We start from the raw sequence: 72,089 nt of genomic DNA, 5'->3' as shown, positions 1-72,089 counted from the left end.
GGAAGGGAGAGAATAAGGTAGAGGTGGGGGAAGGGGAGAGAACAAGGAGAGGCAAGAGAGAAGGGAGAGAACAAGGTAGAGATAAGGGGAAGGGAGAGAACAAGGTAGAGGGAGAGGAAGGGAGAGAACAAGGTAGAGGTAGGGGGAAGGAGAGAACAAGGTAGAGGTAGAGGGGGGAAGAGAACAAGGTAGAAGCAAGAGGGAAGGAGAACAAGGCAGAGGCAAGAGGGAAGGAGAGAAACAGGTAGAGGTAGGGGAAGGAGAGAACAAGGTAGAGGCAAGAGAGAAGGAGAGAACAAGAGAGACAAGGGAGAGGGAGAGAAACATAGTAGAGGGAAGTAGAGAACAAGGCAGAGGTAAGGGGAAGGAGAGAAACAAGGAGAGGCAAGAGGGAAGGGAGAGAACAAGGTAGAGACAAGGGGAAGGGAGAGAACAAAGTAGAGACAAGGGGAGAGGGAGAGAAAGGTAGAGACAAGGGGAAGAGAGAGAACAAGGTAGAGACAAGGATAGAGGGAAAGAACAAGGTAGAGACAAGGGGAAGAGAGAGAACAAGGTAGAGACAAGGGGAAGAGAGAGAACAAGGTAAAGACAAGGGGAGAGGGAAAGAACAAGGTAGAGACAAGGGGAGAGGGGAGAGAAACAAGGAGAGAACAAGGTAGAGAAGGGGAAGAGAGAGAACAAGGTAGAGACAAGGAGAGGGGAGAGAACAAGGAGAGACAAGGGGGAAGAGAGAGAACAAGGTAGAGACAAGGATAGAGGAAAGAAACAGAGACAGGGGAAGGAGAGAACAGAGACAAGGAAGGAGAGAACAAAGAGAGACAAGGGGAAGGAGAACAAGGCAGAGACAAGGGAGAGGAGAGAAACAAGGTAGAGACAAGGGGGAAGAGAGAGAATCAAGGTAGAGACAAGACAGAGGAAAGAAACAAAGGTAGAGACAAGGGGAAGGAGAGAAACAAGGCAGAGACTAGGGAGAGGGAGAGAAAAAGAGACAAGGGGAGGGAGAGAACAAGGTAGGACAGGGGGGAGGGAGAGAACAAGGTAGAGACAAGGGGGAAGGGAGAGAACAAGGCAGAGACAAGGGGAGAGGGAGAGAACAAGGTAGACAAGGGGAAGAGAGAGAACAAGGTAGAGACAAGGATAGAGGGAATGAAACAAGGTAGAGACAAGGGAAGGGAGAGAACAAGGTAGAGACTAAGGAGAGGGAGAGAACAAGGTAGAGACAAGGGGAAGGAAGAGAGAACAAGGTAGAGACAAGGGGGAAGAGAGAGAACAAGGTAGAGACAAGGATAGAGGGAAAGAACAAGGTAGACAAGGGGGAAGGGAGAACAAGGTAGAGACTAGGAGAAGGGAGAGAACAAGGTAGAACAAGGGGGAAGAGAGAGTAAGGTAGAGACAAGACAGGAAAGAACAAGGTAGAGACAAGGGGGAAGAGAGAACAAGGTAGAGACAAGGAAAGAGAACAAGGGAGAACAAGGGGAGAGGGAGAGAACAAGGTAGTAGAGACAAGGGGGTAGGGAGAGAACAAGGTAGTAGAGACAAGGGGAGAGGGAGAGAAACAAGGAGAGACAAGGGGAAGGGAGAGAAACAAGTAGAGACAAGGAGAGGGAAACAAGGTAGACACAAGGAGAGGGAGAGAAATACAGAGACAAGGGGAAGGGAGAGAACAAGGTAGAGACAAGGGAGAGGGAGAGAACAAGGTAGAGACAAGGGGAAGGGAGAGAACAAGGTAGAGACAAGGGGAGAGAGAGAACAAGGTAGAGACAGGGGGAAGGGAGAGAACAAGGTAGAGACAGGGAAGGGAGAGAACAAGGGAGAGACAAAGGGAGAGGGAGGAAGAAGGTAGAGACAAGGGGAAGAGAGAGAACAAGGTAGAGACAAGGGGAGAGGGAGAGAAATAAGGCAGAGACAAGGGGAAGAGAGAGAAGGAGAGACAAGGGAAGAGAGAGAACAAGGAGAGACAAGGGAGGGGGAGAGAAAAGGACAGTAGAGACAAGGGGAGGGGAGGAGAACAAGGCAGTAGAGACAAGGGGAGAGGGAGAGAACAAGGTAGAGACAAGGGGAGAAGAAGAGAACAAGGTAGAGACAAGGGGGAGAAGAGAATAAGGTAGAGACAAGGGGAAGGGAGAGAACAAGGTAGAGAGACAAAGGGAGAGGGAGAGAACAAGGGGTAGAGAGACAAGGGGAAGGGAAGAGAACAAGGTAGAGACAAGGGGAAGGGAGAGAACAAGGTAGAGACAAGGGGAGAGGGAGAGAACAAGGTAGAGACAAAGGGAGGAGAGAACAAGGTAGAGACAAGGGGAGGAGAGAAGAGACAAGGGGAGAGGGAGAGAAAAAGTGAGACAAGGGGGAAGGGAGAGAACAAGGTAGAGACAAGGAGAGGGAGAGAAATGTGCAGAGACAAGGGGAAGGAGAGAACACAAGAGACAAGGGGAGGGAGAGAACAAGGTAGAGACAAGGAGAGGAGAAACAAGGTAGAGACAAGGGGAAGGGAGAGAACAAGGTAGAGACAAGGGGAGGGAGAGAACAAGGTAGAGACAAGGGGGAAGGGAGAGAACAAGGTAGAGACAAGGAGAGGGAGAAACAAGGTAGAGAAGGCAAAGGAGAGAACAAGGTAGAGACAAGGGAGAGGGAGAGAACAAGGTAGAGACAAGGGGAAGGAGAGAACACAGAGAGACAAGGGGGAGGGAGAGAACAGAGAGACAAGGGGAAGGGAGAACAAGGTGAGAGACAAGGGGAGAGGGGAGAACAAGGTAGAGACAGGGGAGGAGAGAAAACAGAGACAAGGGGAAGGAGAACAAGGTAGAGACAAGGGAGAGGGAAAGAACAAGGTAGAGACAAGGGGAGAGGAGAGAGAACAAGGTAGAGACAAGGGGGAGAGGGGAGAGAACAAGGGTAGAGACAAGGAGAGGGAGAGAGAACAAGGTAGAGACAAGGGGAGGGAGAGAACAAGGCTGGAGACAAGGGGAGAGGGAGAGAAATACAGAGACAAGGGGGAAGGGAGAGAGAACAAAGAGACAAGGGGAAGGGAGAGAACAAGGTAGAGGACAAGGGAGAGGGAGAAAAAGAGACAAAGGAGAGAGAACAAGGTAGAGACAAGGGGAAGGAGAGAACAGAGACAAGGGGAGGGAGAGAACAAGGTAGAGACAAGGGGATGGGAGAGAACAAGGTAGAGAGACAAGGGGGGAAGGGAACAAGGTAGAGACAGGAGAGGGGAGAACAAGGTAGAGACAGGGGAAGAGGGAGAGAACAAGGTAGAGACAAGGGGAAGGGAGAGAGAACAAGGTAGAGACAAGGGGAGGGAGAGAGAACAAGGTAGAGACAAGGGGAGGGAGAGAACAAGGGAGACAAGGGGAGAGGAGAGAACAAGGTAGTAGAGAGGGGGATGAGAGAGAAGAAGGTAGAGACAAGGGAGAGGGAGAGAAATAGAGAGAGACAAGGGGAGAGGGAGAGAACAGGTAGGGCTGGGGATGGGAGAACAAGGTAGAGACAAGGAGAGGAGAACAAGGTAGAGACAAGGGAGAGGAGAGAACTCAGGAGACAAGGGGGAAGGGAGAGAAACAGAGACAAGGGAGAGGAGAGAACAAGGTAGAGACAAGGAGGAGAACAAGGTTGAGACAAGGGGAAGGGAGAGAACAAGGAGAGACAAGGGGAGAGGGAGAGAACAAGGTAGAGACAAGGGGAGAGGGGAGAGAACAAGGTAGAGACAAGGGAGAGGGAGAGAACACAGAGACAAGGGGGAAGGGAGAGAACAAGGTAGAGACAAGGGGAGGGAGAACAAGGAGTAGAGACAAGGGGGATGAGAGAGAACAAGGTAGAGACAAGGAGAGGGAGAGAACAAGGGAGAGACAAGGGGAGGGAGAGGAACAAGGTAGAAGGGGATGGGAGAGAACAAGGTAGAGACAAGGGAGAGGGAGAGAACAAGGTAGAGACAAGGGAAGGAGAGAACAAGGTAGGAGGGGTAGGGGGTGGGAGAGAACAAGGAGACAAGGGGGAAGGAGGAACAAGTAGAGACAATGGGAGGGAGAGGAACAAGGTAGAGGTAAGGGGGGTGGGAACAAGGCTGAGACAAGGGGGAAGGGAACAAGGTAGAGACAATGGGAGAGGAGAGAACAAGGTAGAGACAAGGGGAGAGGGAGAGAACAAGGTTGAGACAAGGGGAAGGAGAGAGAACAAGGTGAGAGGTAAGGGGGTGGAGAGAACAAGGTTGAGACAAGGGGAAGGAGAGAAACAAGGTTGAGACAAGGGGAAGGAGAGAACAAGAGAGACAATGGGAGAGGGAGAGAACAAGGTAGAGACAAGGGGAGGGAGAGAACAAGGTTGGAGACAAGGGGAAGGAGACAACAAGGTGAGGAGGAGGGGGTGGAGAGAACAAGGTAGAGACAAGGGTAGAGGAAGAACAAGGTAGAGACAAGGGAGAGGGAGAGAACAAGGTTGGAGACAGGAAAGGAGAGAACAAGGTAGAGACAAGGGGAGAGGGAAAGAACAAGGTAGAGACAAGGGGAGAGGGAGAGAACAAAAGGTAGAGACAAGGGGAGAGGGAGAGAACAAAGTAGAGACAAGGGAGACGGAGAACAAGGTAGAGACAAGGGAGAGGGGAGAGAACAAGGTTGAGACAAGGGGAAGGGAGAGAACAAGGTAGAGGTAAGGGGGTGAGAACAAGGTAGAGACAAGGGTGGGAGAGAGGACAAAGGTAGAGACAAGGGGGAGAGGGAGAGAACAAGGTAGAGACAAGGGGAGAGGGGAGAGAGAGAACAAGGTGAGACAGGGAGAGGAAGAACAGAGTGAGAGACAAGGGGAGAGGGAGAGGAACAAGGTAGAGACAAGGGAGAGGGATAGAACAAGGTAGAGACAAAGGGGAGGGAGAGAACAAGATTGAGACAAGGGGAAGGGGAGAGACAAGGTGAGACAAGGGAGAGAGAGAGAGAACAAGGTAGAGACAAGGGGAGAGCGAGAGAACAAGGTAGAGAGACAAGGGAGAGGGAGAGAACAAGGTGAGAGACAAGGAGAGAGAGAGAACAAGGTAGGAGACAGGGAGAGGGGGAGAGAACAAGGTAGAGACAAGGGGAAGGGGAGAGAACAAAGGTAGAGACAAGGGGATGTGAGAGAACAAGGTAGAGACAAGGGGGAAAGGGAGAGAACAAGATAGAGACAAGGGGAGGGGGAAGAACAAGGTAGAGAGAAGGGGGAGGAGAGAACAAAGTTAGAGACAAGGGGAGAGGGAGAGAACAAGGTAGAGACAAGGGGAGAGGGAGAGAACAAGGAGAGGGAGAGAACAAAGTAGAGACAAGAGAAGGGGAGAGAACAAAGGTGAGACAGGGAGGTGGGTAGGGACAAGGGTAGAGGGAAGAATACAGTAGAGACAAGGGGAGGGAGAGAGAACAAGGTAGAGACAAGGGAGAGGGAGAGAACAAGGGAGAGACAGGGGGAGGGGAGAGAAAGGTAGAGACAAGGGAGAGGAGAACACGGTAGAGACAAGGGTAGAGGGAAGAACACGGTAGAGACAGGGGAGGGGAGAGAACAAAGGTGGGGAACAGAGGGGAGGGAGAACAAGGAGACAAGGGGAGGAGAACAGGTGAAGACAGGAGAGGGGGAGAGAGAACAAGGTGAGACAGGGAGAGGGAGAGAACAAAGGGAGAAGAAGGGGGGAGGGAGGAGAGAACAAGGTGAGACAAGGGAGAGGGAGAGAACAAGGTAGAGAGAAGGGGAGGGAGAGAACAAGGTAGAGACAAGGGAGGGGGAGAACAAGGTAGAGACAAGAGAGGGAGAACAAGGTGAGACAGAGGAGAGAACAAAGGTGAGAGACAAGGGGAGAGGGAGAGAACAAAGGAGAGAGACAAAGGGGAGGAGAGAGAGAACAAGGTGAGAGACAAAGGAGAGGGAGAGAACAAGGTAGAGAAGGGGGAGGGAAGAACAAAGGTAGAGACAGGGGGAGAGAGGAGAGTGAGAGACAAGGGGGAAGGGAGAGAACAAAGGTGAGACAAGGGGAGAGGGAGAGAACAAGGTAGAGACAAGGGGAGGGAAGAGAACAAGGTAGGGACAAGGGGGAGAGGGAGAGATCAAGGTAGAGACAAGGGAAGGGAGAGAACAAGGTAGAGACAGGGGAGACGGAAGATCAGAAGTAGAGACAAGGGAAGGGGAGAGAACAAGGTAGAGACAAGGGGAGAGGGATGGGAACAAGGTAGAGACAGGAGGGAGAGAACAAGGTGAGAGACAAGGGGGAAGGGGAGAGAACAAGGTAGAGACAAGGGGAGAGGGAGAGAACAAGGTGAGAGACAGGGGAAGGGAGAGAACAAGGTAGAGACAAGGGGGAGAGGGGGAGAACAAGGTAGGGAGACAAGGGGAGAGGGAGAGAACAAGGTAGGGACAGGGAGAGGAGAGATCAAAGGTAGAGACAAGGAAGGGATAGAACAAGGTGAGAGACAAGGAGGAGAGAACAAGGTAGAGACAAGGGGGAGGAGAGAGAACAAGGTAGAGAGACAAGGGAGGGAGAGAACAAAGGTGAGAGACAAGGGGGAAGGGAGAGAACAAGGTAGAGACAAGGGAGGGGAGAGAGAGAACAAGGTAGAGACAAGGGGGGGAGAGGAAACAAGGTAGAGACAAGGGGAGAGGGAGAGAACAAGGTAGAGACAAGGAGGGAGAACAAGGTAGAGACAAGGGGAGAGGGATAGAACAAGGTAGAGACAAGGGGGAAGGGAGCAAGGTAGAGACCAAGGGGAGGGAGAGAACAAGGTGAGACAAAGGGGAAGGGAGAGAACAAGGTAGGGACAAGGGGGAGGGAGAGAACAAAGGTGAGACAAGGGGAGAGGGGAGAACAGAGTGAGAGACAGAGAGGAGAGAACAAGGTGAGACAGGGAAGGGAGAGGAACAAGGTGAGACAAGGGAGAGGGAGAGACAGGTAGAGACAGGGGGGAGGGAGAGAACAAGGTGAGACAAGGGGAGGAGAGAACAAGGTAGAGACAAGGAGGGAGAGAACAAGGGACAAGGAGGAGAGGAACAAGGTAGAGACAAGGAGAGGAGGAGAACAAGGTAGGGACAAGGAGGGAGGAGAACAAGGTAGGACAAGGGGAGAGGGAGAGAACAAGGTACTGCCTGGTGCTCACCTTTCATCTTTATCATTCAGTACATGTGAGGCTGGGAACACACACTTTCACATCACCACAGACCAGTAACTACAACGCCTGTCAGGAGGCTGGTAAGGGCGGAAGTGAGCAAGGAGGTTATTGTTGCACCAGCTTGAGGGGAGACCAGGTTAAGTGAGATGTAAATGATATAATTTGAATAAAGAACACAATGGATGCCAGTCCCATACAGTACTTCTTCCTGCCCTCTCCTTCCTGCCCACCCCCTCCTTCCTGCCCACTCTCCTTCTGCCCCCCTCTGCCCACCTCTCCTCCTGCCCACCCTCCTCCTCCTGCCCACCCTCCTCCTTCCTGCCCACCCTTCCTCCCACCTCCTTCCTACCCCCCACCCTCCTTTCTGCCCACCCCTCCTCCATGCCCACCCTCCTCCTTCCTGCCCACCTCCTTCATGCCCACCCTCTCCTTCCTGCCCACCATCCTCCTCCATGCCCACTCTCCTTCCTGCCCACCATCCCTCCCTTCTGCCCACCATCCTCCTTTCCACCTCCCTCTTACTGCCCTCCTTCCTGCCCACCCTCCCTCCTGCCCACCTCCTCACCCACTGTCCCTCCTTCATGCCCACCCTCCCTTCCTGCCCTTCCCGCCCCACCCTCCTTCCTGCCCACCCTCCTTCCTGCCCACCCTCTCCCATGCCCACCTCCTTCCTGCCCACCATCCCTCCACGCCCACCTCCTTCCTGCCCACCATCCCTCCTTCCTGCCCACCTCCCTTTACTGCCCACCTCCTCCTTCCGCCCACCCTCCTTCTGCCCACCCTCCTTTCGCCCACCTCCTCCCTTCCATGTCCACCTCCTCCTTCATGCCCACCTCCTCCTTCCTGCCCACCCTCCTCCTTCCACCTGCCCACCCTCTCTCCTTCCATGCCCACCCTCCCTTCCTGCCCCATCCCTCCCTTCCTGCCCACCTACTGCCCACCTCCTGCCCACCCTCTCTGCCCACCTCCTTTCTGCCCACCGTCCTCCTTCATGCCCACCCTCTGCCCACCTCCTCCTTCATGCCCACCTCCTCTTCCTGCCCAATTCTCCACCGCCCATCCTCCTCTCATGCCCACCTCCTCCTTCCTGCCACCATCCCTCCCTTCCTGCCCACCTCCCTCTTACTGCCCACCCTCCTCTTCCCTGCCCACCCTCCTTCCTGCCCACCTCTGCCCACCTCCTTCCACCGTCCCTCCCTTCATGCCCACCCTCCTGCCCACCTCCTCCTTCCACCTCCCTCCACCTGCCCACTCTCCTTCATGCCACCCTCCTTCCTGCCCACCATTCTCCTTCCTGCCCACCTCCTCTTTACTGTCCACTCTCCTGCCTCCTCCTCCTGTCCACCTCCCTCCTTCATGCCCACCTCCCTCCCTTCATGCCCACCTCCTCCTTCCTGCCCACCCTCCTTCCTGCCCACCCTCCATGCCCACCTCCTCCTTCACCCACCTCCCTCCTTTCTGCCCACCCTCCCCAGGAGGAAATAAAGCATTAAAGAGCTACTTCTATCAGTTTTGCACAGAAGAATCACGAGGAAATGCCAGAGGTGGAACTGATATTTAGGAGAAATGAAGAAGAGAAGGAGTATCACTATGAGAAAAGAGGATGTTCTAAGATAAATAAATTAAAGAAGACAAAAATCCCAGACCGGATGAAATTTTACTCGAGTTTTGAAGAGTGTAAGGAACAGATAAGCGGACCTCTTGTAAATTTATTTACAAAATCATCAGACACGGAGTTGTTGCCAGACTTGGAAACAGGTATAGTAACCCATGTTCAGAAAGGGAGACAGAACATCAGCGTCAAATTACTGGACGATTAGTTTGACGTCAGTAGTGGGGAAATTCCTGAATCAATTATATAAATAGCATCCGATTGCATTTAGAGAAAAACAAATTAATCTATGACTCTCAACATGGGTTTACAAAGGGAAAATCAAGTCTAACAAATCTGCTGACGTTTTTTAGGAAAGTCTTCCAGGTAGTAGATAATGACGAAAATTACGATGTTATTTACTTAGACTTTAGCAAAGCGTTTGACAGAGTACCGCATCAGAGGCATCTGAGAAATGTTAAGGCTCATGGTATCGAGGGGAAAGTTTGAAATTAGATAAAATCATGGCTCACCGATAGAACACAGAGGGTCAGTGTAGATAGTATTAAATCTGAGTGGGGCCGTGTAACCAGTGGGGTTCCCCAGGAGTCAGTACTGGGCCCACTCTTGTTCATAATCTACATAAACGATCCCGAAACTGGGATCAGCAGTGACATAAGCAAGTTTGCGGATGACACCAAAATAGGGCGGCAGATTAATTCAGGGCAGGATGCAAATGCACTACAGGAAGATTTAAATAAACTGTAGGAGTGGTCAGGAAAATGGCAAATGAAATTTAACACCAGCAAGTGCAGCGTACTTAATATTGGAAGAACAAATACTGTCAATGTATACGGCCTTAACAACATCAACCTAGTGAATTCGACTTGTGAAAGAGACTTAGGGGTACTTGTAAGCCCGGACCTACGGCCTAGAAAACAGTGCGTTAATGTTCGAATTAAGGCAAACAGAGTATTAGGTTTTATATCTAGAAGTGCAAGTAATAAGAGTGCGGAGGTCATATTGCAACTATATCTTGCGCTAGTCAGGTCGCACCTCGATTGTACTGTTCAGTTCTGGTGCCCTTATTATACATTGGATATCAGTTCACTGGAGTCGGTACAGCGAAGAATGATGAAAATGATTCCGGGACTTAGAAACCTTCCATATCAAGATAGGTTAAAGAAACTAAACTTTCATTCACTAGAAAGACGAAGAGTGCGGGCAGATATGATAGAAGTATTTAAGTGGGTGAAAGGAATCAATAATGGAGATATAGATAAAGTTCTTATAATATCCGAGCAGGATAGGACTCATAGCAACGGATTCAAGTTGGATAAGTTTAGGTTTAGGAGGGAGATAGGAAGAAACTGGTTCACAAATAGGGTGGTGGACGAGTGGAACAAGCTTAGCAACTTTGTAGTAAGTGCGGGAACTCTGGAAAGTTTAAAAGGAGGCTAGATAGATTCATGGACGATAGAGAGTGGTAGTAACTCTCGACAGGAGCTGCCATGCACAGGCCAACTGGCCTATTGCAGACTCCTTATTTTCTTATGTTTTTATGTTCTTATACATAACACCATCACAACCTATACATAACACGATCAGAACCATAATAAACACTAGTTCAGTTGTTGATCCACAAGCCGCCATTATCCACGTCACACACACACACACACACACACACGTTATAACTGTTCACAATCATCTCCAGTCCCAGTCCTGTACGTCCTCATTGTTACCCTCATTGAGATCTCACCGCCACACGTCCTTCTCTTATTATCACGGGCTGCCCTCATCACTCTTGCTATTAGCGCCACCTATTTCCTCTCTCAGTGTAACAATTACCACCCAATTTGGTACCTTATTGCTATAATTACTCCCTAAGTTCTTTTATTAACGCTACATCTATCATGCTCACTCGCATATCCCATTATAGCGGAGGCGGTTATTTTGTGCTGCTCCGTACCCCGCTCCCCTGCCCTCCCCACCTCTTACACCACCACCACCGCGTTTGGGCCTCCGACCTTCTTGTTGAACACGCTTCAGTCGCTGGTTATTTAACACGTTTCAGCCGCTGGTCGTTTATCACGCTTCAGCCGCTGGTCGTTTACTACGCTTCAGTCGCTGGTCGTTTAACATGCTTCAGTCGCTGGTCGTTTAACATGCTTCAGTCGCTGATCGTTTACATCATGTTTATTTATTTAGCATGTTTCAACTGATGACGTTTCGATTTAAGACTGGTCTAGAGTCAATATTTACAGTCGTTTACATTGGTTTTAGTCACCCACGCTTCCTGTTAGGATATTCCAACTGTGTCTGGTAAAGAAAATTGTCTGTGTGTGTCTATATTGACCTAAACCAACATAGTCTACCACGATTAAAGGGAATTCAACTTATCGCAATGTACACACATCTGTCTACCGTAAATAGTGAGAAGCTGCTGGGCCAAACCTCCTGGCTGACACACCGAGCAACTCCTCATTGTCTTGTCCTTGTTGGTGACATAAGCGAAACTCCCTTATATTATTTTTGTTACAAAACTCGACACTTGTCTATTTTGCTAATGTTATAAAGGTGATGGTTGGATAAGACACTGTTAGTATCCCGGCACCGCTCTGATGTTTCCTCGCTGACCAGACTAATGGTCCTGGCAGAGTTCCGCTGGATATGAACACTGGTCCATTTTCAGCACCGAACTACAGGTGTAGGGCCACTCGTCTTTACCATGTTGCTGGGCCCATTTAAGTCGAATGGACCCAAAACTGAATGCCCGTGAGCAGTGCCGGATTTAGACCTGTGGAGGCCCATGGGAGCCTCTTTGTGGAGGCCCCCCTCATTATAACTACCCAAGAGGGTGGGGTGCCAAGTGAAGCGAGCCTAAACATCTGGGAGTTCCGGGGGGCGCTGTAAGCCCCCCGGGAAAATTTTGAAATTTGAACACTTCTTTGGAGAATTTTGAAGTCATATTCAGTTATATTGGGGAAATTAGAACATTGAGAAAATTTTAATTAACTGTATATTTATTGATAGTGTACAAATTCCCAACACACACACACACAAAAGTGAGACATGACTGGAGTCATTCATGTGGTTTCAAGTCGACCATCCCTGATATAGCTACTACCGCACATGTCAAAATTTTCAAGAGACTTCACAGAAAAGAATATATTATTAGTTATTACAGAGAGATGATTCTTTGCATTATTGATCAGATAAACCTCTACTCAAATAATGGTTCTGTCCAAGAATGCATGTATAGGCTTCTTTAAGTCCAAGGTCTATCTCATTTTACATTTGCAAGACATGTTTATGTCTGCTCGTGGGAAGTTCACAAATCATGGGCGACGCAAGTCTCCTCTTTAATCGACAGACACATGACAACCGATGTGCAGATACTGCAGATACTACACGACCCAACCCCCTCCGACCGACTTTCAACAAACACAGCGCCCTGATGGCATTCATAATGGAAGTGATAATGAAAAAAATATTTTATTTATTTTTTTATCTCACTTTCGTTATTCCATGTAGTTCATTTTTAGTCAATATATGTTTGTGGAATTCTAAATATATTATTAGCAACACAAACAATAGCATTCATTAAAAATATACTGTTCATAGGAAAACCAGGTATTCATGAATTTCAAGGAGTAGCTAGCCTAATTTCTATCACGCTTCTTGCTGAACATAGTTTTGCGTGATGGAATAGATAAACATGAATTTTAAAGAATGAAAATAAAATTAATCCAAATGAATAAACAAATGGCTTTAAATTAGATAAATTCCGATTCAGAAAGGATATAGGCAAGCACTGGTTTGGTAATAGAGTTGTGGATATGTGGAATAGGCTACCGAGTGCTATAGTAGGATCTGGGACGCTAGGGAGCTTCAAAACGAAGTTGGATAGGCACATGGAAGTGCTGGGATGGGTGTGAAAGGGATCTGCCCTGTATGGGCCAGTCGGCCTCCTGCAGTATCCCACTTTCTTATGTTCTTATGTTCTTATGTAAATAAATAAAATATTGTAATATGTGGAGGCCCCCCAGATTGTGGAGGCCCCTGGGCAGCTGCCCACTTTGCCCACTCCTGAATCCGGCCCTGCCCGTGAGTCTCTAAGATGCTACCAATGCATAAGACTCATAGAGCCTGTAACAGGAGTCTCACTGTTGTGTGACCCAATGAAGGGTTCAACAGGCTGGAGCCAAAATAGTTGACCTGAGGGAACACTAAACGTGGTCAGTGTGTGAGTCGACATCGTAAACGTCCCAAATGAGGACCGGTGTACTGTACCTCAGACCATCCCCGGCCTAAACTGTACAAGCCACGTCAACTGACGTCAGTACGATACATGGGATGACGCTAGTCCTCTGGCTTGAGGCAATAATAACCAACGTCAGGGAAAGACGTCATTGACAACAGTCAACAGCAGATGACGCATTGTTTCATAACGGGGCTACACCTGCCTCCTCTCATGTGTTACAGATTGAGTGTTCCTGAGGTGGACAGATCCGCTCTAACCTGTCCCCAGCCTCACCCCCAACCCCAGTCACAGCCCCAGCCCCAACCCGTCACAGCCACAGCCTCACCCCAGCCACAGCCCCAGCCTCACCCCCAGCCACAGCCCCAGCCTCACCCCCCAGCCTCACCCCCAGCCCCAGCCCCAGCCTCACCCCCCAGCCACAGCCCCAGTCACAGCCCCAGCCCCAACCTGTCACAGCCACAGCCTCACCCCAGCCACAGCCCCAGCCTTAGCTCCAGCCTCACCCCCAGCCACAGCCCCAGCCTCACCCCCAGCCCCAGCCTCAGCCTCACCCCCCAGCCCCAGCCTCAGCCTCACCCCCAGCCACAGCCTCAGCCTCACCCCCAGCCACAGCCCCATCCTCACCCCCAGCCACAGCCCCAGCCACCCCCCAGCCCCAGCCTCAGCCTCACCCCCCAGCCCCAGCCTCAGCCTCACCCCCAGCCACAGCCCCAGCCTCACCCCCAGCCCCAACCCGTCACAGCCACAGCCTCACCCCAGCCACAGCCCCCAGCCTTAGCTCCAGCCTCAGCCCCAGCCTCACCCCCAGCCACAGCCCCAGCCTCACCCCCAGCCCCAGCCTCAGCCTCACCCCCAGCCACAGCCCAGCCTCCAGCCCCAGCCTCAGTCTCACCCCCCTGACCCGTCACAGCCTCACCCCAGTCTCACCCCCAACCCCAGTCACAGCCCCACCCCCAACCCCAGCCTCACCCGCAGCCACAGCCCCAGCCCCAGTCTCAGCCCCAGCTCCAATTAGTGTTTTAATAATGCTAATACTAAAACACACGATAGTGTTTCAGTTAGCGTTTAATGCATAGATGTGATGTGAGCAAACTTCCTTCATTGTACACGTCTTGGTGCGGGACAGTTATTAGCTCTGGGTGTTGTAAATCGGTGAGGTTATTATAACACAACACCCGGTGGGGTAACTGTGGGTATGCTTGCTGCACCATCATCAATATAAGAAATACGTCAGAAATGAACAAGCAAGGAAATATATTCGTTATTTTAGTTGAACCAAAATCCTTAATAACAAGAATCAGTGTTTATCTTGTGTTAGAAAGAGGGCGGATATCTATGCCTGACGCGATCACAGTGTTACACATGTTTGAATAATTATACTCAAGTCTTTCGCTGTTCTGGCATAATGTTAACTCCCAGGTAAATTATTATTGCAAACGTTCTTGAATTCATTGTATATTCAGCACGTGTAGCCGAGTATGGGGACCATTTTGAACATGACCACCGGCCAAACATCCTCCATAGGCTCATAAACTACACCATCTTACACACGACCAGTGCTCCGCGGTTAAAACAAAACATTTCTATTAAGAATGGAAGAAAAGATTATAAAATTGGCCGGTATTTATTGTCTAACTCGGTCATATTTTTGGTCTATTAGGAATGTTTTAATCCCATCATGTAATCTGTTCCACATCTTCACAGTTTTGAAGTTATGAAACTACCTTCTCGTCCCTCTACCCGGGCCTAGCCGAGTATTGTACAAGTGACATGTAATACCAACTCCAGTACACAATTATTCTAAGAGTAAAACAGAAACTACTAAAAGATTTCTGTTATGTAGATATATGACAGTGACCGAATACCTTGCCTTTAGTAAAATGCTAAATGAATAATTATCTGTGAAGACTGTTCTTGTAGACTACAGTAATGAAGACAGTAGTGGCTACTAAACGACCGTCACCTTGTAACTTCCCACTGGACAGTAATGAAGACAGTAGTGGCTACTAAACGACCGTCACCTTGTAACTTCCCACTGGACAGTAATGAAGACAGTAGCGGCTACTAAACGACCGTCACCTTGTAACTTCCCATTGAACAGTAATGAAGACAGTAGCGGCTACTAAACGACCGTCACCTTGTAACTTCCCACTGGACAGTAATGAAGACAGTAGCGGCTACTAAACGACCGTCACCTTGTAACTTCCCATTGAACAGTAATGAAGACAGTAGTGGCTACTAAACGACCGTCACCTTGTAACTTCCCACTGGACAGTAATGAAGACAGTAGTAGCTACTAAACGACCGTCACCTTGTAACTTCCCACTGGACAGTAATGAAGACAGTAGCGGCTACTAAACGACCGTCACCTTGTAACTTCCCACTGGACAGTAATGACGACAGTAGTAGCTACTAAACGACCGTCACCTTGTAACTTCCCACTGGACAGTAATGAAGACGGTAGTGGCTACTAAACGACCGTCACCTTGTAACTTCCCATTGAACAGTAATGAAGACAGTAGCGGCTACTAAACGACCGTCACCTTGTAACTTCCCACTGGACAGTAATGAAGACGGTAGTGGCTACTAAACGACCGTCAACTTGTAACTTCCCACTGGACAGTAATGAAGACAGTAGCGGCTACTAAACGACCGTCACTTTGTAACTTCCCACTGGACAGTAATGAAGACGGTAGTGGCTACTAAACGACCGTCAACTTGTAACTTCCCACTGGACAGTAATGAAGACAGTAGCGGCTACTAAACGACCGTCACTTTGTAACTTCCCACTGGACAGTAATGAAGACAGTAGCGGCTACTAAACGATCGTCACACAGGAAGTGACTGGGTCTACTCAATAAACGATGGTGGCACTATAGAGTAGATGTATAGTGGTAACTAATGAGAGATACTGTGTTTGTTCTTGTCTTTGGCTGTCTCGGTGTTGTAATATAGCGGGTATGGGGGGTTATACTATAAATCACGTAACATACTATGCACAAGTAGCAGATATAGGCTATACTATTCAAGGTGCAATCCTCATGTCTGCGAATTGGAGGCTGGCATGACCCTTCACTTCAAACATTTCTCACGCCGTCTCTTACCGTTTCCTTGTGTGCATCTCTCTGAGGACACAACTTTTAGTTCAGTTCGCTCATGACAATGTTCGACTCCTCACACCCTCACTTATATCTATGGAGAAGTAAGGTGACTTTTATTTCCCCTCTCGGTTTTAACCGTTATATTACTCGACTGTTCCTGCGACATCAATATACTGCAGCTGCATTCTTGCACAAATATTGACTTAATTTTATTCTGATCTTGAAAAAGAGAGACGATTAGTACCTGTAGTAGACACATGAAAGAGTCATTGTTTTCTAGACGTTAAAAAAAATTGGTACTGTACTACTGTACTGCACTGTACGTCAGATCACCTAAGTGTTAGGTCGTGCTACATAGTTGTCTCTTATCGAGAATTGTGCTGCCTTAACCCTAACTCTGGTAGCATCCTGTAAAGCCATATTACGACCCAAACACTTGAGTGAATTAATCATTGGGAATTTATGTTGAACGATGGGTGCTGGAGAGCAATGAGTGCTGGAGAACAATGAGTGTTGGAGAACATAAGAATGGAGGAAACTGCAGCGGGCCTATTGGCCCATACTGGGCAGTCCCATTTACACCCAACCCCTATTGCTCATATAAGCATCCAACCTATGTTTGAAGCTATTCAGCATATTCGAGTTAATGATGATATTTGGTAACTTGTTCCATTCATCCACTACTCTGTTTCCAAACCAGTGTTTACCTATTTCGCGCCTAAATCTAAATTTGTCTAATTTAAAACAATTGTTATGAGTTCGCTCCTGGTTGGATAGTTTGAGTACCTTTGTAATGTCCCCTTTGTTTAGCCCTGACTTCCATTTATACACCTCTATCATGTCGCCCCTCGCTCTACGTCTCTCGAGGTAGTGCAAATTAAGATGCTTTAACCTGTCTCTGTACTCAAGGTTCCTAATGCAAGGGATTAGTCTTGTCATTCTCCTCTGGATTCTTTCCAGGGATTCTATATCCATTCTGTAATATGGTGACTAGAACTAAACTGCATAATCCAGGCGAGGTCTCACAAGCCCAAGATATTAATCTTAAGATAACCTCGCTAGTCTTGTAACTAACACTCCTTTGTATGAACCCAAGTACTTTATTAGCCTTGTTTCGAGCAAAAACAAATTGTTTACTTGGCTTAAGATTCCTACTTACCATTACTCCTAAATTTCTCTCGCAGTCGGATTTCTCAATGGCATCGTTGTTCATCTGGTAACTGGTTTCCCTGTTTACATCTCCTATACTGAGTACTTTACATTTGTCCACATTGAATTTCATTTGCCATTTTTCAGACCATTCGAAATTTTTTTTAGATCTTCCTGTAGTCTTGCGGAGTCCTCGTCATATTTAATTACACGCCCTATTTTAGTGTCATCAGCAAATTTACTTATGTTGCTGTCTATGCCGACATCTATGTAGTTTATTTACATAATAAATAATAATGGTCCAAGTACTGAGCCTTGGGGAACTCCACTAGTGACGTTGCTCCAATGGGATTTAGTGCCGTTAATGCTCACTCGCTGTTTCCTGTCCTGTAACCACGCCCTAATCCATTTCAGAATATTACCTTTAATGCCATGTGCTTCTACCTTTCTTATTAGTCTTTTGTAGGGGACTCTGTTCGAAGGCTTTGCTAAAGTCGAGATTTACCACATCATAATTGTGCCCCTCGTCCACCGATTCGAAAACTGATGAAAAGAATGTTAATAGATTAGTTAGACATGAATGCCGGCTTGGGAATCATTGATCAGTTTGTGCTTCTCCAGGTGGTTTCGAATAGAGTTTGAAATGATTGATTCAAGTACTTTGCCTACAATTGATGTTAGACTGATTGGACAGTGGTTAGAGGATAGTGATCTATCCCCCTTCTTGAAAATCGGTATTGCATTCGCTATCCTCCAGGATTCTGGTACTACACCTGTTTTTAAGGATATGTTAAACAACTTTGCTAAGGGCATACTAAGCTCTTCCTTACATTCCTTTAATACTCTGGCAAATATCTCATCGGGACCAGGTGACTTATTAGGCTTTAGTTTGTCTATTTGCTTACTAACATCGTTACTAGTCACTACTATCTCGCTTAATTTGTTTTCTTCACTATCTCTGAATAGAGTCGGTGCCTCGGGTATCATGTTTAAATTTTTGGTGGTGAAAACTGTTGAAAAATATTTATTCAGATTATTGCTCATTTCTCCATTGTTGTCAGTTAGCTCGCTGGTATCTGACCGCATTGGTCCAATCTTTTCTCGTGTTTTAGTTTGATACATTTGGTATAATCCCTTGGGGTTTGTCTTCGCCTCCCTTGATATCCTCAGCTCATTTTTCCTCTTTGCTTTCCTTATCTCGGTCTTAACCCTACCGGCCAATACTTTATAATAATCCCAGAGGTAAATTTCGCCACGATTTATCCTCCTACCGATAGCCTTCCTTTGACCAATAATGTTCTTTAAAAAAATATTTATCCATTTCGGGTCATTGTTGTTTGATCTGAGTATTTTGTGTGGTATGTTCTGCCTTTGTGCATTATGTAACTCATTATTTAAATTGTCGCGGAACTCAGATCTCGTTATCAGGTTGGTTTCAACCGTCAGGTCCAAGTAGTTCACCCCCAAGCGTAATACCCCTTCTCTCAACTGCCTCTTCAAACTATCAAAGTTTACCCTTCTGAGTTACCCGCAAGGTCAATCCAATCTATTTGGCCAAGGTTAAAGTCGCCTACTATACAGACTTTGTTGTGTATGGAAGCCCTGCGCATTTCATTCCAGATATGTCGTTCATAAACTCTATCAAGATTGGGAGGTCTATATATTACTCCTGTGATTAATTTTTCCCTACAATCGATTAATTCTATCCAAATTGTTTCTGTATTCCTCTCAGTTTTTATTCCCTTATTTATTTCACACTTCAGATTATCCCTGACATAGATTGCTACTCCGCCTCCTTTCCTAATCTGCCTATCGGTATGGAATAATTTGTAACCTGCAATTTGGTATTCGACAGGTAACTCACGTGAGTCTAGGTTGATCCATGTTTCAGTGAATGCTCTTATATTGATTTTTTCGGTACATACCAAGGCCCTAATATCATCCATTTTGTTTCTCATACTTCTACTGTTCATGTAGTAGACATTTAAGTTAGTCGTGTTCTGAGTCCTCCCTTTGCCGCGTTTAGGTTTTAACTCGCTGTCTAATTAGTTTTGTCGTCATTCCTATCACTATTTCCCTGTAACCTTTCATTTTGTTTACCCGCTCCCACTGCAGTCTCCTCCACCCCCGTGCTCATATGTTCCCCTAGCAGTTTAAAGACTTCGACATCTTTTGGACTGCAGTTTCAAGAGTTCCAGCCAGGGTAGCCACTCCATCCCTAGACAGATGCACCCCATCCCTAGCATAAAGGTCCCTTCTGCCGTAGAAGTTGTCCCAGTTGTCAATGAATGGGACTGATATTGACTTGCAATATCTGTCAAGACGGCCGTTGACACCAACTGCCCTTGACAACCATTCATTGCCAACTCTACTTCTAGGCAGGACACCACATATGATAGGGATCCCTCCCCTAGACCTAACACGTTCTATACCTGTCTTGAACTTATCAAGAAGCTCCTCACTCCTACACCAGCCAATATTATTGCCTCCTGCACTGAGGCAGATAATGGGTTTGTTCCCATTACCAGACAAGATGTTGTCCATCCTGTCAACTATATCCCCCACTCCAGTTCCTGACAAACACACCCTCATCCTATTTTTATCTTTACCGCAAAAAGCTCAGTCCATGTACCGTACCTGGGAGTTGCCAACAATCAAGATTTTCTTACCTTCCTTGTCAGCCTTGTCCCTGACTATACTAACGTCCAATTCATCTATCAAGGTACTGAAAGAGTTGGTACACTTAGCTGTTGTTGTCGTTTCCTTGGTGTTTTTTCACCACCAGTTTGGTTGTCCCTCTATACTCACAACCTTCCATTCGCCTGAGTTTTCGACATTCACCTGCTTTCCTTGTCTCGTTTCTTCCTACATCCTCGCTATCTCTTCTTTTAATTTCAAGATATCTTCCTTGGCCCTCTCCAACTCGGCCCTCAGAAGGGCACGGCCCTGTTCACAAGTTGCACTAGCCATTACTGACAGTTTATCCCCGGGAGCTAAGCCGCTGTGACCTTTCTTCTAGCGAGGTCAGAAGACAACTCCAAATGAGTGTTGGAGAACAATGAGTGTTGGAGAACAATGAGTGTTGGAGAACAATGAGTGCTGGAGAACAATGAGTGCTGGAGAACAATCAGTGTTGGAGAACAATCAGTGCTGGAGAACGAGTGTTGGAGAACAATGAGTGTTGGAGAACAATGAGTGCTGGAGAACAATGAGTGCTAGAGAACAATGAGTGCTGGAGAACAATGAGTGTTGGAGAACAATCAGTGCTGGAGAACAATCAGTGCTAGAGAACAATGAATGCTGGAGAACAATGAGTGCTGGAGAACAATGAGTGCTGGAGAACAATGAGTGCTGGAGAACAATGAGTGCTGGAGAACAATGAGTTCTGGAGAACGATGAGTGCTGGAGAACAATGAGTGCTGGAGAACAATGAGTGTGGGAGAACAATGAGTGCTGAGAACAATGAGTGAGAACAATGAGTGCTGAGGAACAATGAGTGCTGGAGAACAATGAGTGTGGAGAACAATGAGTGCTGGAGAACAAGTGTGGGAGTGCTGGAGAACAATGAGTGTGGAGAACAATGAGTGCAATGAGTGCTGGAGAACAATGAGTGCTGAGAACAATGAGTGCTGGAGAACAATGAGTGGGAGAATAATGAGTGCTGGAGAACAATGAGTGTGGAGAACAATGAGTGGAGAACAATGAGTGCTGGAGAACAATGAGTGCTGGAGAACAATGAGTGCTGGAGAACAATGAGTGTTGGTGAGAACAATGAGTGCTGGAGAACAATGAGTGAGAACAATGAGTGTTGGAGAACAATGAGTGTGGAGAACAATGAGTGCTGGAGAACAATGAGTGTGCTGGAGAACAATGAGTGTTGGGAGACAATGAGTGCTGGAGAACAATGAGTGCTGGAGAACAATGAGTGTTGGAGAACAATGAGTGTTGGAGAACAATGAGTGCTGAGAACAATGAGTGTGGAGAACAATGAGAGAACTGCTGGAGAACAATGAGTGCTAGAGAACAATGAATGCTGGAGAACAATGAGTGCTGGAACAATGAGAACAATGAGTGTTGGAACAATGAGAACAATGAGTGCTGGAGAACAATGAGAGAACAATGAGTTGAGAACAATGAGGTTGGAGAACAATGAGTGTTGGAACAATGAGTGCTGGAGAACAATGAGTGTTGTAGAACAATGAGTGTTGGAGAACAATGAGTGTTGGAGAACAATGAGTACTGGAGAACAATTAGTGCTGGAGAACAATGAGTGTTGTAGAACAATGAGTGCTGGAGAACAATGAGTGCTGGAGAACAATGAGTGTTGGAGAACAATGAGTGCTGGAGAACAATGAGTGTTGGAGAACAATGAGTGTTGGAGAACAATGAGTGTGGGAGAACAATGAGTGCTGGAGAACAACGAGTGTTGGAGAACAACGAGTGTTGGAGAAAGCAGGAAATACATAACAACTACTGGTCATGAGGCAGTTAACTACAGGTCATGAGTAGTTAACTACAGGACACGAGGCGGTTAACTACAGGTCATGAGGCAGTTAACTACAGGTCATGAGGCAGTTAACTTGTTGAGTCTTCATCGTGTCATCTCACTTGTTACCATCATCTTGACTCTTACATATTTGTTTGGTCGAGTGAGTAGCGAGTTATACTGACCTGACAGAGGACAGTGTTGTGCCTCAGAGTACAGATAAACAAGTGGCTGGTGGACATATCCGAAGTGATCTTTGTTGATATTTAATACACCAAACAATTAAATGGAACCTAAATAAAATAATAATTATGTTTAGGCACACTGGACCAAGGTTTATACACGTCAACTTTGAACCCAGTCATAAAATGTAACGAGTGATTGTGTGTAGCTAACTAATTATTTTATTTAGAAAGAAAGACTGATAGCTTCCTACCCCCATGGTGATAGGAAGACATGCATCGTCTCGATCATCCCAGACACGCACCTTATGAAATATGGACTCACCCATGTTTAACAGTCGTAGTGCCATTCCTAATATTTACTTTGTGTTCTGATTGCCATCTTTGATTTGTTATTTAGAGAAGTCCGTACTTGCAGTGAACGTGGTGGAGGCACTGCAGGAGTTCTGGCAAATGAAGGCCCAGCGGGGAGCAGAGCTGAAGAATGGCGCCCTTGTCATCTACGAGTCTGTGCCTTCCTCCTCCCCACCCTACGTCTGCTACGTCACTCTTCCTGGTGGATCCTGCTTCGGCTCCTTCCAGGTTAGTTACTTGCTTCTTACTCCAAAGGTTAGTTCAGTGTTGTCAGGTCACACCAGGTCTATGTAGGGTTATGTTGTAGGGTCTCAGGCCTATGTAGGGTTATGTTGTAGGGTCTCAGGTCTATATAGGGTTATGTTGTAGGGTCTCAGGCCTATATAGGGTTATGTTGTAGGGTCTCAGGTCCATGTAGGGTTATGTTATAGGGTCTCAGGTCTATGTAGGGTTATGTTGTAGGGTCTCAGGTCCATGTAGTTCATGTTGTAGGGTCTCAGGTCCATGTAGGGTTATGTTGTAGGGTCTCAGCGGGTCATCTTGTGGTTAGGTTAGGTTATATAATGTTAGGGTATGTAAGATTTGGTTAGGTTAGGTTATATAATGTTAGGGTATGTAAGATTTGGTTAGGTTAGGTTAGATAGGTTTAGTTAGATAAGGTTAGGTTAGATTCGAGAAGTAGGCAGAAAGTCGGTAGCTAGGATGAAGAATGAAGTCAAAAGTACACAAAATATTTAGTATAATATCATCCAAAGATAATTATCTTTATAATCAGAATAACATAGATTAAAGACAATTAGTTATTAGGCAGCTACCAAACAGGGAGGTACTACCGCCTGGGAAGATATTGGAAGCATAATGTGTTGTCTAATGGTAGACCCTTTTGCCATATGTGACCAAGTCCCAGGTTGATGATCTGACTTTCTGCCTCATTTACACACAATTACAGGGTCTCAATTGTTTCTCTTACTATCGACAACACAACATACATAATGTATATTGTTTCTCACTTTTGATCTTTTTTAATTTTTTTATTTCCTTATTGTTCTTTATTATTATTATTATTATTATTATTATTATTATTATTATTATTATTATTATTATTATTATTATTATTATTATTATCGTCATCATCATCATCATTATTATTACATTTTCGCTCCCCAGGCCCCAATGTGGGTCAGTGATCTGTGCCCGGGTGGACTAATCCCCCCCCCAAAAAAAAAACATAGCTTGATATGCCCTATCTTTCTCCCTGTATGCAAGAGAGCAGGAGCGATCAAACCGTGATTGTAATGTGAAAGTTTTGGTAGATTGTGATCAGAAGACTCTAAGGGGCAAAAATTGATTATGAATAGTGTGAGGGGTTAGAGGTAAAACAAAGTTCAAGAATATAAGCAAGTTGATCGTGTTGATCTGGAACACGTGAAGGGCGTTTAATTATTTGTTCCAGATCATTAAGTAAGGAAAAAGAGAGTGCTTCAGCTCCACCTTGGTCATCCTTTGCAGAGCCAAGCCACTCACTGTGATGTACATTGAAATCCCCTAGGTAGAGGATCTCGGTGTTGGGGTGTGTGGATAACAACGGCTCATGGCAAGAAGTGAGATAGTCAAAGAGTTCCAAATAGTTGGTAGAGTTGGGAGAACAGTATAGGAAACAAAGAAACAAAGTCATAGTTGGTAGAGATATTTTGAGCCAGATGACATCATAAAGGGGAGATTCAAGATCCGTGAGTCGAGCTATAGGTGTACGTGTGTTGCAGTAGGCGCATACACCTCCCTTAGAACGGAAGGAGGTATAAAGGTTGTAGTTGGAGACTTGAAAAGGTTTCGGTGAAGCTGCTTTGGTCAGTTGAAGTTCAAATAGTAGTAAGAGGTCGGGGGAAGAGGTTAATAGATGGTGCTCCACAGAAGGAAAAATGGATCTTAGGCCGTGAATGTTGGGAAAATGAAGTGTGAAAAAAACCGATCCTCCAGCAACCGCGGTGGCGTCAGTTGAGGCCCCAGTAGTTGAATGATGATCAGGTCGGCCCTGGGGTCCACAACCTTCCCGACCAGTGGGACCCATCCGGGAAGGCCCCGCTTCAATATTAATATCAACTGACATCATAGGTGAATAAAAGAATAGAAAGAATAGAAATGATCAAGAGTGAGTGTGGATATTTATGTTATGTTGTCAAAGTAAGAGAAACAATTGAGACCCTACAATTGGGTGTAAATGAGGCAGAAAGTCAGATCATCAACCTGGGACTTGGTCACATATGGCAGCAGGGTCTACCATTTAACAATACATATTAACATAATTAACACATGATAAGTTGAACATGTATTATGAGTAGTGGTAATCATTGAGCCTCTTGCAGCATTCATTATTCTCAGTGTTATAGCCTCACACCACACGAGTGTAGTGTTGTAGCCTCACACCAGATCAGTGTAGTGTTGTAGCCTCACACCAGATCAATACAGTGTTGTAGCCTCACGCCAGATCAGTGTAGTGTTGTAGCCTCACACTAGATCAGTGTAGTGTTGTAGCCTCACACCAGATCAGTGTAGTGTTGTAGCCTCACACCAGATCAGTGTAGTGTTGTAGCCTCACACCAGATGAGTGTAGTGTTGTAGCCTCACGCCAGATCAGTGTAGTGTTGTAGCCTCACACCAGATGAGTGTAGTGTTGTAGCCTCACACCAGATGAGTGTAGTGTTGTAGCCTCACACCAGATGAGTGTAGTGACATGGAGCTCACGCAGAATCAGTGTAGTGTTGTAGCTCACACCAGATCAGTGTGGTGTGAGCTCACCAGATGAGTGTAGTGTTGTAGCCTCACACCAGATGAGTGTGTGATGTTGTAGCCTCACCAGATCAGTGTAGTGTTGTAGCCTCGCACCAGATGAGTGTAGTGTTGTGGCCTGGCAGATCCAGTGGTGTTGGCCTCACACCACATGGGGTGTGGTGTGGCCTCACACCAGATCAATACAGTGTTGTGGCCTCACACTAGATGAGTGTAGTGTTGTAGCCTCACACCAGATCAATACAGTGTTGTGGCCTCACACCAGATGAGTGTAGTGTTGTAGCCTCACACCACATGAGTGTAGTGTTGTAGCCTCACACCAGATCAGTGTAGTGTTGTAGCCTCACACCAGATCAGTGTAGTGTTGTAGCCTCACACCAGATCAATACAGTGTTGTGGCCTCACACCAGATGAGTGTAGTGTTGTAGCCTCACGCCAGATCAGTGTAGTGTTGGAGCCTCACACTAGATCAGTGTAGTGTTGTAGCCTCACACCAGATCAGTGTAGTGTTGTAGCCTCACACCAGATGAGTGTAGTGTTGTAGCCTCACCAGATCAGTGTAGAGTTGTAGCCTCCTGCCACATGAGTGATGTGGCCTCCCACCCAGATCAGTGTAGTGTTGTAGCCTCACACCAGATCAGTGTAGTGTTGTAGACTCACACCAGATGAGTGTAGTGTTGTAGCCTCACACCAGATGAGTGTAGTGTTGTAGACTCACACCAGATGAGTGTAGTGTTGTAGCCTCATACCAGATGAGTGTAGTGTTGTAGCCTCACACCAGATCAGTGTAGTGTTGTAGCCTCACACCAGATCAGTGTAGTGTTGTTGCCTCACACCAGATCAATACAGTGTTGTGGCCTCACACCAGATGAGTGTAGTGTTGTAGCCTCACGCCAGATCAGTGTAGTGTTGTAGCCTCACACCAGATGAGTGTAGAGTTGTAGCCTCACACCAGATGAGTGTAGTGTTGTAGCCTCACACCAGATGAGTGTAGTGTTGTAGCCTCACACCAGATGAGTGTAGTGTTGTAGCCTCACACCAGATCAGTGTAGAGTTGTAGCCTCACACCAGATCAGTGTAGTGTTGTAGACTCACACCAGATGAGTGTAGTGTTGTAGCCTCACACCAGATGTGTGTAGTGTTGTAGACTCACACCAGATGAGTGTAGTGTTGCAGCCTCACACCAGATGTGTATAGTGTTGTAGCCTCACACCAGATCAGTGTAGTGTTGTAGCCTCACACCAGATCAGTGTAGTGTTGTAGACTCACACCAGATGAGTGTAGTGTTGTAGCCTCACACCAGATGAGTGTAGTGTTGTAGACTCACACCAGATGAGTGTAGTGTTGTAGCCTCATACCAGATGAGTGTAGTGTTGTAGCCTCACACCAGATCAGTGTAGTGTTGTAGCCTCACACCAGATCAGTGTAGTGTTGTTGCCTCACACCAGATCAATACAGTGTTGTGGCCTCACACCAGATGAGTGTAGTGTTGTAGCCTCACGCCAGATCAGTGTAGTGTTGTAGCCTCACACCAGATGAGTGTAGAGTTGTAGCCTCACACCAGATGAGTGTAGTGTTGTAGCCTCACACCAGATGACTTTAGTGTTGTAGTCTCACACCACATGAGTGTAGTGTTGTAGCCTCACACCAGATGAGTGTAGTGTAGTAGCCTCACACCAGATCAGTGTAGTGTTGTAGCCTCACACCAGATGAGTGTAGTGTTGTAGCCTCACACCAGATGACTCTAGTGTTGTAGCCTCACACCAGATGACTCTAGTGTTATAGTCTCACACCAGATCAGTGTAGTGTTGTAGTCTCACACCAGATGAGTGTAGTGTAGTAGCCTCACACCAGATGAGTGTAGTGTTGTAGCCTCACACCAGATGAGTGTAGTGTTGTAGCCTCACACCAGATGAGTGTAGTGTTGTAGCCTCACACCAGATCAGTCTAGTGTTGTAGCATCACCAGATCAGTGTAGTGATGACTTTAGTGTTGTAGTCTCACACCACATGAGTGTAGTGTTGTAGCCTCACACCAGATGAGTGTAGTGTAGTAGCCTCACACCAGATCAGTGTAGTGTTGTAGCCTCACACCAGATGAGTGTAGTGTTGTAGCCTCACACCAGATGACTCTAGTGTTGTAGCCTCACACCAGATGACTCTAGTGTTATAGTCTCACACCAGATCAGTGTAGTGTTGTAGTCTCACACCAGATGAGTGTAGTGTAGTAGCCTCACACCAGATGAGTGTAGTGTTGTAGCCTCACACCAGATGAGTGTAGTGTTGTAGCCTCACACCAGATGAGTGTAGTGTTGTAGCCTCACACCAGATCAGTCTAGTGTTGTAGCATCACCAGATCAGTGTAGTGTTGTAGCCTCACACCAGATGAGTGTAGTGTTGTAGTCTCACACCAGATCAGTGTAGTGTTGTAGTCTCACACCAGATGAGTGTAGTGTTGTACCCTCACACCAGATGAGTGTAGTGTTGTAGCCTCACACTAGATGACTTAGTGTTATAGTCTCACACCAGATGAGTGTAGTGTTGTAGTCTCACACCAGATGAGTGTGTAGTAGCCTCTCACACCAGATGACTCTAGTGTTGTAGTCTCATTCCAGATGAGTGCGTGTTGTAGCCTCACACCCAGATGAGTGTAGTAAAGGTAGCCTCACACCAGATGAGTGTAGTGTTGTAGCCCCACCTCACCAGATGAGTGTAGTGTTGTAGCCTCACACCAGATGAGTGTAGTGTTGTAGCCTCACACCAGATCAGTCTAGTGTTGTAGCCTCACACCAGATCAGTCTAGTGTTGTAGCCTCACCAGATCAGTGTAGTGTTGTAGCCTCACACCAGATGAGTGTAGTGTTGTAGCCTCACCAGATCAGTGTAGTGTTGTTGTCTCACACCAGATCAGTGTAGTGTTGTAGCCTCACACCAGATGAGTGTAGTGTTGTACCCTCACACCAGATGACTCTAGTGTTGTAGTCTCATTCCAGATGAGTGTAGTGTTGTAGCCTCACACCAGATGAGTGTAGTGTTGTAGCCTCACACCAGATGAGTGTAGTGTTGTAGCCTCACACCAGATGAGTGTAGTGTTGTAGTCTCACACCAGATGAGTGTAGTGTTGTACCTCACACCAGACGAGTGTAGTGTTGTAGTCTCACACCAGATCAGTGTAGTGTTGTAGTCTCACCAGATGAGTGTAGTGTTGTACCTCACACCAGATCAGTGTAGTGTTGTAGCCTCACACACCAGATCAGTCTAGTGTTGTAGCCTCACACCAGATGAGTGTAGTGTTGCAGCCTCACACCAGATGTGTAGTGTTGTAGCCTCACACCAGATCAGTGTAATGTTGTAGTCTCACACCACATCAGTGTAGTGTTGTAGTCTCACACCAGATGTGTGTAGTGTTGTAGTCTCACACCAGATCAGTGTAGTGTTGTAGTCTCACACCACATCAGTGTAGTGTTGTAGTCTCACACCAGATGTGTGTAGTGTTGTAGTCTCACACCAGATCAGTGTAGTGTTGTAGTCTCACACCACATCAGTGTAGTGTTGTAGTCTCATACCAGATGTGTGTAGTGTTGTAGCCTCACACCAGATCAGTGTAGTGTTGTAGTCTCACACCAGATCAATGTAGTGTTGTAGCCTCACACCAGATCAGTGTAGTGTTGTAGCCTCACACCAGATCAGTGTAGTGTTGTAGTCTCACACCAGATGTGTGTAGTGTTGTAGCCTCACACCAGATCAGTGTAGTGTTGTAGTCCCACACCAGATGTGTGTAGTGTTGTAGTCTCACACCAGATCAGTGGAAGGGTGATGTCATGGATTGTGGAAACTGTAGGAGGGTTAAGGCTATGGAACACACTGTACTATGAAAGCATAGGAGTGAATAGTGTACCAGAAGTTGAGGGAAATGGTGAACACTGATGACATGCAGGAAGCATTTATGAAGGGATGCTGTCTACAGTACATCAGGTGGCAAATCCACGAGAAGCTGTTCAAGGGACACAGCTTCTGTGGTTAAGGCATCTGACAGAATCCTGAGGAAGTTGTGTATTAATGCCTGAAGGAAAAGGGAATAACAAAAAAATGATTAGAATAATGGAAGGGGAGTATATGAGAGCTAAAACTCTGACAAGAACTGCATATAGGGACTCGCATCAGTTTGAAGTGAGAGTTTTTTTTTTATGTCAAGGTTGACTGTTAAGTCCCTTACTCTTGGTGGTCCTGATGGATGTACTTAGTGGGAATATCAGGGACTGGTGGTTGGGGAGCTCCAAGGCTGTGGATGATATTATTATTACAGCAGAAATAAAGGAGCTGCAGGAATGTTGCAGTGTAGAAGAGTCTTGGGAGCCAGGGGTTGACAGTGAGTGTTGGGTAGACAGAGGTTATGGTGTGTCAAGAACAAGATGGGAGAGGATGCAGGGGCGGATCCTGTAATATCAAAAGGAAGGGGGGGAGTCCAAGAAGTTGTGGGTGGTGGAACATGGTGAGCACAGTGAGCTCACCCAGCTGGGGGGTGCTGGAAGCCCCTCAGGTATTTTTCTTTTTAATCTGACCAGTATCATGGGCATCACGATTGTTGAGGGTTGGAGGCAATTTATGAAAAGGAAGTGAGGGATAGAATGAGGGTGGCATGGGCAGGTGGAGGGAGGTTGAGGGAATTTTGTCTAATTGAAGGCTGTCAAAAACTGACGTTGAAGATATATAAGACAATGATTTAGCCAGTGTTGATATATGGTGCAAAGATGAAGATGTTGAGAGTACCACTCATAGTAAAGAGATCTAGAGACCCTGGAATGAGTCAATCAAAGTAAGGAGATCAAGAGACCCTGGAATGAGCCAATCAGAGTAAGGAGATCTAGAGACCCTGGAATGAGTCAATCAGAGTAAGGAGATCAAGAGACCCTGGAATGAGCCAATCAGAGTAAGGAGATCAGGAGACCCTGGAATGAGCCAGTCAGAGTAAGGAGATCAAGAGACCCTGGAATGAGCCAATTAGAGTAAGGAGATCAAGTAAAAGATGTAAGTTAAGATGGAGTCACACAGTTAAGGGTATTAAAGGCTTTATTACTAAGAAGAAAGAGGCTGTGGTCTTAACATTGTGAATGGTGAGAAAATATAAGGGAGGAGGGATGACTGAGAAATATAATAAGGGAAGGAAAGGGAGCTTGGAGAAGATCAGAGATAATACCTCTATAATAATTCTTCCATTAACTTCTGAACTTGAAATGGAACAGAATGTAATAAAATTCAAGCAACAGAGATGAGTTACTAGGTGGCCGTTTTGGGGGTTATCAGAATCAAAGGAGTTAGGAATATTGATGTGTACAGTATAGGGCATTTGGAATGGTAAATAAAAAGGAGGGAACATATTTTGGAGTGGAATGGTTAAAGGCTGAGTCTTTGTGATGGTATACACATTTGATAAGGATGCAGATGGAGAGGATGTAGGGTGACTATATATTAACTGGACAGGTATACCCCGATAACCGAGGCGTATACGGACTGTGAAAATTTGTTGGTTAGTGAATCAAGAGTTATCAAAGTAGTTAATCTCATAAGAATATAAAAAAATTCTGGGGGCTAGGGACCGGCCACCCTCCAAAAACTCCCATCTACCCTTAATATATCTTTGTGCTGGAAGCAAGAAAATAAAGCAGACACATAAAGCAAACATAATAGGCCTTCAATGAGCAATGTAAAGTATAAATTGAGACATTTATCTGTTTTGAGGATGGTAGAGATGGTCTAGGGTGGCAACTATAAGTCTACACCACTGTTTGCTGGTCCATTAACACTCTTATTATGCCTTATCACATCAAGCTTAACAGTAAGACCCACAGGAGGCAGCACAAGAGAAACTAACACTTGGGTGTTTAGGCATTATTGCATAACACACGAAAAAACACGAAGTCAGAGACAATGGGGTAAATGTAAACAAGTCAGAGAGGCGGCAATGAGTCGGAGGCAGCGCGCATACCGCATAGCCCTCTCGTGACAAGAATTTACACCATACCACCGCCCACAAAATTCAAAACCACTCTGCTGCTCCTCCCCCAATCATTGGATCAAAGGGATATCAACGAAATTGGCGGGGTACTGCATTTCCCCAATATGTAATCGTCGGTTATGCAAAGTGGCAGCTAATAGGACCACTAAACCTAACCTAACCTAACCTATTGATCCTAAGGTAATTTTAGGTAGATTAGAAAGGGTTTGAACTACAAGTGGTAAGTTTATAACTGTGGTCATAATTGTCACTTGAACACCTAGTGTTCTTTCTTTATTGTTCTTGTTCTCACATTGTGTAAACGAATATGGTTGATGTTAGTTTGATTGTTTAATTTATATAGGATGAAGTTAGTGGGCAGCTCAATGTAACAAGAGAGGTTAAGATATTTGGGGGAAAAATCCATGTGTAATTTGATGAAAATAAATTGTTTTAAACAGTAACCAGAGACTTCTCTTCATCAAAAAATGCTAAAAAATATAGGTAGAAAATAAGGCTGTCTGCTCTACCTATTTGTATTTTAAGATTACCGGTAAGTCTTGTGAGTCTAGATTAATGAAGATTCAGAGTACTGTACTGTACTGCACTGTACTGTACTGTATGTAGGTGACCCATAGTAGGATGTACAGTTCTATTCCATAAATATAAACCAATAAAATTTAAAGTGTTTACAGAATATTCATACAAGTAATTCATGCAGATTTTTTTAATGTTGTACAGTTAGTATGAAATACAACTTTGACCATTCATCTTTTAGAATACTGTATCTTCAGTAACCCTTTAGAGGACAGGCCCCACACTTAGGTATTTTATTATGGCTAATGCCAGATGATTTTATTCACCTGAGAGAAACCCCTGCCCTCTGAAGTGTTAAGGACAATTATTTTGCCCTCATTCTGCTGAAGCTTGATGTTTAATTCTAACTAAATATGTAATTGCAGAACTGCCCAACAAAGGCTGAGGCACGTCGTAGTGCTGCCAAGATTGCTCTCATGAACTCTGTATTTAACGAGCATCCCTCACGTAGGATCTCTGACGAGTTCATCGAGAAGGCTGTGGCTGATGCCCGTGCACAGTTCAAGGTAAGCATTATAAGCAAGTAGAGAGTGGAAGGCTTGGTAAGCTCCAAGCATGATAAATGCAGGCGTGTTGTGGATGTTGAGGTCCAGTGGACACATGGTAGCATCTTTCCAGTGTTGTGATATTAGGTGGTTATTTTTACTAATTGTTCAAGTACTGTGCTTTATATGAATGAAGAGGTTAGCTCTTCAGTGTATCAGATGACATGTAGGAATATACCATATGGAGCTTAAAATGTTTATGTGTAGTAAGCTGTGTCAAACCTTTGTATTTAGGGAAGTCATAGGTTATAAATGAAAAAGTATTAGTCTTCTGCAGTAATATAAGGCCACAGAATAAGTGACATGCAAGACGTATACCATTAAATAACCTCTGGCAGAGCCTGCCTTTGCTAGGTGTCTTGGCAAGTTTCATGGCAAGACACACAATGTTCCTACAAGCAGCACCTTCTATCACACAATGTTCCTACAAGCAGCACCTTCTATCACACAATGTTCCTACAAGCAGCACCTTCTATCACACAATGTTCCTACAAGCAGCACCTTCTATCACACAATGTTCCTACAAGCAGCACCTTCTATCACACAATGTTCCTACAAGCAGCACCTTCTATCACACAATGTTCCTACAAGCAGCACCTTCTATCACACAATGTTCCTACAAGCAGCACCTTCTATCACACAATGTTCCTACAAGCAGCACCTTCTATCATACTCGAGTCAGAGTTGATACAAAGATTCAAACTATCTTTCCTTTTCATGTTGTCTCATCGGTCAGTGTAGTTTCAGATGGACTAAATCTTTCATTTATATCAATGTGAGTTGAACCTCTTTGGCCATAACAGGACATTTATACTCCCTCCCTATATATTCCTACTGTGACTCAAAACCAACACAAGTATGCTTCTCTCAGCTCCTCCCCCCCCCTCCAGTGGTAATCACTTTGTTGCAGTGCTGGAGTTTAACACCTGTTAGGGCCACCCATGCCTAAATGGTTGCTGGTAAGATTCCAGACAGAATTACCACAAGGTCCTGGACCACATTACCAGACCAACCTACCTGAGGGGTCACCTCTTAGGGCCAGCCTGGGTTGGATAGTCAGGTGTCCAGGCTGGGTTCTTTGCACCTTCTAGGACAGGCTTTCAGATTGTGGGGTTCACTTTTGAAGTGAGCTCCCTGGGAACCTGCACTCGGCTCTTTTAGTCTCCTGGTAGGTGAAGATACACAATCCCTTTTAGTTTCAACATAATATATGGACAGAAAGAGAACAAATATATTAACAGCTCATTTGATGACTGGCCAGGTCTCTGAATCCTCTTCTGACCACCCTGGCTCATAGATCCCTTTTGGGAATGACAAGTCTACTCCCAACAATGCACTAGTCCTGTCAAATTGAATTGTTCAAGCCCTCTATTGATAAGTATATTGAGCTACACACAGAAGGTGGTAAATCGATTGTGGAATTTTGATGACTTTAAGATATATGATGAGATGGTGGATGTTTGTGTAGGGCAGCCAAAGATGCAAAAGCAGGCAGATAGGAGTCTCTTAGTGAATTTTTCTACAAGAGACAGTGAACGGGTTTGTCTCAGAGGCATGCACCAGACTATGCCTTACAGAAACAGCCATATTAGACACCTTAAGGATACCATAAGTGACCAAAGTTGAGGAAGTAAGGAAGAGGGTGGGTGGAGTGCTCTCTCCTACACCCAACTTCTTCTTGAACTTTAGTTTCTATTTTGTGGAAATGTTTCCCTTTGTCCCAATACCCGATGAAACAGTATGTGGATGATCCAAGGTGATGTTGTCATTGCCCACAGTATAGAAGAGGAATATTAAGTAAATGCCTGGCGTGTATGCGTCCTGCAGCCAGCACTTGCATGATGGTAGTATGTGTGGTGGGTCATTCTCTTACTTCCTCTGCCAGGATAATCGCACTTGGGGTAGATGGAGATGGAGGTTCTGGCCATGAGGGTGAGGGAGAGGGTCAGCTTTGGTGAAGCATATGAGAAGGCCATTCTACACCCCGTTCACCTTTGTGAGGCTTGTGCTACCATCCTCGCTCGTCATCCCCTGCAACCTGCTAAACTCCAACAAATAATGTCGCCTCTCTCAATGTTCTATCAGTGCACCAACAATGCATGAGACCCACAACCAGACCACTGTTTACAGAGCATCCCCCACTGACTGTGCTGTTATTACTGAAGACCCTACTAGCACCACCTGAGGAAGGTGGCATCGATTGGCACTGCTACTTAAATGGCTCCTAAGTTGGTACCAGTTAGCACTGCAGCTCCAGGGGAACCTGGATGAGCCCCAACAGTCAGTGTTGCTCCAGCATCTTCATTGCCAACATGAGATGTCTCAACTTCTTTGGAGGCTGACAGTCCAATGGAGTCAGAGTGAAATTCTGAAGAGACCCATTACCACCACAGATGCTAGGGCTTCTAAATGGGCTACAGCTAAAGTAACAGCCAGAAAGAATCCAACCCCACAGGAAGTCCGAGTGTTTGTAGCAGGGCTGTGGAGTCGAAGACAAAACCTTCGACTCCAACTCCGACTCCTCAAATTTTTATGCTTCCGACTCCGACTCCGACTCCTTGGCCTATTTGTAACAACTATTTCTACCATCCTAATTGTAATTTGTATGTTGTAACCTGCGTAGGTAAAAAGTAAAACACCGTGGCTATACTGCTACAGCTTTATTAATGATCTGGACGATATTTAAGAACTACAAAAAGATGATAGGCTTGACTTTCAAAGTTTCAATCAAAAGAAAAATAAATTTATTAAGAATTCAAGATATTAACTAGAAAACACCATTTACATGTATATCTAAAAGTTCGATCTCAGCATATGAATTTTGTTTAAGCTCATAATCTGATGTGGATCTAAATGATGATCCTACAATTCCTTTTAAAGTAAAGTTATATATTTATGTACATTAAAGAAATGAATACCTTATTAAGGAAAATGGATAAACCTTACATGATTAAGTTATTAAATTAAATTTGCCTTAATCTCACCAAAAACAGGTTGTAGCTAATTGTTTTGTAGCTGAGAGCCTCTGTGCAGTTTTCAACGAAACAAAATTTGATATAATTCAAAATTTCAAATGGTAAAGAAGAGACTATCGTCCAAAATTATAGTGCTATACTGTGCCTGCTACAATAAATTCATAATAATGCTTATAAAATGGAAATAAATTCTTTTAATAATTTAAGAAAATTAGTGGGATCAGTGGAATCACTGCAATGAATATGCCTGAGTTCATATATTTGTTCTTAGGAACAGAATAGCTTCAGTCGGAGTCGGAGTCGGAGTCTGGACAATTTTACCGACTCCGACTCCGACTCCACAAGCCGAACTTTCCTCCGACTCCTCGACTCCGACTCCGACTCCACAGCCCTGGTTTGTAGCTCTTTTACAGTGAAACTGCTGAAGTCTGAGGACATATTGGGAGTAGTTACAGCATCTTTTCTCCCAGTGTGTGTTTACCGGCTGAAGACGATGGTTGGAGAAGCTTTAGTTTACTTACCAAAGGGTTACTCCGGCTTGCACTCCCATTCAGGTCCTGCCAGAGACACATTGGCGAGTGTGTGGTGGACATTAGCCTCAGAGTTCCCTTTACACAGTTTTAGATTCAAATTCCTCCACAGGTTGTTGATGCCTAGCTCCACCTGCTGTTTAATGGACCTGTTGTTCGTGATGATTTAGATGGTCTTATTCACTAACTCCCTCATCCCTTCCTGATACTTTATTGTACTCTGTGGGGGAACATCTCGTTCAACCCCCTGTTGTGATCTGGATGGAGGATGAAGACATGAGAGTTTTAAATGCTGGTATAATGACCTCACTCATAACCACCTACAGACCAACCTTTCTACTGGTTCATCAAATGCTATCCAGGGGGTCCTCGACTTACGAACATCGGCCGATACGAATGAGGTCCCATAAAGTTAATTATTTTAAAAATCCAACATAAGTACAACTGGCTTGTAGCAGTTACGTACGAGAACTAGTTTGCATAGCTTAGAGGCGAGTGGGGAGTGATGCGTCGCACCCAGTCACGCACCTTGAGGGAGAGGGAGCGTCAGTATGCTTTATCCTTACTGCCTTAATGCGTGTGATCAAGTACAAACTGTTATTTTTTGTTTATTAATTCTCTTTTTGGCCCTCATCATGTTACCCAAACACAAACCTGATGCAAGTGATAGTAGTGCATCCAGGAAAAGGAAAACAATTACAATTGAAGTAAAAGTTGATGTAAATAAACATTCTGAAAAAGGCCAAACACCCTCAGTGATCAGTAAGGCGTTGGGTTTCAGTCGTTCATCGGTTGGAACAATTTTGAAAGACAAAAAGAAAATTCTTGAATACAAAAGGATCTACACTAATGGACTCAACTGTGATAACAAAATTCAAGATTATTTTATTTAAATCAACACTGCACTGCACCACGGTATATATTATCAATATGTTAACTAAATTTCAGAATGACCAATAATTTTAATGTAAAAATGCAAAAATATTCAAGACACCAACAAAATCGATGTTCACTCCACTGTCAACAAAGCCAAACTGACGCCTGGTGGCTGAGTCAAGCGGCTGATGGGGGCAAAAAAATTAGTTCCCTGTACTGCCGTAAGGATTTTGTTAATCAAAGTTTTGTTCGTTAACCGAATTGAAGATCCTTAGGGGAGGTAATTCATTAATCAAAATTTCGGTAATCGAACCGTTCGTTAACTGAGGGACCAGTGTATTGTATTGTACTCCACAACATATTACCTCCTCAATTATTACCTGTACAGTATTGTACTCCACAACATATTACCTCCTCAATTATTACCTGTACAGTATTGTACTCCACAACATATTACCTCCTCAATTATTACCTGTACAGTATTGTACTCCACAACATATTACCTCCTCAATTATTACCTGTACAGTATTGTACTTCACAACATATTACCTCCTCAATTATTACCTGTACAGTATTGTACTCCACAACATATTACCTCCTCAATTATTACCTGTACAGTATTGTACTCCACAACATATTACCTCCTCAATTATTACCTGTACAGTATTGTACTCCACAACATATTACCTCCTCAATTATTACCTGTACAGTATTGTACTTCACAACATATTACCTCCTCAATTATTACCTGTACAGTATTGTACTTCACAACATATTACCTCCTCAATTATTACCTGTACAGTATTGTACTCCACAACATATTACCTCCTCAATTATTACCTGTACAGTATTGTACTTCACAACATATTACCTCCTCAATTATTACCTGTACAGTATTGTACTCCACAACATATTACCTCCTCAATTATTACCTGTACAGTATTGTACAACATATTACCTCCTCACACACAGTATTGTACTCCACAACATATTACCTCCTCAATTATTACCTGTACAGTATTGTACTCCACAACATATTACCTCCTCAATTATTACCTGTACAGTATTGTACTTCACAACATATTACCTCCTCAATTATTACCTGTACAGTATTGTACTTCACAACATATTACCTCCTCAATTATTACCTGTACAGTATTGTACTCCACAACATATTACCTCCTCAATTATTACCTGTACAGTATTGTACTCCACAACATATTACCTCCTCAATTATTACCTGTACAGTATTGTACTCCACAACATATTACCTCCTCAATTATTACCTGTACAGTATTGTACTCCACAACATATTACCTCCTCAATTATTACCTGTACAGTATTGTACTCCACAACATATTACCTCCTCAATTATTACCTGTACAGTATTGTACTCCACAACATATTACCTCCTCAATTATTACCTGTACAGTATTGTACTCCACAACATATTACCTCCTCAATTATTACTTGTACAGTATTGTACTCCACAACATATTACCTCCTCAATTATTACTTGTACAGTATTGTACTCCACAACATATTACCTCCTCAATTATTACCTGTACAGTATTGTACTCCACAACATAATACCTCCTCAATTATTACCTGTACAGTATTGTACTTCACAACATATTACCTCCTCAATTATTACCTGTACAGTATTGTACTCACAACATATTACCTCCTCAATTATTACTTGTACAGTATTGTACTCCACAACATATTACCTCCTCAATTATTACCTGTACAGTATTGTACTTCACAACATATTACCTCCTCAATTATTACCTGTACAGTATTGTACTTCACAACATATTACCTCCTCAATTATTACCTGTACAGTATTGTACTCCACAACATATTACCTCCTCAATTATTACCTGTACAGTATTGTACTCCACAACATATTACCTCCTCAATTATTACCTGTACAGTAGGGGGCAGTGAAATTTTGCTCAAAGCTGCACTCTTCAGGCATTGTTCCTTATACATATCTAAGACTCCATGCCAAATTTGAAGCTGATATGTCGAGGTTTAGTCTGCCGCATTTTCTACTGAAATTTTTAAATTTACCTACAGTACTAGCCAAACAGCCGCTGTGGCGGTGCAATGTTCTGTTCAGTGTTTATCAACTTTTTTTTCATATCTCTTATTTCATTTAAGTTGTCTTGTTGCAGATGAGTATGGTGCTATGTCTATATTGATTATCAGCCTTTACTCATTTCATTATGTCATCATGGTTGAGCCTGGCAATGAATATCTCACACATGTGACTCCCAAGACTGGACACGGAAAGCAGATTGCCAAAACTATTCACGAGTTTCTGGTGGAGAAAAATCTAATCCAGCAGCCCATTGTGTGTGTTGGTTGTGATGGAACCAATGTAAATGTAGGATCAGAAAATGGAGTCATTCATCATCTTGAAATGTTACTTGGTCACCCGCTCCATTATTTCATATGTCAGCTTCACGGAAATGAGCTGCCTTTCCGCGCAGTTTTTTATCACTATGATGGTAAACCAAGTGATCCTGAGCATTGGCGTGGTCCCATTGGAAAGCAGATCAAGGAGTCTTTGTCTGAGCTTCCAGTTGTCGCCTTCCAGCCAGTCAGTTTCCCTGATTTCCCTGTGTTTAATGATGAAGTGGAGAAAGATCTGTCCTGGGATCAGAAATACCTGTATAGGATTTGTAAAGGAGTTATCACAGGTGTTGTTGAAGATGACTTGGCTGCTATTGAGCCAGGTCCTCCCTGTGTGTCAAGGTGGAACACCTTATGGAGTAGAATCCTCAGGCTGTATGTAGCAACATCAAGACCCAGCCATGAGTTGAAAAGAATTGTCATTACAATAATATAGTTCAGTGCTCCAATGTGGTTTTACATCAAGATACACCCTTACGTAACACACGGCTCAAGGAACGTATTCCAGTCCCTGCTATATATGAAACACCTGAATAGTGAGGAGGAGACGATAGTGAAGAAGGCTGTCCAGAGAAATGCATACTTCGCCCACACAGATCAACTTCTTCTTGGTATGTGTGCAGATGAGGACATGACTGTTAGAGAAAAAGCTGTCTCAATGATAAGAAAAATTAGAGAGGAGAATCAGCAAAAGGAAGAATGCACTGGCAGATCTGAAGAGGAGGAGGAAGATTCTGATGCTGCTGTTGACGAGAATTTGTTAAACTATACTGATGAGGAGGGTAAAGATGGAGATGGGAATGAGGATGTGCCTCCTGTAGTCAACATGAGAAAGGTGGTGACTCCGAAACTAAAGTGGCAAGCAAAAAACTATCATTCCATGATTAACTGGAGGAATGAACTCAAGACTGAGCCTCCTTACATTGCTTCTCTGTCAAATCTACAGGTTAATGACATTCTTGAGACACCATTAGTGGTGCCCAAGTGGCCAAACAGCACTCAGGCGGTCGAGAGAGGCATAAAAGTGATGACTGAAGCTTGCACTGAAGTGACGGGATACGAATCGAGAGATGGATATATTAGGCAAAGATTATTGTCTAGGAAAATGATGCCAAGGTTCTGCACAAAAAAGAATTTCAATATGAACTTGTAATGATTTTCTATACGGTGTACCTGTAAAATAACATGTGAATTAAATCGATGTCACCCATGTAAAATTTATCATTATCCTGGAAAACATTAAATGACACCTAATTTTTGGTATGCACTAAAAGTTGACAAAAAGTCGTTCGCGATGTGGCAGGGTAAGTATGCATGAAATGGCATGAAATTTTGCACAGGTGTTTGTTACAGCCATACAAACGATGCCTGAAAAGTGCAGCCTGCAACTCAAATAAAAGTGTTTTTTCCCTGCCCCCTACTGTACAGTATTGTACTTCACAACATATTACCTCCTCAATTTCTGTACATACTGTATGCATTGCAGTATTTAATTCATTTTTTTACTGTTCTTTACAGTTCAGTATACCAATTTGCTAAGGACAGTACAAATCAATAAACAAGCAGGAGAGGTCTACTGTATTTTCACACAAATATGTACAATAAGCAACATAACATTCACAACTTCAGGTGACCAATTTTTCAAATAGAAAACCTGGTAAATGTCAGTCTTCTTCATGATGTACGGTAAAGATATTAACACCCTTGTTTTGAAGGTGCTAAGATGCTATCTTCTGAAGAAAAAAAATTATTCTTACTCATTTTGTTCTTCTAAAAGTTATACCAGGCAGTAGTTTTGTATGTAGACTAATATTATACAGTATATTAATACATTCATTATTATGAAACAACATTCTACTTAACACAGCATTTTCTTCTCACAATGTCATTCACATCCTTTACTATGAACGGAAATTCCTGGAAGTTATTCACACACTCAGGCCATAAGGTGCGTCAACAAGCATTCACTGTCTGTGGTTGAGTTCATTGAATGCTTCACTGATGTTGGTAATGCAGTCCGTAATACTGCATCCATGGCACTACGGATGTGACCAAAAGAGCGCCGTGTATAATATCCCTTGAAGGTGTGTATTACACCCTGATCAAGAGGCTGAATAAGAGCAGTGGTGTTTGGGGGCAGGAACACCACCTCTACACCTGGATGGCTAAACTGTAAACTTTCTGGGTGGCCTGGTGCATTGTATATCAATAATACAGTAACACCTTGAATTCCATCTTCTTGGAAGCAAGGTATTTTTTCACTTCCGGGATGAAGCATTTATGGAACAAGTCCAGTAATGCTTGCACAGTTACCCAATCTTTTTTGTTGGACTGCCAAAAGGTTCTTGTTTTTCTCTTTATAGCCCTAGGGTTTGCTGAGTAGTAAAGCAAGCCAGGCTTGATCATGTGGCCAGCCACATTGCCACAGAAGATGAGCGTCACTCTGTCCTCGGCTGCCTTGAACCCAGTGGCACGCCTCTCCTACTTGTTTATGAACGTTCTACCAGACATTTTCTTCCAATATAAACCAGAATCATCAGCATTAAACACTTGCTCTGGTCTATAGCCTTTCTCTTCTATTATTTTCTTTAACTTGGTGGGAAATGCACCTGTGGCTGTGTGGTCAGCCGATGTGGCCTCCCCAGTCAGCTTCACATTATGGAGCGAGAATCTTTTTTTTTTTTATTCTTGAACCAACCTTTACTGGCACTAGCTCCTTTACCACCTGTTGACTTGTAAAAATGATCATAAAGACTTTTAACCTTTTCACAAATCACCTTGCTGTTGATCGGAACATTTTTGTGGTGCTGGTTCAATGCTTTCTCTGTTTTCACTATGTTCTTGTCATGAACAAGCTGCGCCACTTTAGCACTTGCAGGAGCACTTGCTTGAACAGAATCACGAATTGCTTGTTCATTTTTCTTGATATACCACACTGTGGATTCTTTCACATGAAACAACCGACCAACCGAGGCAGCACTCATCCCCTCCTTTAACTTGTCTAATAATCCAATTTTCTTTGCCAGGTTCATCATTGACTTTTGCCATTTATGTTTCACTCCACAAGCATCATTAGCACTGACACTAGGCAGTCTCTTAGGGGCTATTTTCACAAAGAAACACGAAAGTTTGGCGAGTATGACACAAGATGCTAGGTCACGGGTACTGGGCGAGGGCAAACAGAGCGAGTTGAGACGCCGCAGGCGAGTGGGTTGACTCATTTCGTTGAGGGAGAAGGCTCGCATGCTAGCCACCTGAACCGCCAGGTGCTTACCACAAATTGTAAACCCGCGAATGGGAAGGGCCTACTGTATATATATATATATATATATATATATATATATATATATATATATATATATATATATATATATATATATATATATATATATATATATATATATATATATATATATATATATATATATAAATATATATATATATATACCTTCGTGTATATGTTCTCTGAGTGGCAAGCAATATGCAATAGCCTTTATTGTAAAATGTTTACATAATAATGCTAATATGCTTCATAACTAATGTTCATGCTATTTCAATTATATTTTTCCCTTTCAGATTTTACTCAAAATTAATTTTAAATTAAGAGTGACAGGGTTACAAAAGAGTGTGCAGGATGCAAGGTATATTTCTCTTTCCAGCACGTAGCTGACTTGTCCCTCCCCCAGGGTGACCCTGATGAGGCAGACAACCCCAGCACAGGGATTGGCGCCTTCCGCTTCATGTTGGAGACCAACAAAGGACGCACAATGCTGGAGTTTCAAGAGCTTATGACAGTCTTTCAGCTTCTGCATTGGAATGGGTCACTTAAGGCCATGAGGGAGAGGCAGTGCTCCAGGCAGGAAGTAGTAGCACATTACTCTCATCGTGCACTTGATGATGACATGCGTTCTCAAATGGCTCTTGACTGGATTGCTCGAGAGCAAGAAAACCCGGGGGTAATCTCTAGGGAATTGGGTCAGAGTGAGCGTGAGCTTGAGGCTGCTCGCTTAGCTGGTCGTGAGCTTCGCTTCCCCAAGGAGAAGAAGGACATTATGATGTTGGCGTGCTCACAGCTGTCACCTTCACCCTTAGACCCATAATGTCAGGACAAGGGACAGCCGCCACAGTGATATTAGCACCAAGGTGTAGAGGTTAATGCTTTCATCTCTGCAAAATCAAAGCTAATTTACTTTTTATTGTTGTAAAGATTATGTTTTGTACTGTTTTCTCGTGTGTGCATGTATATAATGTAAATAATCATTCCAAAGAATTTTATTATGTAATTATAATAATATTAAGCTTCTGTGGGGTGTACTGGTGAGCCCCACATTAAAATACGCACCCCTGGGACATCATTATGCTGTTAGGTAGAGCCAGGCACTGGTTACTGAAATATTATGCTGTTGGCCTAACCTATCAATAATATTTTGCTGTGATTAGTGTGCAGACAAAATGGTTAGACTATGTACACCGTTCATCATGCCAAGTTCAATTTCTGTGTACATATGGTAAAAAAGTATCTCCACACCGTGTGGAACAATATGACACCACGGACAATGGATATTGTGATATGTCACTGAGTATAAAAACATATGAACATATAAAAAATAACATTTACTTTGGATATAACAGGAAATATCGCCAACAATCGATATATGACACCTTCATGAAAGCAGGACCACCAAATTGGGGCAGGACCAATGAACTTATCGAAATATCCATCGTCCTTGGTGTCACATTGTTTCACACAGTGTGGATCGATACATTTTTACCAAGTGTACTTTAGATTAATGTCTGCATTGTTCTGGATGTTCAGTAGGTGTTGAAATCTTATAACCATTACATCATATAGCAAATTTGATACGATCTATTTTCATGCCCCTCAGCACTATATCTCACACCAGCGTAAATGTGCTACATAAAGAATGAATTTGTTTGGTTAGTACTGAGCAGGGTAAGTAAGACACCTACCTACCTTGGGTTACTGCTCAATACTGCACAGTTCTCTCATGCTGTCAGTGGTCAGGCTCTATCCTGTACAACTTTAAGTTGTATAGATGTTGTGGAAGCAGCAGGAACAGCTGCTGGTATAGAGCTATTGGCAAGAGCAACACTGCAAAATCAGATAGACCATCAACCAGTAACCACAAGCCAGTGCCTCCAGTCTCTGCTTTAAGCATCAGGGTCTAGCAAACTGTACAAGATCTCATTTGCTGAACGTATTAGGATACTAATGCGTCGTGTGCTGACTTTTGTTTTTTTGCTTCTTTAAGTTGAAATTGTAAAATCTCTCTGACTACGACACAGTTGGCTTTTTACGTACAGATGCTTACATGAATTGATTTTCCCTTTGCATTAATAAGCTCGGAGTTTATGCTGTTGCCAGTGTCATGGTGTTGACGGTGTTTAGCTTAACACTTACAGTAGTTCTTTACTTAATATTTCTTGTTCTAAAACAAGAATGTTAATGAAGGTAATTGAATTACCAAAACCTCTTAATTGATTAATTTGCAAAATACCAACATTTTTCTTCTAATGTTAATGCTTAATAAAACAAAATGGCTAGAGAATAATTATGAGATAACAGTTATGTTTTTCTCTTTTACTTTTCATCCATTGAAGAAGTTCGCTCCAACAGTACGTAACAACCACTGTTTTCGCAGTTCGTGTAGAGACCTACACTTATTTTGTGATGCTACTTGTGTGTAAATTGATAATGTCCTCTCCTTAAGTGATATGAGAGGCAAGTGGCACATTGTAAATTCAAAGTTTTCCCCATAGTTTGTGATGTCTTGTACGTAACGTAATGTAAGTTCTCCCACTGCTTTACATTCCCATGATTTTTTATGTAAATGTAGTGTGAACTGACTTTTTTCCTTGTTAATTTTGTTAATCTAGGACTTAGCAAGTTTGAGAGTGCAATGCACTTGTGACTACAGAGTCTGTGCAATATGAATGAAGTGTTTGTGCAATTGATGTTTGTTGAGCATACTGGCCTGGAAGGTTGAGAAATACCCATGGAATTTTCCTGCAATAATATTAATAAACTGGATTTTTATAATCATGTACACTGTGCTCATAGCAATTCCAGTTTATTCTTGATGTGAACAAGTTTCAGTGCCAAATTAACTGTGCCAATCTCAGTGCCAATTCCTGGATTTTCATTTTAATGGTCATGATTAATTCACTACATGGTTTTTTCCAGTGCCAAAAGTAAGATAATGAAAGGAAAATTATAAGCAAAATTCCAGGCTGGTGGTGGACCCTAAGACAATCTTTCTGTAGACATTCTGCTTTCACCCATTGGGCTTATAGAGATTAATGGAACAGGATCTGGAAAATTTTTACTTTTATGAAAACTTGCTTATGGCCCAATTTATATGAAAAAAGTGAAGGAATTATATTGTTTTCAATGCTTTGTGAAGTGAAGAATTCACATATAGTGAGAAAGAGAGGAGAAATGGACGTGAAGACTTACAGATCCCTGTGGCCGAATAGCCTCTTAAGCACATTTATTGTCAATTAGGAAAATTCTGCTTAATGAGATGTCTAGGATATAAGAATAAATACGTAAATCTAAACTGGCAAATATATGACTAGCTTTAAAAGCGTATATGTTTACTGTAGCAAAGAGTGCCTACCATAGTCTGTCTCCAGCAACAGCAGGCCCCAGAGTTCCGTAAACCTTCCCGGACTGTCTCCTCCTCCGTTGGCACTGTTAACCCTTTCCCCTTGAGGCAAACTGGTGACCATTATTAACTTTGGTAGTGTGAGAACATGTTAATTATTAAGGATTTAAATAAATGATTTTTTAATTATCAATGCTAGTCTGATAATGTAATTTGTCATTATTTATGGATATTATGATGATAATATAGATATACTAAAGTTTATAAACTACTAAGGACATATAAGCAAGAAATCTCATATGCAATTCAAAAATTTTTATTCACATTATTTTCTGTGTGTTTGAAACCCATTTCTGAAGCTTTATTTTATCAGATAAGAAAACAATATTTTCTAATAATACAAACTTTATAATATCTGGAGAGGCTCTGAAATTGTAGTGTTTTTCCTTAATATACAATTGTCATTATTGTTTTCATTAGAGACTCTCATGTACCTTCAGTGGTGAATTGACAATTGATATCAGATGTCCATAGTAATATGATGTTACACCCAAACCCCATTCTTGATCTTAAATGGTGATGCGTGTTTATCACTCTCCATGATAACCATAAACCTGAATTATCTGCTCTACAATGGGTAGAAGCTGTTTGTATGCTCTAGGTGTAAGGTAAATGATTTATAAATCTTCATACACTAGTACCATTCTTGACCCTCATAAACTTCTCAAGCATTACTTGGGAATGGTGATCTTGGGTCATTTTCAGTGTGTTTAACTATGGCTTGTACATCTGCTTTCACATGCTTGTGATGCAGTCGTGCAGTCATGTGTGTTTCCATTATTTTTGTCTTATGTAGATGAATACAGTAACACCCCAGTAAGACATGACAGTACACAAATCTCTGATGCACAGTATATAAATCGAGGCCATATTTTAGGAAAATACTGTGTGGTGGTCGTGTTTAAATGCATGGTTAAAAAATGGCCTTAAACGAGCACATTTTTTTTTTAATGATAGAATGATGTCGACGAGTGAGCTACAAGAAGGTTAAAGGCTCGCACCCAATGATAGTGTGAGTGTGTTATTTCTTATGGTATTGGTAGATGAACACAGCCTGAAGACTGCAATACACATTACATAGATGTGCAAGGTGCAACCTCCTACATGTTTTTTGTCTGTCCTTTCATAATTCTTCAACAGGTAGTAAGAACTATAGCCATCATTCTCCTCAACTTCCCTGACCAAGGAGCATAACAAAGACTTCATTTTGAATTTAAATCAAAGAATCTGGACCAGCAGTACAAGGGAGACTCATCCACCCAGTTAGTGTGGAAGTATGACTTAAGTGAATCCACCAGAACCATAAATATGTCAGAGAAGTTAGAAGGTACGTGTATCGCTTAGTTCATTCGCAACTTAATGCCTAGATCAGGCGACTCGTGCCCCTACCCACCTAGTCTGCAACTAGGAAACCAATTCAACCTTCTACATTAATGGTTATGACTACTGATTAGTTTTATGTCTGCATTGAAACTATTGTATATCCCATAAATATTGATAATTGGAACCTTTACTTAAGGTCAGTGGCCAGCCCTTTACAGCTGTGCACACTTTGCCTGTTACAGCTGTGCACACTTTGCCTGTTACAGCTGTGCACACCTTGACTGTTACAGCTGTGCACACCTTGACTGTTACAGCTGTGCACACTTTGCCTGTTACAGCTGTGCACACCTTACCTTTTGCTAATAACCTATTTTGACCTTAGTCAACATCTTGTTAGAGGATACCAACATCACCATTGGAGGACCTTTGATTTCACAGTGAGTAACTCAGCCTGTCATATAACATATACTGTTGTAAGTGAAGATCCTGGTGTGATCCAAAATACAAGATCTTCTATTCTTGATGAAGGTTGGAGAACACACTAAGTTTCAACCTCAAGAGTAAATTGACCAGAACATAATATTCTCTTCGAGAAATTCCCGTGTGTTTGAATACGGGAAAACCCCTCAGGGAGTCTGTAGGCTGAATGGAGTTGATCAGTGAGAGCAATTTCTGATTCAAGACCCAGTTACTTCTAAGCCTTGAAGTGCAACCCTCTAGTTGGTGTTATTACCATCTGGGGAATACCATGTGGGCTGACTCTAAGGTCCGATAAACCTGGAAAAGCATTCCAGAAGATTTTGTTCGGGAGATATGTCCTGTTTATTTCAAAATTGCTCACACTGGGGCATCTGCCAGCTCCAGGTATGTACACTCGTACTTACACTCGTTGTGCCCTCTGAGATGTTTATACACTTAAATTAGATCACCCCTTGCCCGTCGGTAGTATAAATTAGGCAGTTGCAGGCGTTCTAATCTCCCTGGGTAACTGAGGTGCCGTAGGGCTTCTTACATTTGGTCCCCTTAATTGTTCCTTTGTACTGAATGCTGATCATGTGAAATTGTTGGGAGACCTACATATCCATTCTTCAGCTACAATTGTTGTTTTTCTTTTAAGGCTATAGCTGAAGCTCATTAAGAGGAGCTCGGTCTTCCTGAGAAACTTTTCTCTGACCATTTTAGTATTCTCAGATCCATTCTCAAACTCTGGTCAAAGGTATTTACTGTAGATAGGTTGGAGAACTTTCTCCTAAGGCAGCTAGTAGTGGTTCAGGAAAAGAGTTTGTTTGATAGTTTTATGACTGAGTGTCAAGATATTCTTCCCTCTTTAATGAATTATTTTGAAAGATATATGGAAAGGGTAAAGTACCCAATGGGAATGGTTTACCACAGAGAGCATAGAATCAGCCCCAGGGCAGAAATGATTGTAGATCAATAGGAAAAATTTTCAGCTTCTTAATAATGTATTTCTAAATTAGAATTATCAGAGGCAGAAGATATCTACCAACAGCTTAGCAGCTTAAAAGAGTGCTTTAACTAGACCATTAAATGAGGCTTTTGCAATTGTCCTCTCTGTTTTTGAAGGCTTTTTATAGAACTCTTTTTTCAAAAGATCCATGAAGTCATTTTACTTTAATTACCCTTTAAACTGGTTGTTATGCTTCTGGAATTTATGGTGAATTTTATTTGGGGGAATATGAACTGGCCTCGATGAAGTCATATTCTTCTCAGCTCTTGCTGCTGGGAGAAATGCCTCAGAAGTTCATGATCTGAGAAAATACTCCAGTTTTGCCTCCCTTTCTCGATTAGGAAAACTTTAAGCTGGTGTTGGATCTTCCTGTATTTATGGTCATGGTAATTGGTTCTTATCTTATGATTACAGTACAGAACACTTCAGTCAGCAATCATTGCATCTTAAATGACTCTCTTGAGAAGGATATCCTTACCATCTATCCTGCAATGAGGGGATACATGACCACCTTAGTCCTGAACCAATTTATGTCACTGTCCTCTTTTTATCTAGCTGGCTAAAGATAAACAAAGAATCTGGTCTTGGCATTTGGTCACAAATGTAGAATTGGTACAGTACTGAAATCCCATTTTTAACTGCTTCCGAACCAGGCAACTTGATTACCTTTGCTTCTCCCAATAGATATCGATAAAGTGAACTAGATAAGAGGTATGAAACCTTGTACAACAGTTTATGACTGACCCTAAAGTGACAGTTGCAGGTAGCATGGTTATTATGACATCATTACTTAATCTTTGCCAAATATCCTGTTTTTAAGAAATCTGGTTGGAATATCGATATGCTATAATTAATAGATTAGTCCCGGGCACTAATTTCGAGGGTTGACCTTGTTGTCACCCCTCAGACTTGGTGGGTGATTACATAAGTCGCTGGGTCCAGGGTCATTCATAAAATGGGATTTCAGAATTAAGCCTCCAATATTTTTTATTTTGTTTTGCCTAAATTGTGACGTGTACATCAATGCAAAATAAATGTTATAAAGGCTGAACCATTATTTTGACATGTTGATTAAGTTATAAAATGCTTAAAAATAATAAAACACAGAACACATTACTAGGGTTTTACTGTACGAACATAGTTTATTTTATAATAATCTAAGTTATAGGGAAAGTCAGACTTACAAAAGCTAAGAACTGAAATAGTTGCACCTATGGGAGTAACTTATTACTGTGTAGGATGGCTTTTCTACTGTCTTAGTGCTACTGACGAATTTCATTTAACATTTCTTCACATTATAAATTTTTTTTACGTGGATCATCAGCAAAACATTGAGATGATTTCACTTCAGTAATAAATATGTATACTGTATTACAGTTAAATTTTTAATCTTGTTATGTTACACTGGCAAATTGTATCTGAAGAAATGAAATATTGTTTAAATCACTAATGGACAGTGTATGTCATTTATGTTTAATATTTTATGTATATTGTGTGACACACACACACACACACACACACACACACACACACACACACACACACACACACACACACACACACTTTCTCTTATAAGTCACCAGTTTGCCTTGAAGTACAGTGTATTGTTAATTCCACACTACATGCCCCTGGCTACCCCTATGTATAGATGTAACTTACTGGATTGCATATTTTAATCCTATCTTGGTTTTGGGCTAGAATGAAGGTATCATTATACCTGAGGATTATTCCCTATTTTTTGTATAAGCTTTACTGTAACTGATCATATAGCAGGTGTTTGAATGACAGATCCTGAGAGTATTGGGTCTACCTGGCACATGGACTGCTGCAAGAGGCAAATGGAAGCTTCAAAGTTTACATATTCTCAGAGTGGTAATGAAAATACTGTACCTAAGTTATACAACCTACTTAGTGTGCATTGAAATTCAATTAATGGAATTGTCTGAATTTTATAAATGAGTAATTTTTTATTGTCACTGTCTTGTGTTTCCTATGTAGATTCTCCCGATCTTTTCAGATTTTTCTTGTGTCAGAAGAGAATTCATTGTCAGATTTAATTTTATTGTCACAATTGGGTGATTTGACTGCCACTTTATGTATTAATGTTGAGCCTCAACTAATTATTTATGCACAGCCTTTATAATTTTAAGTCGAGGAAAATGTCGATTGTGTCCTAATCTGCACATCATTCCCGAAGGTAACATTGGGTTAGTTTTGGAGGAATATTCTTATACCTTTGTATTATTATATCATCCTTATCTTTTCCTATGCCCCTGACTCACCAACAGGTTCCAGTGGCCCAATAGAAACATCTAAGATTTTGCTCATGAGTTAGGATATCATTTCACTTTCTTTCACCAAGGAATAAAATTTTAATAAAAGAATGAGAGTATAAGGATCATTTCAGCAAATATTCTTGATGAGGAAAAAGAAGCAGGATTAAATTTAAAAAGAAAAGTAAGCACAGACATAAATGATAACAGAAGTGGATAAAGAAATGAATGTTTGAAAATCTGTAACAAACATTTAAAACAGTGCTCTCATGTTAAGGCAGCAGACACCCATAACAGTGCTCTCATGTTAAGGCAGCAGACACCCATAACAGTGCTCTCATGTTAAGGCAGCAGACATCCATAACAGTGCTCTCATGTTAAGGCAGCAGACACCCATAACAGTGCTCTCATGTTAAGGCAGCAGACATCCATAACAGTGCTCTCATGTTAAGGCAGCAGACATCCATAACAGTGCTCTCATGTTAAGGCAGCAGACATCCATAACAGTGCTCTCATGTTAAGGCAGCAGACATCCATAACAGTGCTCTCATGTTAAGGCAGCAGACACCCATAACAGTGCTCTCATGTTAAGGCAGCAGACATCCATAACAGTGCTCTCATGTTAAGGCAGCAGACATCCATAACAGTGCTCTCACATAGGTAGTGACAAGAACTATCAGTGGGAGACTTAGCAATCCCTTACTTTTCTTATGGCAATGCTACTACGGACAAGTAAAGCTTAAAATTAACAAAGTAGAATATTTCGAAAATTTTAGTTCAAATAATATTTCAGTATGGCAAAGTTTCACAATAATTTAATGTGCTAGCTAACAAAATTTTTTATCAGCCATGCTCCCATTGACAGTAAGAAAGCAGCTAATCAAAATACTGTACGTACTGTAAAACTATATCAGTAGCTTGTCATTATTGCTAGGTAAGTATCCAGAATTTGGATGATTCTGCATGAAAGATATTGTGTTTTGATATTCATAATTAGTGTTGTCATATTTGATGTATTTAGATGTGTTTAGAAAGGATCTACAGGAAAGGATTGTTTTAGTATCCAGTTTACAATAATAATGGCTGCCTTACAATTACCCATGAAGATAGAAAAAAGACAATGTATGATTTCTGAAACAAGGTTTTATAATATTATGTATCTTATTGTTACTAGAATTAAATAATCACCATATGAGGTGCCGAGTGCGACAAGGGGCCAAGCGCCAACAATCACAATTGAGAAACATGCTCTTAAAGTTTGAAAAATTCAAAATGACATAACTCTTGAACCAATGAAGATAATGAGTTCATTCAAGTGGCAATGTGTCGAGCTCTTAAAGCTGGTTTCACAGATACTGAAGTCATATTAATTGAAAAGATTATTTATAGTAAAAATTACACTGTTTTTTATAGGTAGTGTTTGTAGTTTCATTAATATACATTGTTGGGCTATAATTTTCATTACATTGAAGCAATAATGTATTAAGACAACACCAGAAAATCAAAGGTCATTGTACTGTTTGCATAAAAGCAAACAATACTGTACCAGGTATTACCAGTATTTCGACAGGGGGTCAAGTGCCAAAAAGTATAATAAAAAAAATGCAGGTACTGAAGTCTTAGTTATTATTATAAAAAATACAGTAAACAATGACTTGTGTTACCACCCACCCTCGCTGCCAGCCGCCTCCTCCTCCCTCTGTTTCCTCCCTATTGGTGTGATAAGACTCGTCACTCGTACAGGCCGGAACATGACACGCCATGTGCCACCAGCCTCCTTGTCCTCCCTCCTATCTGTTTTGTTTATTTTTCTCTCACTGGCCCTCACTCACTCCTTCCTTTCTGCCAGTTGGAAAATAAAAAAAGGTTGAAGTGTTATTACATAGCATTCCTATGACATTTTTATAGAAACATGGACTCCCATTAGCTAAGAAACCAGAAAATAATGAGTCGCTATGAGCGAGAGGCTACGATTGGAGGCCGTGGGCGCTTGTGGCCTTCTCCCCCTCAGTCCACCTTGAGGCACAGATCACGTACTGTAGAGGCACTTTAACCTGCACTAATATGGCTCTCAGCCTTACAAATATTGTGCTACTCTATTTTGGGGGGACGGTGCTTGGCCCCTTGTCGCACTCAGCATCTCATATATTCAGTGACTTTGAGGTTCAACACATACTGTACTCAAGAGAAATTTGAACACACCTAATGTTGATAATTAATTAGTTGAACCTTCAGTACAGTATACTATATAATATCTCCCCTTTTTAAGACCTTATAGTTAAGTTGTTTTAGGGAAAAAAATCAATAGTTTCTGAACATTGGTAAGCATGAGACGAGAATACTGTTACTTAAAATGTAAAAATTCATATTGCTTGCAATTTTTTCCTTGACCAAAATTTATTTGTCCCCCTTTTTTTTATAAAAATATTTTTGCAATCCCAGTAATGGGGAGCCGTGTTTCCTTCATTGTGATAATTCTTTCTTCTAGCTGTACCAAACATTATAGGCCAATAATAAATTGATGAGGTCAATCTAGTTTTTTTGTCCTCTTTTATAATGAGCATTTTAGGGGATCATCAACAAACCCAAAAGTATGTACAGTTGGGGGTCAGGAATTCGTGATAGTCGGGTCAGAGGGTGAGCAGGCCATTCCACCCTTAATTGACGGCGAATCGCTGTGCTGATCCTCCTCACCAACACACAATGTGAAAATGGTAATGATGCAGATTGTTTCAGTCAAGACTGGACTCAGGAGATGGGAAGAAAGATATTTATTAATATGAGCTGACGACACTACTAATGAATGATGAGTGATGCTAATAATCATGTTTACTAAATGAAGTAAGCCATATACGTAATATATAATGTTTCTCCATTTACCTGTACAATATATCTCAGAATATAATGGGGAAGTCAGATGTGTAACAACATAAGCCAGTGGTCACATATGATCAAGCTACAGTAAGTGAAGGGTCACATAGACATAAAAATAGCACCAGAGCCTTAAAGGGTATTTATGTTGAATACACTTACAAAAATCGGTCCATCATTGAAGTACTGTACAGGTATTCCATATCATAGACTTCATGCTACGAATTAATTGTAAATATTGGCAGTGGATATTATGCCACTGTAAAAAGGAATCTTCATCGGAGATATAATATATAACATCGTCAATGATTTCCAAAATTATGGAGACTATTATGCCAAGCTTAATAAGTGGATAGTAATTATTTAATATGGGATGAATAATGGAACACTGAACACTATCATTCTAGTTAGGTCTTTCCCCATGTTATTATTTTAAGACTGATCTAAATGTTTGCACAAAATACAAAAATAGCACAGACTAGTTTCTTTATGCAGTACTACAGTATAGTCTCGGTTTACGCGGTCAATTAAACCCATGGAGGTCCGCCTAAACGAAATAACAGAACCCTTTTTCCGACACAATACGTACGTTGTAGTAAAAATAACATCTTAATTTTATGATGGTATGCACACACAACTAATATTTAAGAGAAATATCAATAATATTAGGTTCTTTAACACTTACGTTAGTAGAAGAGATGGCTGGGCACACAGGGAAGGGGGGGTTGGTTCCAAGGCAGAGGGCAGATTATTGGCCCTCACCTGTATCACTATCCACCACAGGCTAGCAGGGCCTCTTTGTCAAACCCCTCAAAGTCCATATCCTCACTAACACTGACTTGGGCTGGCTGTGGTGGGTGGCGGGTGAAGAACTCGGTAATGTTTTGTTGACTGGGCAAGCAAGGTTAAATAGACCAATCACAGCTAGCGGCGGAGGGAATGCGTGGGTGGTAAGGATGCATGGCCCAATCACAGTCCGATACGTCATCTGACGTCAGCGGTGACGTAAGAGCGACCTAGCACGCAGCTTGTCCGCGCTACTTCCCGCATAAATGCTGGAATGTATTGCGTAACTAATAATCGCCGCGTCTGGACAGGTGCTTCGTAAATGACCAACGGCGTATAAGAAATCAGCGTAAACCGAGACTATACTGTATTTGGGTAAAAGGAAACCTGTAACAATTTTTATAGCATTATACAGTATAGTATGGCATTAGTGTTTACTCTGAAATTATATAATTGCAGTTGTCAGGTAACATCACGGCTGTGGATACCTAATCTGAGCAAAATGTTAACAACACGTTAACTGCTTTGACCACCCTCGTATATTTGTTCAAACCATTCACCAATATGGCCAGGGCAACCCATTTTTATTTTATTTCTACCTGACTGCGGGATATTTTGGGTTGTCAATTTTGACATCGTTGCTGTACTCCTTACATGTTTCCTTGACTTTCTCTTGTCTGTACGTAATATATTTAGTTTCTTACAGTCAAATCTATTCTCGTACAGTAATTCATTCACTAACTAAAATCGGCAGTAATGCAGTGACCTCTGTTCTGCATGTATATTGTTGCTACATGACCAGCAAGTTTGTTAGTGTGGCTTAGCTGACAAACATAGACAGGTAGAGAGAGAGAGATAGATTCCACATAGCCACTCGTGTCAACCTACCAAACCATACACATGAACATGGCCGCATTTGACTGTGTGTGTGTGGGTGTGGGGGCATGAGGGGCAGCCATTCATTACCTGAAACCTCTACTGTTAGAAGTTTGTAAGTCTGGATATCTCACAATGACAATGTACTGTATATACATCTCACGTTAACCCAAACAGAAGTGTTCCTCACAATAGTTGTTAGATCATTCAAGTAATATGGTGGAGAGGTTCGGCACCCTGTCAAGTAAGGTTGGAATAGCCTGCTCACTCTGGCCCAACTGCATCACAAATTCCTGACACCAACTGTACATACAACTGGAACAACCTGATAACCTTATGGCAGGATTCTGTAATTTTATCTTGATGGTTGTGATATAAGAATGAATCATTTTGAAAAGTAGACCATCATTAACCTTCATATTGGATTCCTAATATAAAGGACACTGGACATGCAGGTGCTCAAAAGGTTACGAGCTGTTGCTGGCAAACGCAAACATATAATTATGTCCCCAATTGTTTTTGTTAGTTACATAATGATGTCACAGCATCAACACTGCAATTCTTGGCTCTGGAGCGCTTGGTAAGATGACATTGATGTTAGCAGCTCGTTTTTAATTTTGTATGTGAACATTTATATCAGGTTTTGGTGAAACCTGCATAGTTCTAAGTGTCTGCATTAGTGTGAACTATTTCTATACCACATCCTCCTTAGTGGCCAAATCGACCTGCTGTTTATATGAGGAAGCGTGTTATGCACCACACCTTATTAAGGCATCAATTATTTCAAAACCTAAAATGTGGAAAAATGTTACACTCTTGTTTTACTTATGCATTGGCTGATTCTCAGGATATGACCCATTTATAAACCGTTCTCCAGCAACTTGCAAGAGCAAGTGGGGATCCTGGGGGTCCTGACTCTTCCCCCCCCCCTTTTTTTCTACAAAAATTTCCATTATTTTTTCTTTAATGGATTGTTGTACTCAGGCATTTTTGTATAGTAAAAGGTAATTGCTATTGACTTCAGAAAATATCTTAATATCAAGTGCACATGGCTTCAAAATGGCCTCAAAATGCCCAAAATATTGGTCAGATTAAAAAAAAAGAATCTGGGGGGTTACAGCGCTTCTCTCCCCCCCCCAAAAAAAAACAGCTGGGTGGGCTCGCTGTGCTTGCCATGTTCCCCCATCCACAACTTCTTGAACATGCCCTTTTTCATATTCCTGGTTATCTATGCTAGGCAAGACCTTGAGCCAGCCAGGTTTGGGTACAGGGAGAGGATGTTTTAAAGAGTCCAAGTGGTGTAAAATTGAATAAAATTGGAAATAATTACTTATTGTTGGGTGTATCTACATGTCCCCAAACTGTAGCTTATTAAACCAAAGGAACTTAAGAGCTTTAATAGACAGTGCTCGACCCTAGCCACTTCCTTGTCATGGGGACTTTAACCCTGATGACATCGACTGGAGAAATGAAACAACCACCAAATGACTTGAATAACCCTGCTACTCTTTTTGTAAAAACTCTGAAAGATAATTTTCTGTTCCAACATGTTAGAGACCCGACACATTACAGATGGGAGCAAACACCTAAGCCACTGTGTAAGAGCGCGGGTTGCTACTACTTACCGCGGAACCACTGAGGCCACCGACTGTAAGAGCGAGCAACACAAGCTGCCACCCTGCAAGGACTTGGCACTCCTACAACTTACGTTGATACTCTGACCTGGTAGCGTGACGTGAGAGGAAGGCCCATGGGTTCATGTAACTATAGTATCGAGTATTAGGGAAAGAACAACGGTGAATACTATAGGTGAATCATAGACCCACATACAAATACACTGTTTATTGAGACAAAAATGGTTACAGAAAAGATGCTGTATGCACCCAAAATAGGAACTCCTGGTACCATGCCCTCAAGCTCAATTTACTTGCACCACTACTGGGTGTACACACACCAAAACACACATAACTCTCACAGCACCTTAGCACCATTAAAGCCAGTGGCACCTGCCAGTACAACACTCAATACCCCAGGGGCAATACTCCAGCGGCCGCCATGGGAATCTCATCACCAAGTACAGGTAGTTCTGCTATAACGCGATAATTGTGTTCTTGTAAAATATCGTGTTATAGAAAATCGCGTAATAGAAATAACAGGGCTTATGGAGAAAATAGGGTTAGGTGCAGATTACTCGAAATCGAAAAGATTTAGTAGTTAGCCTAACACAAAGGATAGCATGGTCTAAATAAATGTTACATTCATATCTAATAATGAAATCATACAGTAAATGTAACACTTTACTTGATGGGGGAGAAGGGTGATTTTGAGGTTGATAAAATCGAGCTTCTCTTCTAGTGTTATATCCTTTCTTTTACGATCATCACCAGGAATTTTATCACCGGAACGCTTCTTGTTGATATTCTTCTTTACTATATTCACAAAATTGGAGAAATAGTAAGCAAAAATCGCGTTATAGCAAACAAGCGTTCGCGTTATACAAATATCGTTCCTAATTCATAAATCGCGTTAGAGCAAATTCGCGTTATCAAAACACGCGTTATAGCAGAAATCACTGTACACTTTCCAACACTCCGATAATTCCGGTGGACTAACACCACCACACAAATAGCCTTACAGAGCTATGTACTGTACTCATCCACCAATGATGGGGCTGGCAGTGGTTTGTGGGCTTGACGATCCGGGTTCACCACGGGGCATGACGTCAGGGGGAATACTGGCCAGCTATGGGCCCCATAGGTGGTAGTGGAGCTTCTGACGGTCGGGGTTCACGGGATACCCAATTCTACTGGACCTCAGACATCTCCCCAGACCAGTGGATGCGTCATCCACGCTACAGACACGGCCTAGGCTGCGATAGGGACCTGTGGGTGGAGGAGCATGGCGCTGACTCACAGTTCATAACGAACCTCAACGTTTCAAAGGGACATTAACAAACAAACAAACAAACTATTAGTTAGGTCAAATCACTTAAAAATGGCGAATTACAACACGGAGAAGGTGGAGTGACCTACCTGTGGGTGGAAGAGCATGGCGCTGACTAGTTTGAAAAAGAACGGCCGCCTTCCACCCACGCTAAAGTCACGGATTCCACCTACTCAACCATTTCACTGAATTACGTTACTGTAACACTCTGACGTTTGAAACTGAGACTACGAACTCAGTTTCATTCCCTACTATTATCTTTACAAACAATGCTCTGACTGAGCTATCAAAGCAAGAATTAAATTGATAACAAAAGGTTGGATGGCAACCGGTCCCAACACGCAACGCCTTGCTGCAACTTAAGGAACAGATTTTAAAAGTTTCCCTTCCAGGAATATCAAGTCATTCCTCAGTTAACCTCCCTACCACAATTTCACTATGATTATCAGAGTCTCTGCTAATCATAGGTGAAAAAAAAGGTTTGCAGGTTCTCGGTAGCAGAAAGAGTTTACAATTGGTCAACAAACATACGACATTTCGATTACGTCATCAAAGAAACAGGGAGAACGGAGGACATTTCCACTGGGAGACTCAGAAGGTTTTGTGGACGTGTAAGCATAATATGGATCATTAGTTTAACAGGTTAGTCGTCATTATGATCATGACAACTGGACCGCATCATAACAAACGAGGAGGGTATAGTGGCCAAACTGGAACACCCAGACCCCATCGGCACCAGTCACTACGTAACATTGACCTTCAGATTTAACTGTTACTTCGTTCATGACAAAACCAGGCCAAGGTTTAAATATTAAAAGGTTAATTATGACGGGATGAGGGAGGAGATGAGGGGTATCCACTGGCCTGACTCACTAAGGCATAAGAATGCAGACACTATGCTGAATATCATAGCAATAAATTGAACTATTTGATCGATAAATATATACTGTACCCAAGATTAAACCCAGTGCCTCTAGGAATACAAGACCACTACACATGAACCATGCGGCGGTCGACAAAGTTAAGAAGAAAACCTAGAAATTCAAGACGTGGGTTAGGTCAAACGATGAGCAGGACAGGAGGATGTTTGCAAGAGCCAGAAACCAAGCAAAGGCAGAGTGAAGAAGGGCTGAAAAGGAGTTCCAGAGGCTGGTTGTAAGCGAAGTCAAAGCAAACCACTACGCAAAGTCAAAATTAAAAACGCGAGTAGGAGTGTCAGACCTAAGGCTTGAAGATGGTAATTACGCAGATTTTGACCAGGATAAAGCTGAGGCATTGAACAGTTTATATTCCTCTGTGTTCACAAGAGAGGATGCGATTAACCTTTCTGCGTTTGAGGAGAGACGGTTCGACACAGCACTGACCCACATTGTGTTCACAGAAGAGGGTATTAGAAATAAACTGTCAAAGCTAAAGTCCATAAGAGTCCCGGCCCTGACATAGTGCATCCCAGAGTGCTAAGAGAGTTGTGCAACGAGTTTGCCGAGCCCCTGAAGATCCTGTTCTGTAAATGCCTGGATGAACAAAAGGTCCCCAGTGATTGGAAAGTGGCTTATGTGAGTCCTATCTTCAAGAAGGGCGATCGTCACTCCAAGAACAACTATAGACCGGTGAGCCTCACCAGCATAGTATGTAAAGTACTTGAGAGTATTATCAGAGATACGGCAATGGAAAATCTACTACGAAACAACCTTGTAAAGGATTGCCAACACGGTTTTATGCCGGGGCACTCCTGCTTAACACAATTGCTCAAGGTATTGGATATTTGGACCCATATTCTGGAACGGGGTGGTAATATCGACAATATATACCTAGATTTTGCCAATGCTTTCGACAGTGTACCCCATGAAAGGCTGAAAATCAAACTGGAAGGGTACGGAATTCGGGGAATGTGGTGATTAATGGCACAAAATCGTCATCTGTACCTGTCACAAGTGGGGTTACCACAGGGCAGTGTACTGGGCCAGCTGTTTTTGTTTGTTTCATGAATGACATGCCTGCCTGACGGAAAACCAAGAACCAAGCAGACTATGAAGAGCTGCAGAAGGATGTTTTGTTTCATGAATGACATGCCTGCCTGACGGAAAACCAAGAACCAAGCAGACTATGAAGAGCTGCAGAAGGATCTCTGTGAGCTCCAAGAATGGTCGATGGAATGGCTGCTGAGATTCAATGTCACGAAGTTTAAGAGGATGCACCTGGGGCATACCAACGGTATGGAGGCATATCATATGTCTCAACGGAATGAAGAAACTGCACTATTTGACACTGAATGTGAGAGGGACCTAGGTGTGTATGTTGACAATGAGCTGAAGTTCTCTGGCCATTGCGAGAGGAAGGTAAATCAGGCAAATAAATTATTAGGTCTTACAAGAAGGTCATTCAGGTATCTAGACGGTCCGTCACTCGAAACGATCTTCAGGAGTGAAGTGCTTCCCCATCTGAAGTACTGTCACCCTGTCTGGTCCCCGAGATATGCTAGAGACTGTCAGCTGGTTGAAAATGTTCAAAGGAGGGCCACCAGACCGGTGCCTGCACTTCGGCACCTCAACTACCCTGAGAGATTGGAGCGCCTGAACTTGCCTAGTTTATTATACAGACGAGCAAGGGGCGACCTAATTGAGGTGTATAAGCATCTTAAGGGGCACTACTCAGTCGAGTGTTTTTACCTGGAGCTGACGGACGCTCGCCCCACAAGGGGTCACAGCTCAAGATTGAAGAAGCCACAAGTCCAGAAAACTGTGAGGGCAAACTTTTTTTGGAGTGAGAGTTGTGAATTCTTGGAACAACCTGACAGAAAGTGTTGTGATGGCACCGACTGTGATCTCTTTCAAGACGAGACTTGACCAACACTGGAGCAGGTTCAGGTACATTCTGGAGCCGGTGCATGCCCAGTACTTGCCAACAGTGCGTAACAGAGACGTGACCGATCGCCCAAGCGCCTAACGAGCCGATCAGTGGTGAAGAGGATAAAAGTAAAAAAAGTAAAAAGAATCACAGTCTCTTTGAAATTAATTTTAGGTACAAGTACACTATATGTAAAGAGCAACTGATGTCTAACAGGAAGACCAAGCCCGTGAAGGAAAGGTGAGAGAGAAGAGGGGGGATTTGATGGGGGAGGGGGGAGAAGAGGGTAGGCTAAGTGAGGTGAATGGTCAAAGTGCTAATGGACACAAGAAGATCAAAAGGAAAGTCAGCTGTCACGGCCACTGCCTCCTGACCTCACCTCACCAGACCTCTAGGTATGTGACCACATGGTGTCTCCCCACACGTACCCTTCACTGCTCCAGCCACACAACTCTTTTACTATGGTTTATTATTAATTAATCAATTAACAAATATCATTAGTTTGCTTGTACTGCGCACATCATTGTCATCCCTAAAAATCCCATCTAATTCATATTACGCTACATAACATTCAAATGCACAGCGCTTGTAGAACCCCAGAAAACGGGAAACATTGAGAAAGGACAACTTACCTACTCAATGTTCCTAGACCATGTGTTGTATTGTACCCAGGTACAGTTATATCATATTAAGTGTATGTATTCATAGCATTAAGGAGAACTCGGGGTATGCATAAGATGAATGTTAAAGTCCAGATTGAGCCGGACTAGTGTACTGTAAGACTAAGTGTGGAGCAGGGTTTGAAGGTCCTACTATTTACGTCTGTGAGCGTGTAGCGAACCTAGCTCCAACAGATATCATATGAAAATACATGAGAACAATGATCTGGAAAAAGGGATAAATGTATCAGAACTATGTGAGGTGTTGACAGTGATCTAGAAACTATACTGGAAAGGAAATATCGTGTATGCGTCGGTATGAATTTAATACACCTCGTAGCCTCACGTGACATATACCCACGACAGGTACAGTGATCAGAGAATCTGAGGTCTGTGTTCAAATAGTGCACTGGGTGAGAGGAGGATCCCTCATTACAGTTTTTAAGTGAAGTTGACACACCCCCGCCATGATCATTCGCTTTTGTTTCAAGGCGCGTCATGTACCCGCCTCAGATGCCCGTTGATATTAAAATCCCAGGCATTTAACCAAGCACTAGCAAACCAAGACCTGACCTTAGTGTATATGTGTTTACGAGGGAAGTAAACAGGGTCTTAGCTCCTTTACCAGAAGAAGATTGGGTCAGGAACTATCTAGATGATGTCATAGTGTGGGCTCCTGATTTCAATACCCTCATGGGCCGATTGGCTAAAGTATTTGACAGGTTTGTGAATATGGGAATCAAATTAAACCTATCTAAATGTCAGTTTGGTCAGAGACAAGTAAAATTCTTAGGACATATTGTTTCAGAGAAAGGCATTGAGCCGGATCCAGAGAATGTAAAAGCAGTAACAGACTGTAAACCACCCACTAATGTCAAACAAGTCCGACAATTTTTAGGGATGTGCGGGTTTTATCGTAAGCATGTTTCAAATTTTGCTAAGATTGCATATCCTATCACAGAACTCACTAAGAAACAAGCTGCCTTTGCCTGGACAGCTGAATGCCAGACAGCTTTTGACACGTTAAAGCGGACATTAGCTTCCTTTCCAGTACTAGTAAAAGTGGACATGGATAAACCATTTGAGCTACACAGTGACGCTAGTAATTTCTGTGTAGGAGCCTCACTAAATCAATTACAGGATGACGGTTCTTTGCGTCCTGTTGGGTATTTCTCTCGGAAGCTAAAGCCCGCGGAAACACGGTATTCCACCACCGACCAAGAAGCATTGGGGATAGTGTTAGCCTGTAGATTTTTCCATCATTTTCTGTGGGGTTCCCAATTCACCATCAAGACTGACCACCAGCCGTTAACGTCTGTTTTAACAAGAAAACTAAAAGTCAAAGAATGAATAGATGGATGTTGGAAATGAGGGATTACATATATAAGATAGAGTACAAACCTGGAAAGGCAAATCTAGTCGCGGACGCATTGAGTAGGCCGGTAGGGGCCCTAAGGAAAGTAGCCAGGGGTAGGATGGTAGGTCAGCTCCCTCAGCTAGATGGTTTAACGCCTCGGCAGTTAGGAATAGAACAAAGAAAAGACGAGAGGTGGGACACATTGGCTAGTTATTTAGAAGGAGGACAGGTACCCAAACATAAATATCCAAAGACGACTATTGACAAATTTGAAGTCGCGGAGGGGGTATTGTATTTAGTAAAGGAACAAATTGACAAAGCATTGCTGTACTGCCTTGTAATGCCTGATCATTTGCGTAAAGCAGCACTAGAGTGGGCACATAACAGAGAGGCCTCAGGTCACTTAGGACAGTGGAAGACTATAGCCAGAGTAGAAGGCCTTTTCTATTGGCCAAATTATCGCAGAGACTGTGTGAAATTTGTAGAATCATGTGAAGTGTGTCAAAGGTTCAAAGGGACGAAAGGGTTAGAACAGCAATGGCAGGGGATGTCAGAAGTAACTAAACCTTTGGAGAGAGTATCTGTGGACTTAACAGACTTACATAATAGTGAGAAGGGGTATCGCTATGTGTTGACCGTCATAGATCACTATTCTAGGTTTGTCAATTTCTACCCGTTGAGAACCAAATCCACTCAGGAAGTGACCAGGGAATTTAGTAAATTCATTCATGTCTTCGGTAGCCCTGGAGTAGTCATTGCAGATAATGGAGGGGAATTTACCGCAACACAATTTAGAGAACTATGTAACGTAACTGGCATTAAGAACTATTTTACATTGCCTTACTACCCTAGAGGTAATAGTGTCACAGAGAGAATGCACAGGACCTTTAAAACAACACTTGCCATCATGTGTGAAGATAATCCACTTCAGTGGCCAAAATTTCTCAGTCCCGTGCAGTCGGCTCTGAACACGTCTGTCCATGCCACAACTGGAGTACAGCCTCATTTTGCTTTCTTTTCAAGGCATGTACAAAGACAAGTAGGAATTGACTTACCTATAATAGAGAGTGAGAGCAGTCAAGAGTTGAAGGAAGCCCATAGGTTGATAAAAGAGGTGTCTGCCAGGATGTCGCGAGAGACCAGAGAGAGAGCAAATAGATCAAGAACGAACCAAACTATGCAGTTAGGAGAAACAGTATGGGTGAGGAATGAATGGCCCAACCCTGGGACCAGTAGGAAGTTGAATACCAAGTGGAAGGGTCCGTACACTATAACAGAAATTATACGAGATGGTGCCGCATATGAGTTGACTAACCCCTTGGATGAAAGTGAGGTAATAAAGAGAGCAGCTGAGAAAGTAAAGAGGTATGTAAGTAGAGACATGTTTGTTCAGCTGAATGAGCCCTTCCTTCCACCCTGTGATTCTTCCTCGGGGTCAGACGAAACAGATGAGGAAAGTGATGACGGAAATGTGGAAGGTCAACCTGCAAGTAGATTCCCTGTGAGGCAGAGGAGACCAGTAGTTAGAATGGATTTGTAGGAAATCTAGTTCCAGAATATTGCTTCAATTGAATATTATTGGCTTTCCAGTTGTTAGGTTGATTTGTTGAATTATAAAGTTTTGGGCGGGGGAGACAGTTGCTCAGATGGTTTGTCGGGATGCTTTTTGAAGATCAACTATTAGTAGTGGTCTCTATATTGTCAGAATGTTTTTTTTGGGTTGTTGACTTCGTCAGTCGTACTGAAGTCACCCCAACATTATAAATCCCAGTTCTTATGAACTGAAGTCCGGAAATCCAGTTGCTGCCTATGTTGTTGAAAGAAAAAATCTCAGTTTATGTGTGTCAAAAGTTTGTGGGTTGTTGACTTCGTCAGTCGTACTGAAGTCACCCCAACATTATAAATCCCAGTTCTGAGGAACTGAAGTCCGGAGGTCCAGTTGCTGCCTAGGTTGTCGAAAAGAAAAAATCTCGGTTTATGTGTGTCGGAAGTTTTGTTTGGGTTGTTGACTCGCTCCGGGTGAGGGAGTCGCCCCGACTTTCAAATGCCAGTTCTGTTGAACTGTGAGATAGAAAATACGGGTTTTGTGTTATGAGCCCCAAAGTGTATGTCTAGAACCATGGTTTTGGTGTTGAAAAGGTGAATTATTATTGAAAGGAAGTAGTAATCTGAGGAAGTGTCTGATGTAACTAATTCCCCATTCATAGACAAGAATTTAAATTCCTTAGGATATGTAATTTCATGCAGAGAACTTTTGTTGTAGATGTAATGTCAAAGAGTCACTGTTTATGTGCTGGTGCCAAAAGTAGGTTGAGGTATTACGCTGATGAACTGTTAAGGGAATGTTCCCTATACTATATTGTACTGAGATAAGAATTGATAAGTTGTGGTATGTATAGGTAACGGAGACTCGAGTATGAAAAGTTTGTCTCCTTATAATTTTCTCTTTACTGATATATTGTGTACCGAACTAGCAGGATTGTAAACGGTTGTCTGATGTATATGGTAGCGGAGACGCTCGTAGGAAACGTTTAAGTCTCCTTATGTTTTGTGTGTTGGATTAAGGTACTCTAATCATGAACTGTTAGGATGTTGTAAAATGTATGTACACTACAGCGTTAGTGCTTTGCATATTATTTCGCATAATATGAATCTTTGGGAGGGGAAGGCTATGTACTGCGCACATCATTGTCATCCCTAAAAATCCCATCTAATTCATATTACGCTACATAACATTCAAATGCACAGCGCTTGTAGAACCCCAGAAAACGGGAAACATTGAGAAAGGGCAACTCACCTACTCAAGGTTCCTAGACCATGTGTGGTATTGTACCCAGGTATAATTATATCATATCAAGTGTATGTATTCATAGCATTAAGGATCACTCAGGGTAGGCATAAGATGAATGTTAAAGTCCAGATTGAGCCGGACTAGGGTACTGTAAGACTAAGTGTGGAGCAGGGTTTGAAGGTCCTACTATTTACGTCTGTGAGCGTGTAGCGAACCTAACTCCAACAGATATCATATGAAAATACATGAGAACAATGATCTGGAAAAAGGGATAAATGTATCAGAACTATGTGAGGTGTTGACAGTGATCTAGAAACTATACTGGAAAGGAAATATCGTGTATGCGTCGGTATGAATTTAATACACCTCGTAGCCTCACGTGACATATACCCACGACAGGTACAGTGATCAGAGAATCTGAGGTCTGTGTTCAAATAGTGCACTGTGTGAGAGGAGGATCCCTCATTACAGTTTTTAAGTGAAGTTGATACACCCCGCCATGATCATTCGGCTTTTGTTTCAAGGCGCGTCATGTACCCGCCTCAGATGCCCGTTGATATTAAAATCCCAGGCATTTAACCAAGCACTAGCAAACCAAGACCTGACCTTAGTGTATAAGTTAGGATTAATATATGTGTTTATAAGAAATGAGTGACAATATACCGTAAAGTGTTCAGGTGAGAACCATAAGAAACAAAAATGTAAATTGAGGATTGGAAACTGTAGGCCTATGTGACGAGAAGCGGCGGGAAGCCGGCCTTAGTCTTTCCCGTTCTGCCGTCAACACAGGTCAGTGTCCTAGCGGGCTATATCCCGCCCTACAATTAAGGTTGATAAATAACAGTTACTACAGTTTAAAGCTTTGCCGGATATATAAGTGTGATAGGGATGTGTTAAGGGATGGGATAACCGCCCGTCAGGCATTATTGCTGAGTCTTTCCCGTTCTGCCGTCAACACAGGTGCCACGTGGTTGGGGTATCTTGCCGCCCGGCCGCCATTGTCTCCTGGAGCGCCACACCAGGTGGGGAATTACTCCCCACTATACCAGTCCACTATGAACCGGTGGATTCCCAGCGCACCACTCCACATGAATAGTCACAACTAAGGAGACCGTGAGAAACTGCGGTCGTCACTTGGAGCGACCTATAATACCAGGCGTAGAAATAGTGCTGGTATGTCTCTAGGTCAAGCCCTCGTCTTTACCCACCGAGGGCGGTGTGCGAACGAGGGGCCCGTTGTGTATACCTAAAAGTCACAAGGAGTCACATACTTGCAGGTATGGAGTGTAACAGGTGTGTTGCGATGGTGCTACTATGTATGATAACCGACGGTGCTACAAGCCACACCAGTGGAACAGTCTGATGTGTTAAGGGTTATTGTAAGAAGGAACGACCGAGATACGGAGTTCACCGATTGTTGTGCAATAAGTGGGTGGATGACCCGCCAGTAATGTAGGAGTCTGGGGCCCAGTTGGGTAACCAAAATTCCGTTGTTCTTCTGAGGAAGGCCAGTTCATGTATGTTTTTTTTACCAGTGTGTTTTATAAGAAATAAATCAATGAAGACATGTTATGGTTTCACCCTTCTTTACCCTTATCGATCTGATCAATGGAAAACCTAACCCAATGCCTAGTCCACTCTGCCCGCTACCTAACGAGCTACATGCTGTCCAGAGGGGGTCTGGTGGCAGCGACCCTTAGGAATTAAGATTAGAGTTAAGTTATCCCCTTAGATTTAGTGACCCCAGATCTGGCAGTATATGCTTGTAACAAGTATTATTATTTTTTCAATTGTATTGGAGTAAAAGTATTAGAAAACCAAACTTAAGTACAATGTGTCCCTGCATTTCAAAAGGGTTCCATTCCTGAGGACGCTCTTAAGTTGGAAATGTATGTAAGTCGGAACACATACCCTATGACAAACTACAGTAAAGAAAAGTAAAAAATAAAGTTTAACACTTATATTGAAGTATGAGGCTGGCTGATCTTCCACCCATATCACTAACAATCTTTCCATTTCAGTTAATAATCCACTTGTTTGTTTTCTTATCACAGTTGAGTCCATTGGTGTAGATCCTTTTACATATTCAAGAATTTTCTCTTTGTCTTTCAAAATTGTTCAGATTGTTGAATGAATGAAACCCAACGCCTTGCTGATCACTGAGGGTGTTTGGCCTTTTTCACAATGTTTAATTACATCAACTTTCACTTCAATTGTAATTGTTTTCCTTTTCCTGGATGCACTACTATCACTTGCATCAGGTTTGTGTGTGGGAGTCATGATGAGGGCCGAAAAGAGAATTAATAAACAAAAAACAACAGTTTGTACTGAATCACGCACATTAAGGCAGTGAGGATAAAGAGTACTAACGCTCCCTCACCCTCAAGGTGCGTGACTGGGTGTGACACATCACTTCCCACGCGCTGCTCCGCCTCGCCTCTATGCCATGCAAACTACTTCTCATGTAAGGGGGGGGGGACGAGGTTGTAGGAGTTCGTGGTATAATGTTGTCTAGCACTCAGGATGGATGGAAACTGTAAGGTGGTTTTCTTGTATAATATAAGTTATATGATAGACAGTCTGGTGCTGGAGGTGCCGTGTGGTGAGGAGCTGCTCAGTAGAGACGTTCAGTGAGTAGCGTGTTGAAGGAGGTAGATGTGCAGGAGCTTCGTTAGAGAAGATGTTGCCTGTTGCTGGCCTCCTGGATGAATGAATGCTGACAGCGTGGAGCTTGCTGGAGGAGGTGTTGCTTGTTCAAGAAGAGAGACCAGAATGAATCTCAATGGAGAGACAGAGCTTATATACCCAGCAGCCGCGAGTCCTCTATGAGTCATGTTGGGAAAACCCGAGAAAGTCGCCGGTCTCTAGTTTCGTTGCTAGGTTACCGTACCATCTGGTGTCGCCGCTCGCTTGGTTGCTAAGGAAGGCGTCGCAGGTGGGATGCAGCTACGCAGTTTGTAGGGGAGACGTCCACTACAATACTCCCCCTCCCCTCCCGGCACGGCGGGAGGCTGGATGTTGTCGGGGTTGTGTCCCACACATAACACATATCGGGCAGGTGTATGTACGACTCGACCGCTAAGTGTAACAACTCCCTCCAGTGAGACAAAACCTGTGGGAGAATTAGGAGGAGAAAGAGGGTTTGGGATTAGAGGAGGTTGTACAAGCAATGGTTGTTGTGCTCCTGCTGGGGCTGCGTCAGGAGGAGGGTCCATGGCAGGAGCAGGATCTATGATAGAAGGGAGGTCTATTACAGGTTCAGGTTCTATGACAGGAGGAGGGTCTATGACAGGAGCAGGTTCTATGATAGAAGGGAGGTCTATTACAGGTTCAGGTTCTATGACAGGAGGAGGGTCTATGACAGGAGCAGGTTGTACATGAGGGTGAAAAGAGGGTGCCCAGAAATGTCGTGGGCGTGGTGTTGCTGCCGGTGGAAACGCTCTACCATGCCGTTGGCTTGAGGGTGGTATGCTGTAGTGCGTTGTCTAGACGTGCCGAGGAACTGTAGGAGGTGCTGTCAGAGTTGTGACTCAAACTGTACTCCTCGGTCAGTGATTACGGTTGTAGGGGGGCCAAAACGGGAAACCCAACCGGACATGAAGGCGCGGACAGTAGTCTCTGCTGTAGCATTGGGCATGGGAATTGCTTCTGTCCACCTGGTGAAACGGTCGATACAGGTGAAGATGTAGGTGCTACCGTAGGATGATGGTAGAGGTCCCACGATGTCGAGGTGTACTACTTGAAAGTTTCCTTTGGGAATAGGGAAGGCTTGTAAGGGGGCCCGTATGTGACGATGTATTTTGGAGGACTGGCAGGCCAGGCACTGGGCAGCCCATTTCTTAGTATCAGACTTGATGCCGGGCCAGACGACACGTTGCGTGAGGAGGCGCTGGGAGGCCCGCACACCCGGGTGGCTGAGACCATGGATGCGGTCGAAAACAGCGCGGCGGTGGACGTGAGGCACGAACGGTCTAGGCTGTCCACAGGATACGTCGCACCACAATTTTATCTTTGTGCCAGGAACAGGGAGTTCTTGGAGTATGAGGCCTGAGGGGGATGTCTTGTATGCTGCCAGGTCTTTGTCTTTCTCTTGAGCCGCGGCTAGCTGCCCATAATCAATGGGTGGAGATGAGGGAAGAATGGTGGATATACAACGAGAGAGGGCGTCGGCGATCTCGTTGTGGCTGCCTTTAATGTGTTGGACGTCGCTGGAGAACTCCGAGATGTAAGCCAAGTGGCGCAGGACACGAGGTGTATGTGACTGGGAAGCTGAAGCGAAGGCATGGACGAGGGGCTTATGATCAGTGAAGATGGTGAACTGACGGGCCTCGAGGAAGTGCTGGAAATGTTTGACAGCCAGGTATATGGCCAGGAGTTCTCGATCAAAAGCGCTGTACTTGAGGTGTGGTGGTTGAAGCCGTTGTGAGAAGAAAGCAACGGGCATGAAAATTCCGTTGATCTCCTGCTGTAAGACGGCGCCCACTGCAGTAGAAGAAGCGTCTGTTGTGAGAGTGGTCCGGGCGTTAGGTGCGGGGTGGGCCAGGAGGGTGAGGCATGTAATGTGCTGTTTGATAGTGGTGAATGCCGTAGTAGCCTCTTGAGTCCACATGAGAGACTTGTGAGACTTCTTTGGGAGTCCCTTGAGAAGGTCGTGTAGGGGGGCTAGGACGGTGGCAGCTTTGTCAATGAAGCGGTGGTAGTTGTTGACTAAACCCAGGAATTCTCGGAGTTTCTTCGCCGTTTCAGGTTTGGGGAACTCCCTAATCGCGGTTATCTTCTGTGGTAGGGGTTGTATGCCACTGGGCGAGACTCTGTGACCGAGGAAATCGATGGCCGAGGTTCCAAAGACGCACTTAGCAGGATGAACTTTCATGTTGTTGTTCTGCAGGCGTTGGAGAAGGAGTTGTAGGTGGTGGCGGTGCTCGGCAGGCGTCGAAGATGCGACGAGGATGTCGTCAATGTAGACGGTGACAAAATCGAGGTCGCGAAGCATATGGTCCATGAACCTCTGGAAAGTCTGTGCTGCATTGCGTAAGCCAAAACTCATGAAAGTGTACTCGAAGAGTCCAAACGGAGTGGTGATGGCTGTCTTCTGGGTATCTGCCGGTGCTACTGGGATCTGGTGGAAGGCACGCTCCAAGTCGATCTTCGAGAAGATAGTCTTGCCATGAAGTTTGTGGTGAAAGTCCTGGACATGCGGAATAGGGTACCTGTCAGGTTTGGTGACGAGATTCAGGGCTCTGTAGTCACCACACACCCTCCACTCGCCGGGCGTTTGCTTAGGAACCATGTGAAGAGACGATGCCCAGGGACTCCTTGAAGGGCGAATGAGGCCGTCTTGCAGTAGTTTGTTGAATTCTACTTTGGCTGTGTTCAGGAGCTCAGGGCGCAGGCGGCGAGGGCGTGAAAAGACTGGTGGTCCTTTGGTTTCGATGTGGTGGAAAATTCCCGATGTAGGTGGTGGGGGTAGGGAGACTCGGGGTGAGAAAAGCTCCTTGAATTCGTCGAGCAGGGAGGAGAACTCGTTGGAAGGCGCAAGACAGGTGATAGTGTCGGTGTGTCTGGCACGAGAACCCTGGATCTTGCGTGCTGTAGGCTCATGGATGAGGCATAGATGACTTGGTTTGACGCCGAGCTTGTGGAAGGTGAGGAAGTCGAAACCAAGGATGGGTTGAGACACGTCTGCTATCACGAATAACCAACGCAGAGTCTTGGGCAGACCGAGGTCTAAGGCGAGGGTGCGTACGCCGTAGGAGGCGATGGAGGTACCGTTGGCAGCGAACAGGTCATACGAGGGTTGCTTTGACTTGTCTCGTAGTGAGGGAGGGATGAGGCTGACCGATGAACCTGTGTCGATGAGGAACTTCTTGCCGGAGGTGCGGTCGGTGACGTGCAGTAATGAGACGCCTGGAGGGACGGAGGCTGAGGCGTCTACCAGCCTCCGGTGTTGCCGTTTCCCAAATAGGTGCAATAGGGCTCACAGTTTCGAGCATTGCGGCCGAAAGTCTGGTGATACCAGCAGAGGGTAAATTTGTTGTGCTGGGGGTTGGCTGCTGTGTGTCGGAACTTGTAGGGCGTAGTGTGTGTGTCAGGAACTGGCGCAGCAGCGGGTATGGAGGAGCAGAACTGCTCAATGGTGTCCATCCTGCGGTTCAAAATTTGCAACAGGTCCTTGATGTCTTGTGAAGTATTGCTCAGCTGAGGGGTGTTGACCAGGCTTACAAGTTCGATGGTAGGTACTGG

General features: G+C 43.6%; 1 protein-coding gene across 2 annotated transcripts; it reads left to right on the top strand.

Moving 5' to 3' along the window:
* Positions 1–22,216: 22,216 nt before the first annotated feature.
* Positions 22,217–53,247, top strand: LOC121857096 (protein limb expression 1 homolog). Of its 2 annotated transcripts, none has more exons than XM_042352967.1 (3): positions 22,217–22,467; positions 31,982–32,122; positions 42,650–53,247. In XM_042352967.1, exons 1-3 carry the CDS (start codon positions 22,339–22,341, stop codon positions 43,061–43,063), a joined length of 684 nt encoding a protein of 227 aa, XP_042208901.1. In that variant the 5' UTR covers positions 22,217–22,338; the 3' UTR covers positions 43,064–53,247. The 2 variants fall into 2 exon arrangements, with proteins under 2 accessions (XP_042208901.1, XP_042208900.1); XM_042352966.1 differs by having other exon boundaries at positions 22,238–22,467; positions 42,623–53,247.
* The last annotated feature ends 18,842 nt before the right edge of the window (positions 53,248–72,089 follow it).

Source organism: Homarus americanus, unplaced genomic scaffold (assembly GCF_018991925.1).
Source record: "Homarus americanus isolate GMGI-L3 unplaced genomic scaffold, GMGI_Hamer_2.0 scaffold20465, whole genome shotgun sequence".
NCBI classification, from domain to species: Eukaryota; Metazoa; Arthropoda; class Malacostraca; order Decapoda; family Nephropidae; genus Homarus; species Homarus americanus.
The sequence above is the reverse complement of the archived record's forward strand: the minus strand, read 5'-3'. Positions and strand labels throughout refer to the sequence as shown.

Bases quoted from the DNA above. Each gene is read 5' to 3' on its own strand.
- LOC121857096 (XM_042352966.1), top strand. From the start codon at position 22,339: ATGAAGGCCCAGCGGGGAGCAGAGCTGAAGAATGGCGCCCTTGTCATC. The intron at 22,468-31,981 runs GTTAGTTACTTG...ATGTAATTGCAG, and splicing joins CCTGCTTCGGCTCCTTCCAG to AACTGCCCAACAAAGGCTGA. The intron at 32,123-42,622 runs GTAAGCATTATA...TTCTCTTTCCAG, and splicing joins ATGCCCGTGCACAGTTCAAG to CACGTAGCTGACTTGTCCCT.